The sequence below is a fragment of the Coloeus monedula genome (assembly GCF_965178545.1).
Source record: "Coloeus monedula genome assembly, chromosome: 14".
In the NCBI taxonomy this organism is placed as follows: Eukaryota; Metazoa; Chordata; class Aves; order Passeriformes; family Corvidae; genus Coloeus; species Coloeus monedula.
Genome location: NC_138794.1, coordinates 2,285,304 through 2,357,392, shown reverse-complemented (window position 1 = coordinate 2,357,392; position 72,089 = coordinate 2,285,304). Strand labels below are relative to the sequence as shown.

The 72,089-nt window shown below is 43.2% G+C and overlaps 1 protein-coding gene across 7 annotated transcripts; it reads right to left on the bottom strand.

Annotated features, from left to right (window-relative positions):
• Positions 1–27,265: 27,265 nt before the first annotated feature.
• Positions 27,266–58,449, bottom strand: SEMA6D (semaphorin 6D). 7 transcript variants are annotated; one of them, XM_082290907.1, is made up of 19 exons: positions 58,275–58,449; positions 41,918–42,071; positions 41,402–41,513; positions 40,742–40,802; positions 40,566–40,628; positions 40,378–40,479; positions 40,067–40,157; positions 39,670–39,789; positions 39,128–39,216; positions 38,159–38,376; positions 37,919–38,050; positions 37,568–37,723; positions 37,313–37,486; positions 36,452–36,592; positions 36,274–36,351; positions 35,388–35,479; positions 34,987–35,043; positions 33,012–33,179; positions 27,266–30,950 (listed from the first exon to the last, which is right to left on the bottom strand). In XM_082290907.1, the coding sequence occupies exons 2-19, from the start codon at positions 42,024–42,026 to the stop codon at positions 29,647–29,649; spliced, it is 3,267 nt and encodes a 1,088-aa protein (XP_082147033.1). In that variant the 5' UTR covers positions 42,027–42,071; positions 58,275–58,449; the 3' UTR covers positions 27,266–29,646. The 7 variants fall into 7 exon arrangements, with proteins under 7 accessions (XP_082147033.1, XP_082147034.1, XP_082147035.1 ...); XM_082290908.1 differs by having other exon boundaries at positions 35,388–35,449; XM_082290909.1 differs by lacking the exon at positions 34,987–35,043.
• Positions 58,450–72,089: the final 13,640 nt, after the last annotated feature.

The window sequence follows — 72,089 nt, the reverse complement described above, 5'->3', positions numbered from 1 at the left end:
AGGGAAGCAGAAGTAGTCTCCAGTAAGATGCCCTCCTCACTGAAAAATCTTTTACATCTCAGCCTCTGATGATGCAAATTCAGAGCAGGAGAGGAGAGGAGGCAGCAAGCCAATGGTTCAGGCTGATAGAGTTTAGCTTTGCAGGAGAGGTTGCATTTTCTGCAACCACATAATCACCTTGCACGGTGTGTAATGTTTATAAAGAGCAGGGGTCGCATATGGCTGGCTGTCAGCAAGAAACAGCAAGCTTGAATTAACATTTAAAAAGTCGAGTACTTAAGAAATAATCTAAGTACATGTAACAAAAGTAAATGGTTTCAGCTGTGATAAAAGAACAGTCTTTCCTTCCTTCAAACTTGGTTCTATGTTTCCTTCCTTCCTTAATTTCTTCTGTCATGTTAAATTATTTACAAAATGCATCCTGGTATTGAAAGGGTAGGACCTAAAGCATCCAGCTTCTTTACTAGCCCTGTGGTAACATTTAACAAATCAACTCAGACCTGCAATGAAAAATTTCTACAGGCGTTTTTAAGTACTGCCACATCTAAAGAAATGTTCAGGTTTGGAATACAGAGAGCTGTTGTGCAAACAACACATTTTGGGACAATTTTAGAAGCCCATGTTATTCCCTTGCTGGGCTAAACAGCCCCCGTGCTCCAGTTGAGTGATATTAGGGATGGGAACAAGGGCTGGCTATAGATAACTAGGGCTGGCCTTAACTGTGTGGGATACTTGTATGTAGGAAAGAAAGAGCTAGTTCTCAAGGAAAGAAAATGAGGCCAGTAAGAACTGCAGGCTTCCCTCTTCATCTTCTGCTGCTTCCTGGGGGCTGGGGGTGTCAGTGTACAATGCTGTATTCTAACACTGACTGCTGATTATTCAAGTGACTATCAAAAAAATTACACTGCTGAAAAGAATATGCTGAAGATATAGTGCCCAGAAAATGCCATGCACTTCAATGGGGAGCTTTTGCCAGAGGACAAAAGGCCTGGGGGCTGCAAGAAAAGACAGAAGGAAGTGTGGAGCCTGTGCTTCCCTGGGGCAAAAAACATCCATTAATTTATATTGATTACATCCCTGAAGCATTATGATTTTTTTCCTTGTTGTTCGGAACTTGCTGTTTCTAACCCATGGAGAAAAGGGGGGAAATGATGAAGAGCAAGGCAATGGTAGCTTTACAAGGAACAGAGGAGATTAAATATGGAGCTTGTCCATCCCTTCCATTCTCTATCCTGTCTCCCTCCTTACCTTGTCACCACCCATGCAGCCCAACACCAGAGGCTTGCCCAAGCTGGGGATGGCAAAGGGAATTGGAGGGTGCAGAGGGATGGCTGAGGGGTTGCTTTCTGATGGCTGGGACTGAGATCCTAAACAGTTTGCCAATGATGACCAAAGCCCACTCAGAGCACAAAACTGCTTTCTTCTCTCTTCTCTGCTCTGTTTTCTTGATCATTCATCATTAACTTTATTGATTAGAATAAACTGTAATTATAGGGAAATTAATGAATACAATGTTCTGTTGATATAGCAGCTAGAGAAAGCAACAAAAAAAGGTGTTTGCAAGAGCACAGTCTTACAACTGGAGCAAGGAGGTGGCTCCCACATTGATGGGAGTCACAGAAAAAAAGCTGTTCCACACCACTGTTCACAAACCTCCCACAGTTATTCACGGCCCACCCTGTGTCCATATCCTTACCCCTGCTGCTCTTTCCCAGAGTCTCTGAGCCTGGAAGAAGTTGGGTTTCTGCTGGCCCATTGGATCAGGGTGAATTCTGGCAGTCCTGGCAGGGAGGCCTCTTACAGCTTGTACTTTCTTCTAGTTTACTTCATAGCCTTTTCTTCCTAGCAGGGCAGAAAGGTGAGGAAGAGGTACAGAGAGAGGGAGGCTCCTGCAGAGTGCCTGGGGCAGTGTGATTGCAGCTGTCCCTTGCCATATCAGAATGGACAAGGGCCTGATCTGCTCTGTTAGCACTGCTTGGCAGAAGGGAATTGGGTTATCTTGAGCAAGGCAATAACCCTTTGTGTAATTTTAACATTTTGAAAGCGCTCTCTATGTTGTAGATTTGCAGGGAGCTACTGTCTGCCTCCTCCAAACGTGATGATCAGGACACATTATTTGAATGTGGTGTGATAGCAGATGCTACATTACTTTCTTATAGAAAAAGAGAATTTTGGTTTTTTTTTTTTTGTAGGGGAAAACATTCAAAACACAATTCACTAGAACGTGAAATGGACAATATTTTAATCCCACCTTATGTTATCATTGTGGTGACTTTAGTTACACACTTCACTGGAGAAGTAAAAGTTTTCCATCTGTTTAATGTACTGGCTGACCAATGTTTCTCCAGTCCTGGCTCTTCCCCATAGAGACAGTCTGCAATGGCTTTGTTATCTGTCTCATCCCTCCTTCTCCTCCCTGCTTTTGTCCCTGGTTTCCGGCAGAGCTCTGCCAGCCCAGCAGTTAGCCTGCCCCACACAGCATCCCCAGCTGCTCTGCTACCCTCTGTCCACATTTGGTTCACTCTGTTGAGACCAGGACCTTGGCATGTGTTTTACCCTGGGGTCTGTGTTTTTCTCCATGGTACTATTTATCACATATTCTTTCTTTCCCAGTTCATTATTTATTCAAGCATACAATTCACATCCTCCCACAGTGGGGATTAGCGAAGGGTCCTGCTCGGTAAATGGGAGGGTTTTTTACCCATTTGCTTTGTATCTGTGGTGGTTCTTTCATTGCTGAAGTCACTATTTCTGGCACTCCTGTGATTTCCATGCTGTGATTCCATTCAAATGAGCTCCTTCACATTCTTGTGCCTCTTCTCCAAATGATAGGCATTGTCTGTAGCTTCATGTGTTGTTTTTTCACTCAGCTCCAGCTATGGGTTCCTTGCACCTTTGCACTTCCAGTCTCATTTTCCATGGTAGTTTACATTCTCTTTCCTGCCTGCAACAGAAGAGGACTGTCCTCTTGCCATCAGTTCTGGTCTGGACTGACTGACTTCCTCTTCTTGGCAGGTTCAAGAGGATTTCTCAGAAGCGCCCCTTAAAACTGAGACTGGTGCCTTGTTATTGGATTGGTCCAGAAGTTCTCTCTGTTGCCAGAAGCCTCTTTTGCAGACTGTTTCTAAACACAACTCTGAGATGTTTTAATCTTCTGTGGCTGCAGCTCTGCTCCTGTCTCTGTTGCCTCTCCCCACTCAGCCTTCTTTGCCCAGATTAAATGAGAACTGTGAAAAATGTCATCTTCTTTATGACTAGCCCTGACCCAAAAAAGTTCCCTGCTCTGACAGCTGCTTTCTTTTTTGGCAGCCACATTACTGTCTGCAGCACTTTTAAAGCTTCTCCAGTTGTATCACACGTTCCCAGAGAAATTCCAGCTCTGACGGCACTTCTAATTGGTTTGTTTTTTTCCCTTTATGTCTTATCTTGTTTTACTCCAAGTACTTTGTGTTGTCCTGAAGTTACCCTGAGCCAAAGAGTGTGGCAGGGATTTGCCTGTGTCCAGGCTCCAGCACCCTGGCATGGTGTAACATGAGAATTGGCATAAATGGAAAATCAGTTTCACATGGCTCATGCCAGCGCACGTAGGAATGTGTTGACTGCAGACAGTGTGTTGTGTGGATTGCACAGATAAGCATATTCTCTGCTATACCATCATTCAGTGCACAGCTTGCCATGAATGTATATATCTGCTCCTCTACAGGTGGACTAGTTCTTAAGCCAGTTCTGTTTTCTATAATGATCTCTAATGTGTTCACTGTCTTTTTGATTTGGCCTTTTGTAGCTAAATGTGTCTCAAATATACCATGCGCCATAGGTATGTAGGAAAGTCAGATGGCTCTATAAGGGCTCCTCACCAATTAAAAAATATCCCCTGTGGATCAATACAGTCAAGTGCTGTAGTTTGATCCACCAATACATTCATTTCCTGCAGCAGAACCACTTATTAAAGTTGCTGACCATAAGAGAGGAATGATTTTCTACAGAAATTAAACTACCACCGAAAAGTCCTTTGGTGGGGGACATTCACCTCTCTCCACAAACAGCCCAAGTGATTGAGGAGGGCTGGAACTCACCTGCAGAAATGAAGAGCAGGTTCTCTATAGGTGTTGTTCCAATTTAGAGACTGACATAATGGCCTCTGGCCTCTGCCCTACATGGAAGGATAATGTGGGAGTTTTGGACCAATGGATTTGCATAGGTGTGGAGCCAGCATAGAGAAATACATTTGTTAAGTACCTCCTTTTCTTTTCTGCTGCCTGACAGGCTGTACCTGTTTATCACCACAGTCTGCATTTGGTGACATCTGCAAGGCACCGTGCTGTACTGTCAGAAATCCCTAAGCTGGCTCTGGGGAGGCTTGAGCCTGCACGTTGTCAGACTGCACCAGATCTGCAGTCAGTTCAGAGCTGGCTGAGCTGGGAGGCTCTGCAGCACCCTGCCTTGCAGGGGGAGACAAGCCTGCTGTGTTCCATGTGCTCCCTACCTCCCCAGGTGCTCCTAAAGTGCAAGCAAATGTCACTGCATGGCAGCGCCACAGCAGACACTGGTGAACAAGTCAAATGTCACTGAACTAGCAATGGTACACATGATCTTCTGCCTGGTCCAGAGTGGTTCACAATGGGAGCTCTTCTCCCTTGACAGCCCTGAAAAGAGGACTAATGCCTACTGCTGATTGCCAGGGTTTTCTGACAGCAAAGCAAAGCGCTTTTTAAAGGCTTGTTTACTTTTCATTGAAACCTGAATTGAAGATATTTCATAATAGAATTTGAGCGAATTTACCAGATGTTTCATCCCACTGTGCTTTTCTGGCAGGTGTACAAGACAGAATGCTGACTAAGGCTAATAAATCAGGCTGTGTATGAAAGTCTTGGGGAAGGAATACAATATATATGCCTGAGACCATAGGAAGATCTTACCCCATCGATCCTTGGGAATTCCTCATGTTTCCTGTGCTTTTCTTAGAGACTGATCTCAGATACAGGAGGGGAAGGGGGTCCTGTTTTTTACTTGTTGCCTACAGTGAGACACAGCTTTGTCTAACAGCACTTCTTGTGCTGGCATTGGAGATCATAGACATAAAAATGATTAATATATTTCTAGAGTCAGGCAATTATCTATCCAGCTGGGAGAGGATGGGAAATAGGAGTCTAAGGTACATTCAGAGACTGGCTGTGACCCAGCAAAGTACTGTATTGCTCTACAAAATAATACTCCCTTCCTCATCCATATCCTTCTCTTCCACCCCCTCACCCCCTGTCCTTTTGCTTTGTTCAGTTTCTAATAATCTCTTTGCTTCCTTGCTGCCTTATCCTGCTGAGCTCTGCTGGCTCCCTTGGAATCAGGAAAGAAAGACTTTCTTCTTTTGGGGTCTTGCATTGCATGTGTTAACCACACAAAGCTGTTTTAACTCCCCTTCTCACAGTACCTGATTCCGTTTAATGACCACTGTCTGTGCAAGTTTGGGGCATTCAGTCTGCTTTTGCTTTCCTTTCTCTACGCTTGCTTTTATTTCCTGTTACTGCACTTCTGCCAGCTCTCTAGATATTCACCTCCTTGTTTCTCTCCCTACAAATCCGGAAAAAGCAGATAAAGTTTCCACACCATCTTCCAAGCAGAGGAAATAATACAGGAAATGCTATTTGTGTTTGTCTGACTGCAGTAGGAAAACATATATCAAACTCTTCACTGAAGCCCACACAAGCAACTCTTGTGCTAGTGATACCTGGTTCACTAGGGTTGAGGAGGCTTTGGGTGACAGCACAGAATCATGTCATGCTATCCTTGCTCAGAGTGGTTTAATTAACGTGCCCCTGAAATCTGCCTGCTGCTGGAGGCTGTGCTGGCTGGAGGCTTGCAGTGCTGCTCCTCCTGCATGGCCATTTTTGAGGATTCTCCCTCACACCAGGGTAAGAGTGGGACCAGGCAACCCCTCTTTTAATCCAGGAGATGTGAAATCATGATACTCTAGAACAGCAAAGTATTCTTTAAATAAAAGCATGGACAGACATGTACCTACAACTAGCAGATTGCCTTTGAATGAAGTTTGTCCATCTGAGTAGCAGTGTCAGGGGAAAAGAAGCTGCATTTTTAAATCAAAATCATGTTATTTAAACAAGTTCTGTCATTCTGTGTGTTGCCTTTATCTGAAGATTGCAGGCATTTGTGATTATCTGTCATTTTATGTTTATGCAGCTGTTTTAATCCTGGTAGGTCACAGAAATTTGCCACATGGTAGCAATGGCAGCCATCTCATCCAGCATGTTACAAAAGAATGGAGAGACAGGGAGTGCTATTGCAAATCGACACACTTAGAAAAATGCTGTAAAGCCAATCCAGTCCAGTCCATTTTTAATGCTATGTCAGAACAGTCTATGCTCAATGAATTGTGGGATTTTCAAGTTATCTGTCTGTGCAAGATGAAGGGCCCAGGTGGCTGTGCTAGGGTTAAACCTGTGCCTCTTGTGGCAGTAGGTATTCCTTGGCCTCTGCAGCAGATTGAGGGTTAAGGGGCTAGAAAAGGCAACACTGACTATCTTCCAACTCCTCAGGTTTTAAACCCATCAATACCCGAAGTTATTGTGATGTTCAGCCTGTGTCTGCTGAGTGAGTCTGCACAGCTTGGGCACCACTCCAGCTGCAGCTGCTCTTTAAAGTTGAAAAAAATGCTTGGAAGGTGTTTGGTTTTTGTTTTGTTGTTTTGAGTTTTTTTTAATATTATTATTTTCTCAACTTTGAGAATAGTTTGGTGTCGTGTCCCTTCCCCCTACGGCTTCCTTTAACAGCAGTTTCAGTTCAGCTTGTGTCCCACCACTCATACTCTCACTGCAGCCTTAAAGGAGCACAGACCAAACCTCAGCAGTTTTCAGCAAGGCCACAGAGTCGTTGGAAAGGTTCCCACTGCCTTCTTCAGTGAGCTCTAAAAGGCAGACTCCAGCACTTCCAGTGCTGCTGTAAATAATGTCTAGAAGGAGCTGGATAAGGAAGAGGGGGTACACACAACCTTGCTTCCAGCTTAGCTTTCATTTCCTTTGTCCCTTTTAAGAGAAACAAGGGAGCTAATTTCGTGTAACTTGGTACATCATCCGATTGTTGGGCCTTTATGGCTCTGTTTGGGGCTATCTCTCCCACCCACAGGACTTCAGGCTTCAGGTTTTACTTGGAGGAGCCAGAGAGGCCTCCCGAGTGCCTGGAGGGGAGAGCGTGAAGTGTTAACTGCAGAAGCAGCACTGGAAACAAGGGCAATTTTCTGGCTTTGATCTGTCACTTGGCAGTTCCAGGAGACAGGCTTGTCTGGGGCTATCTCTACAGCAGAGTTTGGAGGTGGCTGAGAAGGCACTGCTTAGCCTGGGGGATCAAAGTGCACCAGACAGCAAAGGAGCACAATGTCCTCTGAAGCAGGAGCTGCAAAATATAAATACAGTGCTGCTCTCCGCTGGGAAGCCAACAAGGGAGGATGTGCTTCCCTGCTTTCCCGCTTTCTGTGCATTTTTCAACAGGTTAAATTGCATTTGGTTGGTAAGGATTGTGAGTACTGAGAGACAAACGCTGCATCTCTAGCTAAGAAGGAAGGCAGTGTTGTTAGGGTGGGGTTAGTAGCCAGATGGAGTGGAAGGTGTTAAGTTATTGATAACCTTACTGTATCATTCCCTTAATTCCACAGAAGGTGACAAGGAGATGAATTAAATATAGAAAATAGACATGCAAGAGCTCAAAGAATCTCTGTGTTCTTGTTCAACACTAAGGTACAGAATGCATGATTTCATGCAAATCAGACTTCATTTATTTTCTCTTTTGCTTCTTCAGTTAAATATGAAATGAATGAAAACAAGAGCTTTTTTCCAGCATCCCATACCTAGTAAATTCATTCTGGGAATGGAGGAAATAGGGTGAATATGATTCTGGACAATGACATCGCCAATGATCCAAAAATATTTGCACTGGGTGACCTGAATAGTCTCTTGAATATAAATGAACCACAAGGGAAAATTTCTATTAAGAGCAAATGCAGTAGCTAAAAGGGTGATATTACTGAATCGGAAATATGCAGAAGGATTAAAGCTTGCTGAGTTGTACACAGGATTAAATGAATTGACACACTTGGAGAAAATAATTTCAATAATTAACAGGTTTTTGTTCTTTGGGAATTTTTCTGGGAAACATAGTCATAATTGTCATACTGTACACAGCAAGTTACTACTGTAGTGTAGAATGATGGAATATATCCATGTGGTAAAGGGGTGACCCATAATCATATTGTTTGTGCTAGACAGTAAAAAACATAGACATTTGAAACAAAATTAAACGTTGTATGTTAAAATGGGTTTGTTGCAATGTGTTCCCATCCGGGGGACACCTTCAAAGTGACAGGTTGCTCACTGGGTTATCACACAGCACTTTCTCTTTCAGGCTGGGCCTTGCTTACCAATGAAGAACTAAAACACATGCAGGGCAGAGAATGTTGCTGAGGTCATGCAGAAGGGACCTGAATTTCTTGGTTCTCTTTCCCTTGCTAACCCTCTACGCTGTTCCTTTACACATGATCCTGATGAAACAGGGCCAAGCAAAGCAAAGGCTGGGGATCCTGTTGGGAACTAGGTGGTTGTGGTCATTGCTACTCGTCACCTGCAATCTAATATCTGCCCAAGCCACGAGCACTCCTCTCAAAGTCAGTCACCCTGGGCCATCACAAAGGCTTGCAGGGGTGGAGTTTGAAGGCCAGGAAGCTGGACCAGGCAGATTGGCAAGGGCTCATCTGTCTTCTCACAGCTTTGGGCCTCTTGTATTGTTAGTGCTTGGTACTTACTGTCAGGTTAAGTCTAACTTAGGTTAGGATTAATGTGCATTGAAAGTTACATCTCTGTTCTTACAGCCTTACAATTTTCCAAGGCACCTCTCTGCCACTGAATGTGTTCATACATGGTCAAGTGACATACAAGTGTCACTCACTAGAGTTCATTAGCCTGTCTGAGTTCTTCAGTGACGCCAAGGGATTGAATCTTTGTAACTTGCTGGGGCAAGGAGTAGATCTTATTTCCCTTTGTACCATGACACAGTTTTGCTTTCAGTAAATAATAATAGTGACCATTATTGGGCTATTAGGTGTGCCTTATAAGAACAAAACTGTACAAATTATGTTTAGTACATATGCTTAATCTTCCTCTGTGGCACTTGAACTTTATTAACCAACCTGTAATCTCTGGTGTTGCAGCACTTGTGAGCAAGACAGTCTCTTGCTGAACATTTTAAACAGTAAAAGTTCTAATACCAACAATTCAGTTAAAGCATCCTTCCTGATAACATGAAGTCTAAAAGATTCCCCTGAAACAGTTGTGACCTGCCTGTTTTGCATGCCTTGGAGGATTAGCAAAGTCTTCATTTGAATTGATAGCAATTAAAAAGTGTTCCTTGACAAAACAACTGTTATTCACATGATTAAGAAAACCACTAACTGGGGAGGGGAGTGGTGAACAGCAGCCAAACAAAATCTGTTTGACTCCAGCTCTGCAGTTAGTGCCAAAACACTGATGGACAATATACAACTTTTAGTCATTGCATACAGGACTGCAGAAGAATGAAGAAAGGCTCTGATGCCAGCATTGCCCAGTGCATTCTCTGAGGCCATTGCAGGGGTGTGTAGAGAGGGTAGTTTGCTGGTTAGGGTATCATTGGTAGCACAGGGCTTCTTCCTTTCTGGTGGGAGAAAGTGCGTGTGCCTGGAAATGTTTATGGAAGTGAGTATGGACTTGATGTGGGCTTAGTTTTGTGATCTGTTTGCTTTAGTAAAACCAGAGGAATTGATCCTAAAAGTGCTAAAGGGCAAGCATAGAATGTTGTGCTAATGATCTTGTAGGATATGGCAGCAGTGCTCTGCTGTATAATGTTTTTGCCCTTCCTCCATGTACCTCTAAATAGTGCCCGAAATCATTGCCTGTTGTGAATAGTTAATTGTATCATCTATTACCTCCCAACAGCAGTCACTTGGGCTACGGGGGGCTGTGTAGGGTGTTTAGAGCAGTTGGGGTTTTTGTTGCTCTTGTTGTCTATGCTGGGATTTGGTTTTAATGCTAGAAATACGTTTGGCATGGACAGCAGGGCTCTAAGGCACTGTGGCTCTGGGGAGTTCTTTGCACAGTTTTGTCCTGGGTAGTATCCCACAGAGATGAGTTTTACTGCCATAGGAGAAGGAGAGTGTGGACCTGCTAAAGGTACACGGTTGGTGATTGGAGTTCTCAAATTACAAAGAGGATGTTCTGGAGCAATTCTGTTGCTATGTGGGAGAGCGTCAGGAATGGTCAGTAAATGGCCTTGACCTGTGGTCCCAATGCCTGCTGTATGTCAGCCTTGAATAATGGTCACTGGAACTCATATCACTTGTGTTATAAATTAATTATAAACCATACTGCTGAAAAAAAGACTGGACATGGCACTTGGTGCCATAGTCTAGTTGAGGTGTTAGGGCATGGGTTGGACTCGAGGATCTTGGAGGTCTCTTCCAACCTCGTTATTCTGTGATTCTGTGAAACGCTTTTCTTTACTTGAAAGGTGAATTAAATGCTGGTTGGTTGCAGCATAGCAGGAGCCCAGGTGAGTGCCTGAAAGTTCAGAGAAACTATGCAGAAGATGGCTGTGTCTCTTGGGGTGTTGAAGACCTGCTGAAGATTCCTGCAGCTTTTGCCCAGGATTTATGCTCCAGTAAGGGATGAATCTTCAAATGTGCATATCTTTGCTCTGGCAGCTTGGTGTGTGGGGTTTTGGATCCCCTTCTGACATGTGCAGCCCTTTTTTGAATTTTGAGCACTGCAGCTAGATGGGCTTCTTGGGATGACACAGATGCAATTTATGAATAATTAATGGCATTTCAAAAATTCTGATGGTGCTGTCTGGGGAAATGGACTAACTACAGTTTGCTCCATTTAAAAGCAGAAAGATGTTTTTATGGTAAAACTCCAAACTGTATTTGCATATTCCTGTGCTCTGCTATCTCACATCTCTTGCTCCCTGTCAATAAACAAGATCTTTCAGTGGTTTTCTCAGTAAGAAAGTGATTCCACATTATTTCCTACAGAGGTTTCTGTTGAAGTGGGCTGGCTGTAAAGAAGCAGCAACTCCTTTACATTCAGTAACCATACCATTTTCTCTATCAGCATGGAGCATTTGACTCATGTGCCCTAGAAAATAACTCCTCACTCCCACTATGTGCTCATACACTGAGCTGAGATCTAAACCTGACCTGCAGTTCTGGGATGCAAACTCATGATCAAAATCCCTGGATGTGGGAGGTCAGTGTTCCAGCATCCTTAGTCTCTGGGGTGAGAGTCCACTATTTAAGGAGTAGTGTTGTGAATTCAAAACAGGTTAATGCTTTCTAAGGTCTAGTGAAGTTATAAAAACACAGTACAAAAGACCCTGTCCGCCTTAAATAAAAGCTTATTATAGAGCTCAGTCTTGTTTCTGTTAAAGTCAAAAAGGGGATCATGCTTCTAAATTTCACCCAATCCAAGTCAGGGGCTTTTATAAAGGGGCAAAACCAAATCTGTGTGAAAAAATGAGAGGCTTGGTTTCCAGCAAAAGGCATAATACCATTCTTGCAGTAATGTGATGCAAGGATACTCTTCAGGGAGCCTATTTCATAAACAATACAAAAATAGTGGTTCTGTCTACAGTCTTTTCTCCCACACAGCACCTTGGACTGTGCTGAGTACTGGGCCTTATGAAGCAGAAGGCAAACCTTCCACAGGACTTTACACTCCCCGTAGCTGAGGGACTGGGTTTTCATTCCAGTTAACAGCAGAGGGGGTAACTAATAGATCAAGCCAGATCTGGGGCTGTGAAAGTGTAGCAGAGTTTTGTGTGATTTAAGTTTCTTAATTTGATACTCTCAGAATGTGCACAGTCCAGAGGTGATTTGGTTGTAAAGCTTCCAAGTAGGCTCACCTCCTGTAATTATCAGACAGTCTTCTGATCTGTCAGCATGCATAAACTGGGTATTTATATGTACACAGGCATCCACCAAGCACAAACCTCTTGAGAATTTTAGCTCCATCTATTAGTAACTTCTTGTTTCATGATTCTTGCTCTGAGTTTCTTATTTGTTATTCCCTATTTTCCATACTGGAAACCGTGTTGCTGAACTCACCTTGTGAAGAAGAAAGGTCTCCCAGCAGTTGCTCGTGAGGGGGAGGTTGTGATGAGGAGGCTGGGATTTCAAATTTCTGCAGAAACCTAGCTCTGAAACTCATTTCTGACAGTGCCTCACTGTCACGTAGCAGCATCCCTGGCTGCAGTGAACTGCACTCATCCAGACTGCCCTGACTTGTGAGTAATTTTCTTGTTCTCCTTGGCTACCTAGGGATTTGCTCAGTGCTGAGGAGCATCTATTGAACATACCCTAGAGACCTGTTAGCCATATGGTTTCTCCACTAATTTTCTTGGTGACCCTCTGTTAGGTCTCTGTATGTTGCTGTGGAAAACTCAGCACCCTCTGAGTTTTAATTCAGGTATCATAAAGACCTAATGTCACTTTTCTATAAGGGAGAGGGCAGCAAATGATTCCTTGCTGCATTTCACCTTTCTTTTGCAGTGTGTGAAGACAGGAAGGTTTATGAGTTTGTTATGTCAAATTACTTGGTTAGTTCTGCATAATATTGTTTATGGGTATTTCACAATGTTTTTGGACATTCTCAGAGACAGAAATGAATATCAGGGTATGACCAAGTAAAGGGAAGTGCTTGTTCTCAAGTTCCTTTCTATAGAAATTAATGAAGTATTTATTGGGAATGAATTCTGAATGTGTTAATTTGCTGATCTTCTTCACTAGTAACCAGAGATTAACAGAGGAGTGTCAAGTGCAGTAATCCCAAGACAATGAGGAAAGATGGAGAGCTCAGCCAGTGCTGTTTGTCTCGGCTCTGTTCCCGTTGTTGTGGAAGGGTTCTCTTCAGGCATCGACTTTACTGAGTAGTAGTCCTAGTAAGTCCAGAGGGACTGTGTACTCAAGTCCCAAGGTTCCTGTTTGCACACTTGCACAGTAATATTCCTGCCCTAGGTGCCACTTAAAATGTTAGGTGTTACCTTCAGAAGATTGTTTCCCTCCCACATAGTCTCAGCGTTACCAAGGTTGGATCTCCTTCAAAGAGAGCAGCCTTCACAGTCCTAACAGGCTTTCATCCATATGGCTTCTCGCTTTCCCCCCTCCTTCTGCTTTAGCTTTCTCTTGTTCACCTCTCTGCTCTGCAGCTTGCTTGGATGCCTTGCTGCCTTGGGAGCTCAAGACTAAGGATTCTTTCAAGCTTTCTGTCCTACCATGTAGCTGAATGCATTCAAAGACTCCCAGATGTGACTGGCTGTGTGAGTGTGTTGCCTTAGATGAGCTGAGGGCTGTACCTAAGCCACTTTCAGCTCTCTCATAGTTCTTCCCATCCCTACTGGCCAAGGAAGCCATATCTCCTTTTCCCGGTAAGTAAGAAAAGAGCACAAAGTCTCACCCCTCTGGTTTCCTTCCTACCATTAAACAGATCCTCCTCTATACATCTAATATAATTTTCTTTTGCAGCTAGTCAACTTCTTGATTGTGCTCTTTGCTGATCTGGTGGTTATTTTTGTTGCCTCTGTGGAGAGCTGCTCTCAGCACACCCAGAGCCAACGCTCCTGACAGGCAGCACAATCCTGGAGTGCCTTGGCAGGCTGCCTGTGTCTGTCCTGCAGGCCCTGGGGGGACTCTCACACGTTTTGCCGCTTACTTTCCTCTTTCCTCGAGATCTAACGCAATTTTGCAAGTAGTCACTTGGAGCCATATTTCCCTTTGCCCTGGAATATTTTTTTATTTATTTTTAGTAAACGTTTGTCAGTATTTCTAACATTGCGCCTCCAGCAACGTGGCCTGGACTGAAGCCACGCAGCAGTCTGACAACCTGTTAGGCGAGTCTCCTATCAATTAGGCTGCAGCTGTCATTGGATCTATTCTCAGCCTCCTTGGTACGTGTTTGCAAATAACAGGGGCTGCTGTTTTGCAGCTCTTGGGTTTTTTTTCTCCACAGCCAGTCAGGAACATTTTGTCCCTAGAATTGCTCCTGTCTCCTTTGTTTTTGCTTTCTAATCATCCTTGTTTTATTCTCCTAAGAATATATACTTATCGAGGATGTTATTATAAGTAAAGTGTCTTCACACTCTCTTACTTAATGCATGAAACAAGGAAAACGTCCCCTGAAGATACAAAAAAAGGAATATCTTACTCAAGGCTATACCTTGATCCTTTAAAGGTTTTCAGACTTTCTCCAAAACATCCACACTGCTTCTTACCTGTGGGGAGGTGCCATTTTGAAAGCCCATATTGCATGGAAGCTCTCCATGGGGGCTTCCTTGTTTCTGCTGATGTCTGAACTTCAAGGAGATAGTGTGCTTTATTATCAGGTTTGCCACAGCTGGAAATAGAGTCCCCAACAATGTACAGTCTGTTAGAATTTCTTCTTATACCTTCTACAATTTACAGTTTTCTCTTCTCCTCTAAAAAATAATGAAGATGGCTCTATAATTTTTTTCCAGATGTTACACGCTGCATGGTGGTACTTGATGCTAATTTTTCATCCAGCAATCTATGGAGTACAGCCCAGTTTGTATTAGCTAGAGTAGCCGTGCTTAGGCATATCAGTTTTTTGTTTTGCTTCCATGTGAAATGGAAAATCAGAATTGGGTTGTTCAAAGCAAGGCAAACACACTCAGGGTATTTCATCCTTGGGTTGATTGAAGGACACATTTTGATATAATTTCTTTCATAAGCCCAGCTCCATTTTTGCACAAACCCAGTGGAAACTGTTCCTCCTTCCTCTCAATCCATAGGTCCTAACAACAGGTCTCCAGCCAGCTTGCAGCTCTGGAGGCAGAACCAGCCCATCATAGGCAGATTGAAACAACTGAGTTTAGATCAGCCTGTGCTGAATTGGCCAAAGCCCCCCATGCTTACCTCCTGGGAAGCTAAGGACAGGGCTTTTTTTCTGTCCTCACAAAATAGCACACAACACTGCAAGAGCCTGCATCCCCTGATGTCATTCAATATTTGTTCTGCAAGAATATCCATGAGGAGCCCACTTAGTGCTGCAGCTGAGCTGGCATTCAGATCCATCTTGAAGCTCTTGCGTATAAAATTATTCCAAAGTGTCTGGGTGGCCCTGTGAAGCTCATAAGCACTGTAAGTGTTCATACAGCCCTGCCTGGCAATGCTGTACCCATGACATGAAGGCTTCACCAGGATCCCAGCAGCTTTGGTGTTAGTGCATCAAGGCATGGGGCAGCTGTCTCCTTGAAGGGAGCCTGCAGAGCTCTGGGCAGCCACTCAGTACACGAGGAAGAGGGGCTTCTCTGGGAAAAATTAGGGAAGCCAGAACACATAGAATTGGATTGTCTAGTAGTGCATTGGCACCTCAGAAAGACTTGAGTTCTTTTATGATCGTCTTCCTGGGAAAGCTGGCTCTAAATCCCTTAGGAAGCCTCGATTTAGGCTAGGATCTAGGTTCCCAGTTCAGGTGTTTCATGAAATACTTGTTGGAGATAGATCATGCTGAGCAGTGCAGACCTTTGGGCATTCTCCGGCTGAGACATTTAAGGTTTCTCAAGTACTTTTTTAATGAAGAATGCATTTCACACGTATATAGCGTCCCGCATTGTTCCTGCTCAGCCACTGAGCTTTCAACTCTTTGAAAGTGTAAGCATAGTTAGAACAAGCTGCCATCCTGCAGACAAAGCTTAGTTGGCAAGAAGATGTAGTTTTATGCAGTATTTATGTTCTCCTGGTAAACAAAGACAAGTAAAATGCTTTACTTGTTAACATCAGTTCAAAGAGAAAACGAATGATGGCACTTGCTGTAATCATGTTCAGTGTTCTGAAGGTGTCTGTGTTTTTCACCTTTATTCTAAGCTCTTGTTTATAATTTGTTTCTCCTGTTTTAAGAGTGTGTGACTGTTTCTGAGAATGCAGCGTACGATTTTGTTTGCAGACTATATTTAAGAAGAAGGGCTCTCTCTTGATTTTACAGTGATAATATTAAGTGCAGCAGGAACATTGGTTAAATAAGCAGGAGAGGCCAGAGCTGACTAGTTTGGTGTTCATTTCGTTGTCAGCTGCCACTGGAATAGTGTTCAGATTAATGTGATTACTCTTTGCAGTGGCTGCAAGTTCATAGACCAACTGTGCACTTGTATCAAAGTCATTAGAATGATTTTAGTCCAGGTTTCCTACCAGAATTATTTATATAAAATGCAGTTGTAATTCTATACTGGCCATTTACACGTGAGGATTTCTATTTCAGGACACTTTGGAAATAGCCAGGATCTTCAACTGCACTCTTTCCAAAAGATACAAGATCCTTTTAACATTTAACGATGACTGAGAAGGTGCTTAAAAATAACTTAGAAGCACAAAGCACATTAGTGTGGTCCCCACCAGTTACAGGACTGGACTAACAGTTAAATTCTGGATTCTGTTTGCTTTTCTTGTCCTTTCTTGCTGCATGACCTGAGGTGAATTTCCTAGTTTCCCTTACAAATGAGCTTAATACTTATCTGTTGTCTATATTTACATTATTACATTTAGGAGGTGATAGGATTTGAATTCATCTTCTCTGAGGAAAGAACTGTAAAACTCTGTGGTTGTCAGGTAGTGTAAAATATATCCTTCTACTTGACTGCACATGGTATTATCTGCTGTATAATTTGCTGGGTATCAAGTCCATTCCACATGCACAATGTCTCTGGTTAATGATGGTATAAGTTCTTTTGGGAGGGATTATGCTTACATATATATTTGTAAAATATTCAATGTAATAGCAAGCTCATCTTGGCTGTACCATTTATGCTTTGCTGAAATTTATACAATATAGGTAATCAATTAGTCAGATTCTCCTGCATGCTGCTAAATGGAACATGAACAGCTCATAATGGGCAGCAGTAAATAGACATTTGTATGTACACAGGTATCCTGTGCAGTGAAAAGGGCATGCAGGAGACAAGGTACTGAACAAAACAGCCCTGCATAAAACCAGGCCTTCATTTAACAGAAGAAAAATGTTGCTGAAAGCTGCAAGATTATTAGCATTACTATGCATGAGCAGTAGTCAAAAAAGGTGTTACTAGAGGAAGAGAGACATTATTCAAGTGTCTAAGAAGATGGACCATTATCAGCAGTGGAGAGAGAAAAGGCTTCCAAAGGAATAGCATAGCATTTCAAACATTAAATTATAAGGGGACTGAGGCTTTAAAAGGTATGTTGGAGTTTCTGCATTATTTATAATTTGAGATTGCCTTTCCCCCTAGATGATCAAGTTTTGTTCCATTCATACGGAACAGAAAAGTCCTTCTCATACTCCTCAGCTTCTGGATGCTGAACCAGCTCTAAGTTTTAGGATATGATTTACTCTAAGAAGACATTGGTTACCTGTAGTGCTGCACTGGGCTGAAGCTGCTTCTTAGAAAGTTTGGGAAGTGAGCAAAATTTGACTGCCATTACTCTGGAGCTTGAGAATGGTGGGCTTGCAGTTCTGTATTATTTTTGTATTTTTATCGCATCCATACCTATGAGCTTCAGGCACTGACAGGATTTCACAGTGCTGGGTGCTGTCCTTTCTCCAAAACAGTTTAAGGTCTTGTGGGCACCTTTTTGGAACCTAGTGCACTGCTTCAGTGACAGTGCAATCACTCAGAGTGCAGAAGCTTACACTAGGAAAAAACCTGGAAAAAGATACTTGTATCAGTTGCCTCAGCAAAAAGAAGCTGTATTGGCAAAAAGAAAGTTTTTTTCCCCCCTTTTCCTCATATTATAGCTGTGTCTACATTAGGGCTTTTGCTGGCATAGCTGAAAAAAAGAAATCATACTGCTAGCTGACAGGGATATGCTGACAATTTTTTAAAATAGACGATGGATCAGTGTGTGTTTGTGTATGTGGGGAAGGGGGAGGGGTGAAGCTGATTCAAAATAGAAGTTTCTAAAATTGGTTCGCACAGATACCCTTTAAATGGCAGCCACTACTACCCTTGTCAATGATGTCCTGCTTCCTGGCCCTCCTGTCCTTCTCACCCAGGCTCAGACTCCAGCCCCGTATTCCCCTTCCCTTGCCCCTTGTCTGCTCCCCACCCCAGTGTGCCCAGCTGGGGCCTCTTGCCCGCTGTCCTCAGTTCTCCTGCCTGGTTCCTGCCCTGGCATTCTCCCGCCTCCATGCTCTGCCTCCACCTTCACTGCAGGCAAACACCTGCACTGAGGCTCCAGTCCAACACCTCTGCCACCACAAGTTGCCCTTGCTCCCTGAGGTGGGAGTTTCTTGCCTTCCTCCCAAGGCCTCTGTTGGATTTGAGGGCTCAGGCTTTGCATACCAACAGAGGTGCTCCATACATGCTGTGCCATTGCAAAATGCTGATTCTCCTTCAGCCAAACTGCATATTAAGTCAGAGAGCAGAGAGATTTCCATTTCTAACATGAAGGCAAGGAATTTCCAGACCATCTAGAGAATATTTGGAGAAAGAGATGGAGCTGTGGTAAGGTCTAGAGGACTAGAGGCATGGATGTTTGTTCTGTTGCCACTCCTCCTGACAGACAATTGCTATGTTTACCTTGTTCCATCACTCAGGCTGGTTGGTCCAAATGACATAGAAAGGTATTTTATGTACTAGCTTCTGGGAAAGGAATTGATCCCAGAACTACTGAGGTCTTTCCGTGTCATCTTTGCACAAAAGTTGCTGCTTTGGTGCCTCAGATTCTCTGTGTGTAAAATGAGACTTCACAGTCATGAGGTATGAACCCTAATTTGATCAAACTAGGGTGAGGTCCTGCGGCAGTTGAATCTGCAAGTGCAAGAAGTAGGGATTAGCTGTTTCTCAGATGATTAACACTCCTTTGGAAGCACAGTTTTGTGAAAATAAGTTGCTAAATAACCTTCAGATGGTGTGAGAGTGAGGGGTGAGAGGGCAGGCTCCTGAGCAGACAGCACCCTGGGCAAACAGGTCCTTGAACCACTTCTGTCAGTGTTTATAGCCAGCACCCCAGAGTCCTTACCTGGTGGGTATTGCAGGTAATTTATAGGTTATGCACCTGGAAATGAGGCATATGTAATAATTTTTTTAAAAGAGCAGCGAGAAGACTTGTTTGAATTTTTTTTTCTGAATATGAAAGTTTAAGCATTTAAATAGCTTTTAACGAGGTAACCCAAGCCCATTGGTATCAATGATTTGTTCAGAGTTTAAACTGACATTTCGTAAGTATGTTAATTGATACCGCACTAACTTGCTATAGGTATCTTCCTAAGTGCCAATTATCTGCCTCAACATTCCCCACAATTTAAGTTTGTTAGTAAGAAGCTAATTATACTAGTTTATTGCTGATGGAATTACATGAAGAGTAGATTTCACTCTTACATACTTATTAGACCTCAGTAAGTGATCCTTAGCAGTCTGTTGCTATTCAATTAACAAGTAATAACTTACTTAATGAATCTAATTGAAATGCTTATTTCAGTCAGGCACCTTGTATAAAGCGCCTTACTTGGAGCACTTTCCTGAGTGCTAGTTGTGTTTACTTAACAAGAACTAAATGGGGCCACTGAGGAGAACTCAGACTGTGATGCGAACTGAAACAGTGTGAGCAAATTCCTGCCAAACATGACCAGAAGTATCTGCCAGGTGATTTCTGTTTTACTGAACTATCACAGGAATAACCCAAAACTTCTGTGTCTCGGAGGATTTAAATCCACGGAGAGGATCCTGTGGCATGAAATTCTCCAAACACATCCTCCTGCAATGGATGTAAATACACTGGCTGCCCCTCTGGGAGCTGCATAGCTCTGCTGCTCTGCGTGCATGCTGTCATTGAGTTCTTGTTCCAGTTCAACTCTCTTAAAAACTCACTCCTTTTCCTTGGGAGCCTGCACGTTTGGCTTGAGATCGATAGAAATATGAGGATGACTGTATTTAATGATCTAAAGCTATTAGCATAATTACAGCCCCAAAGAGGATACAACTGAAGGGTTTTATACTGTTCCATGTCCTTCAGTGAGACTGACACTAAATCACAGTGAATTTTATCTTTGCTCACAAGCATGACCTGCACTGAACTGTCTTGAGTGACCACTCCTGGGGCGAGCAAAATGCAGTTCCTCTGTAGAGACAGGTTCCTACCAGGAGTGCCAAGGGGTGTGTGCAGGGTGTTGGGCTGCCCACACAGTTCCTGGTGAGCTCTTAGGTGGGAGTCTCCTTCATGGGAAGGACAGAATTCTTCTTAACCGGGATTTTATAGTCTAGGAAAGGATAAGCTGCTGTGCTCATTTGTGGAATGGGAAGAGCCAACAATGGTTGGCTTCTGAAGCTATTTTTTGCTTTAGGATTGAAAGTGTGCTTTCTTCTGTAATGAGGATTTAACAGACAAGACTTGTGTTTGTGGATAAATGCCAGGAAATCTTCCCAAGCAATGCTAACAAATTATGCCATTTGACAATATTAGTGTATGGGCAGTAACCTTTCCTCAAGAATTTTTAGCAGATAGATTTAGTGTCAAAAAACCCCATAAAAGCTGAAATATCTTCTCCAGTATATCAGGTTTGTTACCAACCTTTTAATGTATGCCTTCTACTCATTGAATTGAAAGACCTTATTGATCTCTTTGCAGCTGAACTGATTATTGGGGTAAGAGAGAGACATCCTGAGAGAAGCCAAGAGAAATTACTCATTTAACATATTCTCATTTTAGTAAACTTCCATTTAACCTCCAGGGTTAATTAAAAAAAAAAAAAAAATTGCTGGTTGGCTGGAATAAATTTATTAAATCAGACAGAAACTGAGTTCAGGCTAGTACATTTAATGTCAACGTTTGTAATAATCTTAGGGGAAAAAGAATTCACATAGTCTTATTAGTATTCCAGAACTGCTTTATTTTAAAACAACAGCCATAACAGCAGAAGAACCCAGCGAGGAAAATAGCCCCCAAAATGGAAACAGATTCTCTGACCTTGGATAGTTCAGAAATTCTTAAATAAGCTATCAGGGCTTTGTATGTCTGTGGTTATTGGTTGAAATCCTGTTGTCATCAAGAGGCATTAGCTAGTTGGTGTCTGTAGGGTCGGGATTAGGGGATTTGGTGTGTTGTCCAGTGATGCCATCCATGATTCTTCCCCATGTCTACAGGGTGAGTGTTACACATCAGAGCTGGCGTCTCTGTTAATGTCTGAACAGAGAGCAAGGATTAAATAGGCCTAACAGCTGAGGGGGTTTTCAAAGGCACGAGTGGCATTTAGACATGTATCCTCTGCTGGTTTCTGCTGGTTTTCCAGACCTGCTTTCAGACCTGTGATTTGGTTTGGGTCTGTTGCCCCACTACTCTCCCCAACCTTGTTATGGACAAGCTACCTGTGGGTGTTTGATGGAGATTTGGGGAAATTTTCAGAGATATAAATGTCAACACCTGAGTTACACTGATGAGATGGAGGAGCCCGTGCTCAGTAGGAAGGAGTTAATAGGGAACCATCCTGGAGAAAGTTCTACCTTGTCATTCATGCTGTGACAAGCTTGGAGGTGAGACTGGGTGGCATAACAAAGGTGCCATTTGCCATTTTGAAGCTGGGCTCCTCTGATCCTGTCTTGACCACTGCACATGAAGCAGAGGGGAGTGGGGCTGGATTATCCTATGAAGCAGCAGTTCAGGAGAGAAGCCTTCACTGGAAGGACTTCATGAAAAAACAGCTACTAAAATACTAAAGTGCAGCTTCATGACAGGTTAGTTATTGTTCTGTGCAGAACAAGTTAAACTATGTTTCAGAGAACACAAGGAGGTGTGTAAAAGGTCCAGCACTGGATTTAGATAGAAACTGCTGACGTTGTTAGCTGGGTGGCATTTGGGCAAGATTTTATTAGAAGCCAACATCATAAAGCTGTCCATTCTGTCAACCAGTTTCAGGGCAAACGTTTTCTCGTCCCTTCTGCCATCAAATTGAGATGACAGGTTTCTAAATGGTTTTCATCTGAAATGTGACAAAAAGTATATTTTTGGCAACTGGTCTTGCTTTGTGTCCTATGTGATATTTTGTCCCTCCCGGTCTAGAATACCTTTTGCAGTTAGAGCCTTTGGAGGCGTATCCCCTCCCTCAGAGTATGGGGAGCAATTCTACCTGGAGTTTTGTTCTTGTGGAAGAACAAATCCAGTCTTTCACCAAGTACTGCAGTTTAACTGAGGCAGCAGGAACTAGCAAGGAATGCTTGTAATATGGAACATATCATGTATAGCAAAATGTCATTTTCAAGTACTTTCTGAACTCTCGTCCCAGTAATGAAGCAGTTCTGAAATATCACATGACTTTCTCAGTGTGTTGCACTCTGTATAACCTTGCCTTTGATCATGATGTCATTTCAGATGAAAGGCTCGCATGGAGAATGGCACGTTGTGCATTAGGATCGGCAGATATCCTCTGGGATCTGAACAGAGAAGGACTATTTGAGATGTGCACTCTATGCTTGTCAAAGAGAAGTAAGTGCTGCAATAAAAAGAGTAGTCAGATATCTAAACTCCCCTCAGCCTGGGTAGAAGGAAGACTTCACCTGTCTGCAAGAAGACCTGCTTAATCCGAAAGTTCTCCTAGAAAGGTTTTAAGGATGAAGAATCGTTTTTACCGTCATTCAGTCCAGGGTCCTAAACTCAGGTCAGTGATTTCCTGAATGTTTGAGTAGCTCTAGGTGGGCTCTAGGGGGACTTGAAACAGATGATCTCCAGAGGTCCCTTCCAACCCCAATCATTCCGTGATTTTGTGATTTTGGTATCTAGGTGCGCCTGACTCGAGTGTTACCAGTAGAAGCGAAACAAACAATACACCTTGTTCTGCTTCTGTTGGCAGCAGGAGCCCCCCCAGCAGTCTCAATAATTTCTCTGGGTGCCTTCACCTGGCTTTTCTCTTGTGCCTGGGAGCTCAGCATTTGGCACCTTATGTCCCATTTGAGTCCGATATAGGATGGGATTTTCTGGTGAATTTAAAAGCAGACTTACAACCACACACACTGCGGTCCAGGGATGGCAAGAGGACTCCACACACAAAATGTCAGCTGGCCCAAGCAAGCCTGTTCAGCTCCCATGGCAGTACCTGCTGGAAAGCTGTCCAACAACCAAAAAAAGCAGGTCATTCCACAGAGGCATTTTTCCTACCTTGAAGCCTTGATCCCCTTATCAGACACTCATGGCCAGAGATGATGTTGGGGGCTGCATCCTGTTACAGCAAATGTGCATCCCATTTTGCTTTGGCCTTGCTCACACCTCCCTAGCATTTGCTTTCTGGGGATGTCTGAGTGATTGAGGGTGAAGGCCTGGCCCCATGCAGCTCTGCCATCTCCCTCAGTGGAGTCAGTATTTCACCCGTGCTAGCAGTGACAGAGACTGAACGTTAGAGCTGCATGCACAAGCTTTCACAGAAATCAATTCTCACATGCAGCATTAATATTGGAAGTGCTTCTCTCTCGCCTAATTGTTGGCCAGGCACAATAACCTGTGACTAATGGCCATTCATAGTTATACAGCACGGCCTGATCATAAAAATTTGCCATTAGGCTCTAACAAAAAAAAAATCTCAGGCTGTTAATTGACCAACATGTATTCCTAAGGAAATCAGAGTAATCATGGATATTCAGTGAACAGAAAAGGAAGGTGCAGCTAGCTTGTGCATTGCTTTTATAATTCATCTGCTCTGATCTGCTTTTGATTATTTTTTCCTCATGTGAGGCCAGTATTGTAAATCAAAGATTTGAGAATAACCCTGTGCTTGAAGTGACCCAAATTAAAAGCCAATTGCCACCTTTTCTCTCTTACTAGGCAGCCGTGCATTTCTGTGCAGGAACAGACATATGTTAGAGGCTGTCAATTCTGCTGCAGAGGCAGATCAGTGAGCTCATGGGCTGCCTCTGCCAATGGTTAAGGTCAGCTACTGGAAAAAGTTACAAAACAGCTATTACAGCCAGGTATGATCCTGCAGAAGGGCCTTCATTGAGAACTGGTATTCTTTGCTCATTTTTGTGCAGTTCAGTGAGACTCTGCCCTGGAAAACAGCTTCTGATTCTCAAAACAAGGACAGCAAGATGTGTGCATGTTAGTTTGGGGGTTGGAATTTATTTTTTTGGCCATCCAAGTTTTTCTGTTATAGAATTCCTTTTATGTTGACAAATGGGGATCATTCCTGAAAATGGTCAGGACAGCTTGTCTGTGGTAGATTTTCTTCTCCTTCCCGACCTTTAAAGCATTACAGAGTGTGAGCAACACTTCCTGGCTGACATGAAGGGCAGAGGCACCAGTCTGGTAGGGAGGATGCAGTGCCACCATTGCAGCCCAAGGAATTCCCAACCCTTACCTAAACACGGGGACCCTCTGGCACCTCTGCTCTGGTCAGCAGCCTTCAGTGTAGGACACAGACTGGGACCTAGTTACAATTTTAACAAGAAGAGCTCAGAAAAGTTATTAGTGACTGTAGGAGAAAAGCAGGACTGTAGGAGACCATAAATCAGGCCATTGGATGAGTTCAGAATGCACTAATAAAATCAGAGCTTCCAATAAATTTCATTTCAGGCAGAGTAGAAACAGTTTCTCAGTCGAGAGTTCAGGACAGATTGTAGTTTCAGATGTGTGTCAGGCCAGTGCAATGTGCCTATGAAAATGTTTGCAAGCAGGCAGCAATGGCTGGGCCAGAGTCAGGCCCTCACACCAGCTGAACTTTAGCAGGGTTGAATAAAAAGGTGAGAATCTCTACTTCTCAGAGCAAAGCTGAATCTAATTAAATATTTAATGTGTTTTGGTTTTTTTTTTCTCCCAAATCCTTTGGTTTCTTGCTCTTTCATACTGTGATATGATGACATTTGAACAACAAATGCAGTCTTGGTACGTTGGCCTCCTGGTACTGCTTTTCATATGAAAAGCTTGCACATCCCAGCTGAAGTCCAGATGCTGCATTTATGAGGTATTTTGTCGTGATCAATTTTTAAAAAATATTTTTCCATTCCATGAAATTAATAGGCACCTGGGGAAATACCAACCAACTCTTCCCTACTCCTGCAAATACTAACCTTTCCCAGGTGGGAAGGTATTTCTCTTTCCCTTTATTTACCTGCAAGACATCCTTGCTAGTGCTCAGAATCACAGAAAGAAGCATTAAGAAGAAAATGCTGCAAACAGACCAGCTGCACTAAACCCACTGCATTCTGAGGAGCCATTTACTGCATAAACCCTGCATAATCTTCCCAGGGTCACAGAGTGAGTCATTAGCAAGACAGCACTAAGACAGAGGCATCCTGATTTTTCTAACTACTCTGATTACTTTAAGACCCCAATTTAAAAAGCCATAGGTTTGTTCTGGCAGTGCAGTCATAGAGATAACTACTCATGGCTTTACAAATTGGTTTTCTTGCAATCATCTCACTAGCACGGGCCGGGCCTGCAGCCCTTTGGTATTTTGTCTATGTTCTGTTCGAAACTGTTTTTTTCTACAAAACCCAAAGCAAGCCAGAGCTGAGCAGGAGCCTCTCCTCTGCCCTCCCGTGCCCACAGCTGCCCTGCCCCACATCCCACAGCACTGGGACCTCCCCTTGCTGGGGTGACCCTGCCCACATCAAGCACCCTTCATGTGCTCCTTTATCAGCTGTGGCTTCAGATTGTTCTTCAAGAGAGACCTTAGGGTGCTTAAAATCAACTGACTGACCCAGGAAAGCATTGGAGGAGAAAAATTGTTGTTTTCTTGCTAACCTTTTCCTTATTGCTGCAGTTCCCTTTCAGAATGGGGCTTCTGTAGGTGGCTGCTTTGGCATCGCCATTGGAGACAAGCCCTCTCCATAAGCAAAGGCAGAGTTTTCTTGTACTCATTTTTCTAACAAATTGTCAATATTTATTCATGGACTTCTGTGGTATTTGCACACACCTTGAAGCCCAGCAGAGCATGTTGGGAGAGACGATGGTCTGGCTATATCCATCCAGCCACCACATCACTGTGGTTAAGGGAAGGCTGGTTCAATACAGACCAAACCATGGAACTCCAGAAAACAGCCGCTTGACACATTTTAGATAAAATGGAGACATTTTCCGAACAAAAAATATCCCAGGATTTGTGTTGCAGATGCACATTCACACATCACTAAAACAGCTATTTGTAATTTTCTCATGATGACCTTTAATGCCTGGCTCAAGATGACTCAGGTAGGTACAGCCCCTCCACAGAGAGAAACCTTCAGCCACATGGGCTGACACTTTGGTGTCAGAAGCACAGTTAATTTTAAACTGGAAAAGCAGCACATTATGAGAGCTGTATGTGTTTGATGCTTCATTTCATATATAAAGACATCCCATGAAATAAACCCCATACCAATAAAAACCCAGAAATTTTCTTTGGCACCAGAAAAATATATATTGAGCCATGATAGGTTTGGACCTATTTTTTTAAGCATCATATTTCTTCTTCCTTCAGAATTTTTTTTTTGTAAGATACAACTAGGTGCTATTGTAGTGTTATAATATGCAAAGTAATTTCAAATGATTAATACCTTGACAGCATAATCTTGTAAAAATCGTTTTTATCCATTATCTAAAATCAACTTTTAATTAAAAGAACGTTATGTTTATTTTCTGATACTGAATTACCTTGATTATTTTAAAATTGTGTGGGATGTTGGCACATACTAAATATACAACAAATATTTTTCTGCTGGGCTTTAACTGTCTGCCTGAAGTGTGAGTTTCAATTATTAAACATTAATAAGTATGTCCTGCTATGTGAGTCTGCAATTAATTTTGCCAGGAATCAGCTCTGTATTTTTGTAATCTACATCGTAGAAGGAACATACCACCTTCTTTCAAAACTGTACTGTATTAGCCCAGAATTGGTATTTTTTTAACATTAATAAGAAAGGTTTGCAGGAACCAGAGCCCAGCTGAACCCCAGATGGAGCTCCAGGGATCCCATTCAGTGCACGGTGTCGGTGTTGTGTGGGCAGCAGCCCTGGCTCTGTACTCAGCTCTGCCACTGCATGCTGGTTACTCCGATGTTTTGTGTTTGCCTCAGGAGGCCGAAAGTCGCCGGCAGCCCCTGACTGTGCCCCAGGGACAAACAGCTCCGCGAGGCTGAAGAGGACACGCGGGACCCCGGCGTGTGTCACCCCCACCCCCGCAAGGCTCCGCGCCCTCCTCAGAGAGCTGCTGAAGGTGAGCTGAGATTTGCCCCCACGGTAATCCCACACCACATCTGCACTAAGAATGAAACTGCACACTCAGTACATGGGAATATTTTATTTTGACTTTACATGCGGTGTTAAAAACCCAAAGAACGTATTATTTACACATCCACAATACAAGTTTACAAGATATCTATACATGTTAAAGTACTCTATAGTAATAGAGCAGCTTCATTTAAGGGTTACTTTTTTTATGCCGTACCATTAAAAAAGATACAATCTGCGTTTACCTTTGCACAAATGGATAAAGCATCTTTTATTATTAAATTAACAGAATAAGGACTAGGTTGAATGTTAGAAATTTCAACATAAATACTGAGAGAACTCACATTACCATCTACAAGGCAGCACAATGTTACAGGAGGTTATCAGGGTTCACATACATTTATCTTCCGGGTCACACAAGTCTGTATTAATATTTGTAAAGTGAATTCGGATCAGTTTGTGTCTTTTGACAACTGAGTACATTTTAATAGTTATTAATCTGTAGTGTTTTAGTTGCAAGACAGAAGTGTTTAGGAAGAAAGATCATTGATTTTTGGATCCAGAGGTCTCAGGAAATAAATGTTCCTTACAGCCTTAGAAGAAAAAAATGACTACTTCTATCCTTTATTCTTTGTTTTGTAACAGAGATCCAGTTTTAGTGACTAACCTTTTCTCTCCTTTGAACACATAAAATAAATCTCCGCCATCTCTGAAACCCATTGCAGTTATTTGTCCCACTAATTCATGAATATTCCTCTGCCATGGTTATTTCTATAGTTATGTTCAATAAACAATGTGGTAGTGTGTAGTTTGCAAGCTAAAATAGCCATCTGTGTTGAACATCAGCTGCAAGTGGATACTGTAAACCCTACTAAATAGCTTACACAACTTTAGCAGGTGTTCCATTACCCTAGAAACCTCATTTGATTTCACATTATAACTGTTTGATCCTTCAGAGAGCTGGAGTGGAATGTTTATCATGGTAAGGTGATTTAATGCTGCTGTCTTCTTGGATTGTAGGCTGCCTTTAGTTACCATTAATTATTCTTGTGTTTTATCTCTTTTTTTTTTTTGGGTGCTGTTGAGAGGTTTTACAACTGGCACTCAGGAGATATGTGCTATAGTGGGAACACTTGACAGATTAAATTTTTTTTTTTTAGTACTTTTATCATTTGCATGAATAAGGCACAAAATGCACAGATTCAGGTAAACTCACACATAATATTTACAGAATATTGTCATTACCTGCATGACTTTGGAAAAAAACAAACCTTACTTTACACAACAAAAACAAATCGATTGCACTACTGTTGAGTTTTCACAGACTGCTTCTGCCAGGCCAATTAATGGTTCTCCTTTTTTATTGACAAGAGTCTATCAGTGTGTAGGGCGTTATTAAATGCAACAAAAACGTGACCTTCTCCAGTTACACAGGCATTTGCCAAGTGAACTGACTATTAGCTGCCCTCAGCGAGAAGTACAGGGGCTCAAGTTCACAGTGGCCAGGTATTGGATGGAGGCACTGTGGAAACACAGTAAAACTCCCCCGTTCCAGCCCAAAACACCAGATTTGAAATGCACAGCTCTGAATCAATAGCAGCATAACAGAGTTATGAAGAATTAAACGTGTCTGCACTCTTTGACTGGGTGACTGTTTGATCCAGGCGTTGCCCTCAGAAGGCTGTCAGAGGTGCGCAGTTCATCCTCAGCTGGCTCCGAGCTGAACCCAGCGGGCTGCAGAAGGCAGAGTCATCTGTTTGTTCAGTCATGCTCAATGTAAACAATTCCATAGCATAAAAGATGCAATGGGAATCTAAGTACATCCTAGTGTGTACAGTACACACACACATCCACACACACGCACAGCTTTATCTGTGGCAAAAACAAAATGCCACACACATGGAGAGAAAAAAATAATAATGCTACAGTTGGGCCAGAGACTTAATTCCAGCAAATTGATTATTAACCCAGCTATTGATTGAGACATTACCATTTTCTGACATTTGTGCAAGAGGCAAGGTGAATGCATACATAGTAAAATGTTCACATTTAATGGGAATGACCACACTTAATGGCAGTCTAAAATGGAACCCATTTTTCAAGTATTTGCTTACTGTTTTTTTCCCAACAACTGTTGTTTAGCTATTTAGAACAGTAATGTAGCCCCCACCCCGTTGTGCTACATGTCTCCTTAGCTCCAAACAAAAGAAATGTAATGACCAGCACTTTCCTTTGTTTTTTTTTGTGTTTGCTCATAGCAAGAACACGAAGTCTTGCTACAGCTCTACGTGGCAAGACACAGATGTTGCTCAAGTAAAGACAGTTTCTTTGGCCACTTTGTTCTCCTTAGTAACAAGCAGGTCTCTGTCTTATGTGTCTACCACAACATCATCTCACAACCTGTACAGGTCAATGCCACACTCATTTTAGCACAGACATGTCCTAGTAGCTGTATTTGTTCAGTGGTCTGACTGATGTCGTCTGTGGGACGAATGAGGGTTTTGGTGGCACGTCGGGTTTTAGGGAGGGTGTCCTCTTTATTCCTGTGCGAGGCAGGGTGCCGTTGCTCGTGTAGCTGCTTTGCCTGGACAAGGAAGGCTGGAGGTGAACGCTGACAGGCGTCCCTTGCATGTAGTCCATCTTTGTGCCTGCCGTGGGAGCCATGTACCCCCCACGATTAATACTTGGCTGTCTGGATAACAAAACACCATTTGGTGAGTTTAAGTTTTTAGGAAGGGCAGATATTGAGTGCCTCTGTGAAGAATTTTTGTGATAACCCCTCTGCCTTTCCAAAGAGGTCATTGGTACTGCAGGAGTGGTGGGAACGTCCACTCGTTTTGTGGGACTGTTTCTCGGAAGAGTCGATGGTGGAGAGTATAAAGACGCCTCCCTGTTGGGAACCTTAGGTGGGATCTCAGACATATTGCCCATTGGATCCAGCATTAAAGTCTGGTGGGCCACTTGAATATCTCCCATAATTGCTTTGGGATTATTAGTAGTTTCATTTAAGTGTTTCAGAAAATCATTCAGGGTGTTCCTGGAATCAACAGATCTCCTGTGGTCTCTTTTGCTGGATGATTTTGTAAGTGGATGATCAATATGCTGCACCTTTTTGTCTGCCTTGTGCGCATTAGAATTTGAGAAAGATGTGTTGTAGTCATGGGTAGCATTGGGAAGAACAATAGCACTAGGAATATGTCCATGACTTAGAGGAGAGTGGGGTGGAGGACTGGAAGGAAAAAACTGAGGGCTTTTTAGAGGGGTTTCCTTTCGTGAAGCATTGAGGTTACCATGCGCTTTGTCTGACTGACTTTTCATAGCCTGCAGAGTCTTTTGTTGAAGAACTGGTGTTGATTCAGGAGTTGGAAGCGCAGCTAATTCTGGAGGCTGTCCCCTGTGGTCCATCATCATGGACTTGGTATCACCGTTTGGAGGCAACTCCTTCCTGCTGGTCAGCAGGTTTGTGTACAGTTTGGGTGAATCAATGTTCTGCTGATATTCCTTGACAGGACTGTCAAACAGCCCGTTCAGTTTGGCAAAGCTGCCGCTGGAGTCAGTGCAGGACTGAGCCGATTCCGCATCTTTGTGGATTTTCCTGGATTTCCGTACAAATATATCCCGGTAACAGTAAACGGCCACTCCCGCAATAAAGGCTCCCAGGACAAAAGCAGCAAAGACACAAGTGATTAGGACATTCATATGTACCATTTGGTTGGACTCTCCTGATTGCACTTCCCACCTCACACCTGCAAAAGACAGGCAGGATATCATAAATCTACAGGTATTTCACACTGACACATTTCAGAAGGCGGCAGCCTTCCTCAGGGAAGTGTCTACTAAGTGTGTGTAAGTGCTCTGGCTGTGGTATTGGTGTAACTCAGTAGGATCCTGCAATCTACACCACTGGTGAGTGCAAATAATTTTATAAAATTTAATTATAAAATGACTGTGTGTGCACTGACAAGGCTAAATGAAGACTGTCCATTTTCTCTGATAATGAGGAAAGCTTGTCGCAGCTTCTCTCCTTATATTTTGTTTAGCCTGTCCCCAGATTTCCTTTAAGGCTCACAAATAGGGGCCTTATGTTATTAACATTAATGATTTCTGCTGGAAAATTGAGGTTAGAAGGTCCTACTGGGCCAGACAGCAATTAATAACTCATGGATGGATTTCTCTCTCTCTTTCCTGCCCCACTCATAAATCAGTATCAAAGGAGAGACAGGATTATGCAAATGTTGTGTAAAAAACGTGTAACATATATACTGCATTGTCATAGCCACGCTAATGTAATACTTGTGAACTACTCCACTCCCAGGCTGCTAGCCCTGAAGTGGCACACCTGCACTTACTATACATGTCCAAGTTTGAAGATAATGTGATTCTCTTAGAGCAGTGGTTTTTTTATTTTTACCAATAACGAACATAAATACTTGCATAACATTATAAAACCGACTTAGGTTAAGATATTAGAGAATGTTAAAATTTAGAAACTTTTAGCTTAGACCAAGAAATCGAATATTTGATTAATTTTTTTATCTGGGTATTAACAAGCTACCTTTGGTTTTGTTTAGATTTTTTAAAGCAACCACAGACATCTTGCAGCTAAGATAATGTTAGTTTTTAATTGAAGTAATTCTGTTGCTATCCCAAGAGATGTTAAAATGAAAGAGCAAGAGGGAAGGAACAGAGCCACTTTTTGTTAGAGGCAAGGCCTTTGAATATTGTTAATGTTCAGGGTTACAGGTTTTAATGGCACTGTGCAGAAGCAGAAGGAAAACATGAGTAAAGTTCGCCAAGAGCTATGACACAGAATGTGATTTAGAACCAGGAGCAAATGATAATAAAAACTTAAAACAAAATGAAAAATAACTGCAACAAATTAAAATGACAAATGCACGGCCATAATGGCTGATAGGAAACCTGATATGTTTTGGTGAATGGTAATAAAACACAAATGGTTTTTGGCTGGTGAGATTTTTCAGTAAATACAGAATTGTGCAAACATGTCTGTCACCTTGCTGTGCTGTGCACTGACAGAGACTTGTGTTAAATTTTGGTTATGGGATTGGAAGCTTCTCGATTCTGTGGTTGACTGCAATAGTCCTATTGAATTAAGGTCTAAGCTGCCATAAGAGCCTAATCAAAGGTTCACTTAGCTGAAAGAATGGCTACAGAAAGATGAACTACAGGCAGCATAGGTTTCTTGTGTGTTCAGCTTAAAACCTCTGCATGTCTCAGTATGTACTGAGATCATCTCTAAACTGATGCTCATATCCAGAGGATAAAAATCCAGCACATTCTTACTCTGACCCTTTTTCTTCAAAAACATGTTCCAGGCAAGCAGAGTTTGGGATATGCCCCATTTAACACACGGAGCTCTGCTTTGTGTTCTGTTTTGCCACCACCCCCAACCCAAATAAAAAAAAAAAACCAAAACAGAAGCAACCATTCATATGAGGACTAACAGACTAAGCCAAACTAGACTGGATTGAAAACAATGAACAGAGGTGCAGATAGGTAATTTTTTTAATGTATCCAGAACTGCCATTGATTTCAATGGGAGTTTTGGAACACTCCAGGATTAAAAGGCTGAGCTTGTTACCTGTGTTTCCCATTGTAAGCTCTAAGCAGCACTTTGTCCACAGGGTAAGTAGGTATGAAAAACATGATTGCACTGTCTGCATATTCACAGGAAATGGGTGTAAAATAGAGCCCAACAATCATGGCTGTTACACTTAAGCCTTAGACAATGCTGAGACTTATCAGGTTTCCATTCAGCTGCAATGTATTCCCTGGTAAGGCCTTACCCTTTGGGACACCTGATAATGGATCAGAATAATCAGAAGTGTTTGGGTCATCTTGAACTACAAATTTCCGAGAGCCAGTCACTTTAGGTTTCCAGGAACCAATCACTTTAGGTGATATAACTGGGATACTTGCCATTGTGGTAATGGAAGCTGAGGAGAACTCCATGTCTGTGGTGGCAAACAGATTTTTATTAATGTGTTTCATGGCACATCTAAGCTACAGCTGGACATAGTATTTTATGGGAGTTACATATCAGAGCAAAATGTGAGCCCCCCCTACACTCTGCAGAAGTACAGGTGGCTGATTAAAATCAATTACTTCAAAACTGTAAGTATGAAAAAAGTACATTTACACATCAACAGCTGCTAGCCAAAAAGCCAGAGAAGTCAAACATGAAAGCAGTGCAAAAGTTAAAGTAAGCAACTGTGGGGGTGAAAAGCACAGCTTAGTCTACTTAATTGCTATATTCTTCACTGGAGACAACATACTTGGCTGCCTTTTAAACATCTTCAAAAAAAAAAAAAGAAGTTACTTGGAATGATACACACTCATGACAGGTTATGCCTGAGAAACCAGATCAGCTCCATTAGTGCTATTATGGTATACCAGGAACTGCTGAATGAGCCATTTCTGCAGGTGGGGATAAAAGGAATGTTTTTAACCCCTATTTTGTAATGGTTCCTAAGGAACAATCCTGCAGAGATTCTGGCTCCTCTGTAGTACATTTGCTGAACAGACCCACCACAGCCTACATGAAAATGCACAGAGGAGGAAACTCAGCAAACTGGGTTTACAATTCACAGTCTCGTTTGCACCCTGGAGTATTTTGTGTTCACTGTCCCAGTAGGTTTAGGCATGAAGGTCTATGGCTTGAGATGAGACTTGAGAAATGTACTTCAGAAGCACACTCATTCAGAACTTGAAAATATGGTTAAGTTGTATCTGTGTCATAAAATATCACTTTGAAAATTCAGTTGATAAGCACTCATGAAGCCAGGAAACATTTCTATGTGACAGTTTTGTTTTGTTTCCTTAAGTGAGTCTCTAACTTGCATTATGGGTACATAGGTCTGGAAAATATTTGTCTCAAACATTACTTCTTGTCAAGTTACAGAAGTATCAGAAACCAAACCACAAATAGTGTTCTTGTTGCACTCTTACAAATTTAACATACAAATAGATTATTTTCCTGTTTGTCAGTCAGAAACGTGCCCTTAGTTTGAAAGCAAAGACCCAAGTTCCAAAAGTAAAGACTGGAAAGTAAGGGCTGAGTCTTGCTCCTGTTGAAGTCAACACAGTTTCTGCTCTTGAGTTCAACAGAGGAGCACTGTGTGTCCCTGAACACCAGGGGCTGGGGGTGAACACATTATTAGAAAAATCACTGGAGGAGAAAAGGATGCAAAAGTCCAGGTGACAACAATGCACAACGTTTTTCTAAGCCACTTTTGTCTACACAATTTCTCATTCAGCTACACAGTTTGTGATGTTAAATTTTTTTCCATTAGCACAAACTACTTAAAGCATTTCAAAAATAACGAAATACACATTTTAGAAAATGTGTATTTGTGCAAAAAGCTTGCTGGGAAAGAAGGAAAAGAGTAAAGGAGAGGTAAGGAGGAAGATGATGGAGTTCTGCCATTCATCTACTAGAGGTGACCAAGAGGGGCATTCACAAACGCATGGCTGGGATCAAGAGTAAAGCTTAGTGGACTTCGTGCAGTGAAGATGTCATCTATGTTAATCAGGCTCTTTAATAAAAGATGTCTCAATAAATAATGAGCTGTTAACATGCGGCTACACAGGGTGAAGTGCTGAGTGAGAAGAGTCTGACTATCTTTACCATCAGTGGGAACATGAGTAAAAGCACAAAAATGGAGGATTGCCAACTGTGCAAAAGGAAGGAAAAAAGGGCTGAAAATGCTGAACTGAAGGAAAGTAAAGGTCATTAATTCAAAAAAATTAAAAAAAACTAACCAGATGTTGGGTCGCCAAATATTTTGTAATCTGGTGTAGCTGTAGTAGGCAAAATTTCTAAAAGAATTAAAGGAACAAGTAATCAGTAAAAAGTAACGAAAAGAAAGCAAAAGATCTCAAACCTGAGTAATGGAAAATAAAAACTAAAATATCACTGGTTACAAAAAATAAATTCTTCAATACTTTGCTGTAGACCCCAAATAGCTGTAAACTGCTGAAGGAAAGACAAAAACTCTGCCACCCAGGCCTAAAAAGCTCAGCTTTGTGAACATTCACAGTAACACCAGGTGATGTGTTCGTCATGTTACTGAAAAGCTCATCAGAAATTTAACATCCACAGTGAGGTGTGGCCACAGACTATGGTGAGACATTCCAAAGGAGCAGCTGTGACTGTGCCTTACCATGGCAGTCCCCAAGCTGTGCTGTGTTGCCATATTCGACATCTTGTACGTATCCTCCAGTGCTGTGGTTGTATGAAACAAACAAAGAGAACCTGCAATTAACAGTATTAGTAAGGATACAAATGGAGATTTTTTTTTTTTTTTTTCTGGAAGCAGCAAATGGAAACATCTACAACAGCCAGGGTATGGCTTTAGGATTGTACAAAATGTACAGGAGAGTCAGGCTTTAAAACTCTCTGTGTGTGCTAATGCCAGGAAATAGAAGAAAAAAAAAATCCCTTTTTTTAGGCAGCTACATCATGTCTTCTCCATTGGGCATGCTCTTGGGTTTAGATACAACCATCCAATTATACCAGTTAAAGTTTGCACTGGCCTGCTACAAAGGCCTCTTTTTAAGATACAGCTGCTAGTGCACCATATATTACAGACTTGATTTGTGCAAAATGCTTTTGGTATGCATATATAGCACCCCAGCTCCAGTGCAGAGGCACAACCTTGCTCTTCCCACTGTGAATCCTGTGCTTTCATATTTGCAAATCCCTGTGCCCTGACCATGAGCATGCCTGGGAGGGGATACTGTCTGCTGTCCTCTCGGAGCTGCTCAGGTTTGCATGCTGCAATCGCTTGCCTTCCTGCTTCCAACTGCTCTTCCTACAGGTCTGCCTGTCCTCCTACACATGTAAAACTCCTACTGAAAGCAAGTCTTCACCCAGAGGTTGCAGAATTTAGCATTCTGTTCTCTTACATATACAGTGCACTGAAAAAAACAGTTTTAAAAAAATAGAGATTTAGTAACTGTGTGCAAGGGAGGTGGCACAGGCATGAGCTCGTGGGGTCTGTAAAGCATAGTCAGAGATGCTGGGCTAACGAGGAAAGGAGTACTTACAGCATGCCTGGTGTCACTCTTCCACACGCCTCATGGTCTAACCAGCCACAGTATGGGTCCCGTGAAGCAATACATGCCCTTGCAAGAGAAAAACCCCAAAAAATCATGCATTTTTAACTTCCTTCCTAAGAAACGCCGGTGCCCTTGCTTTAAGGGGAGTTCAGGAACGGAGCCGTACTTTTTACATGACCCGTGACGCTCACAGCGACTCAGGGGAATTCTAACGACGCAGCTGGAGAACGCCACGAACAGAGCATGGTGGTCTCTGTCCAGCTGGAGGGAAATGACTCTTCTGTCCTCCTCGCTCTCTGCATTGCACCTGGGCAGCAAAAACAAGGGCAGGCCACTGCTTTAGTGACTGTAGTACTTTGTGCAGTAAACATTTTATTTATTGTCTGTGTAGCTACTGAACAGAAATTTTTCACATACACAAATGTAACCTACTACTCTTTGCTGAGACATTGCTAAACAAACTTCTGAGTTATCAAATGCTGGCTTCTGGCTCCTGCTAACAGCTGGGTGAGAAGTTTGCTGAACTATATAGGAAAAAAAAAATTCCAAATCTATTTTCTTTGTTCTCTCAGTCACCATAAATATTGTGAGAGAGCAGAAGAGGAGTCCTGTATTGGATGCCTGCAGAGTCCAATTGGAATGCTTCCACTCCCAAATTCTTTGTGCCAAAAAATAAACAGGTTTAAAATGATCAGATACAGGTTATACACTATTGGCCACTCTTGAGCAACCCTCAAGATAAGCACAGATCATTTCTTTTTAACATCAGCAAACACTTCTGATGTTTCAGATGTATTTGCAGGAGAATTAGACTGTGTCACTGACGTCACTGGAGTGGAATTAAGTTGTTCATTCAACCCATGCAAAATGGCAAGTGACCAAATATTTTCGGGTTATTCAACATGAGGAACATGATGAAATGACAAACAAGTGGTGATGTTGGTGATAATGAGCTGGTGCACCATAATCTTTTTTAGCTAGGTACCAAGGACTAGATGAAGAGCTTAGCTGGTCTGGTAATACTTACTTTGCATGATTATATGCTTCAATCTCTTCCAGTAATATGCTGTCATTCAAAGAAAAAGGCCTGGTCTTTGCCAAGATTTTAAGCACTACTCCTGCTTCGGAGCCAACAAATATGACTGTGTAGTTCTGGTAGGGTCCAGCGGCGTGGTCTACAGCAATTGCTGTCAGTCTGTATCTAGCGAGACCAAAAGGCAAATCATTAACAGCAAGTTTTCTTGTTTTCCTTTTCACAGATGTTACTTTTGAACTGTCATACCTGACACGTGTTTTGGTAAACCAGGGCTCCTCAGTGACTGAGGGAACAGCTGAGTCCATCAAAGGATGAGATTTGATGAAGGAGAGCGTTTCGTCCGGGAAATCAATGGAGGTTTTGTAAGCCTCTGCTAGGCCGTGTTTTGCACAGCAGCCAGGTCTGAAATGAGAACAACATTGTTTTCCTCTTGATATTTTAGTTAATGAGAGAAGGCAGCTGGTTAATGAGCATCCTTATGGCTGAAGTGTCAAGATCTGCTTTGGGTTTTACCCAACAAGGCACTCAAGAGTGCAGCTGATTTAAGGTAGCTCTTTAAAGGACCATGTTATGACATCATGAGTAAGAACCTTTTACCTTGGCTTTGGTACTTTGTCTTCAGGTACAGCTGTCCAAACAGAGTCAGGAGTCTTTTGTTCTTTAAATCTCCCTTTGAAGACTTTCTCGATGTCATCCATGCTGAAAGCACACACTGCTGAACCAGGGATGCTGTAAAATTCGAAAAATAGTTTCAAGAACTCAGCTTACAATGGCACTCATCTCAGTGTAAGAGAAAACCAGAGATCTGCCTTTGATGAAAGGTTGCTCATCTCTCACCTGTTGAGCTGTGTGGTGAATACACCGACAACGGTGGGCACTCCATTGATTTCTATTATATCTGTGATGGACTGCAGAACATCAAAGTAGAAGAATGAATCCCCAGGAACTGAGCAGTTGAGCCGAGCTTTCAGAAAGGATGTCCAGTGTTTCTCCAGGACCCTTTGGGAGCCCCCCATGTCATTTTTGCAGATGCGTGCCACACGGGAATACACAGCCTGTGAAAGGCAAAAAAGAAACAAAGAGGGAGAGAGGCTTGAGAGATGCAAGGGAAACAGTGTTTGTTTCTGAGCTCTTAATAAAACACCGAGATAATGTTGTTAACAGGAAGCTGCCATTTATCTGCACAGAGAAGATGAAAGCAAATGGTGTTCAGCTCGTAGTGCACAGGCATCTTAATGTATCACCAAGCAAATGCATCTCCACAGTTTGCCCCCACCCTTTTTGCCTTCAAAATCATGTTGTTAGTGAGATTTAAAGACTTTAATTAACCATGTGTAAGGGATTTAATAATTTATTGTAGAATATCCTTCCATGGTGAGGCATGAATGTTATACTCTGTACTGGCATGACTGAATTATTCAATATCCAGGGACAGTAGAGAAACGTCTTTGAAACTCTCCTTTTGTGTTGTTTTCTTTTGTTTCTTTAATAAGCATGAAAACACCCTCAGCTTTTCCATTACTTGCCACAAGAGTTAAGGCAACAGCAGCACTAAGGCAACAGCACATTGAAAGATACCTGTAGTGAGCTCACTAACAGCGAGGCCTGGAGAACAGAAACAGCTTTTTGGTTGAACAATGCACTGCTCTAGTTCTCTTTTTCTCCACTCTCTGTAAATTATGATGGGAAAACTGTGCAAGCTTTCTCCTAGTTCCTCCTTCATAGTATGAACTGTGCTAGTTTCTGATGCTGTTTTGGGATGAGCTCTTTCTGCTGTGACTCAACGCTCACGGTGACGATACCGACCTTGCCTAAAGTGTTGTGCTCGACAGCAATTTCTCGGAAGAAGAAATAAACGTAGTTCCCATATTCTATGGCATGGAGGAAGTGTGGTTCTGTAAGAAAGAGCAAGGAGAAGTTACTTCAAAGAACTGCTCAGTGGGCACACGACACTGTGAGAGTTGGCAGCTCCTCCCCAGGTCCATACCAGCCAATGTGAGCTCCAGTCTTCCAGATACTTTAGGATGTCCAAATACAGGTGCACTGGAGTTTAAATGAACTTGAGGTCTTTGGCATTGGCTAATGGACTGTAAAAAGGCCCCACAGAAACTGTACTTCAGCTAAGGTATTTGTTACTGCAAATTCATTCATTGAAGCATTTAACAAAAATGTCGTCTTTTTTTTTTGGGCATTATGCAGCTTTTTAAGTGTAATTATACTATTCCAAAAGCCTCATACATGCTGACAGTGTAGCATATGTGTAAACCAGGCTGGCTGTGAATTACCTGACCTTCTGTGCCACTGAAATTGCATTTGCCATATGTATGGGAAAATACTCCCCAAATTACCTTTTATCCATTTGGAATCATACTTTATTGTTCTTAAGGCAGATCCATCCCCCATGCTGCGATAAATAACAGCATCACTTGCCAGGAAATCTGCTACTGTTGCTGAATACAATTTTCCATCTAAAACAGAAGTTGAAAACATGGTATTAAGAGGCCTTTTAATAATCTAGAGAATTCTGACTAGCCTGTATTTTCCCCATTTCTTCACTGTCACACTTCCCCAGATTGCTGTAACCTATTTATTAACAGGTCAGCTTCTAATCCTTTGAAGGCCCTTTAAAAAATTTAAGAGCAGGGGCACCATGACACCTTTAGCTTTCCTGTGCTTGCTTTAAAAGCTCTGTGTCTCCTTTGGTGTCATTAATCATTTAGACTCATTACAAGTAAAAGTTCTTACCAGCAAAGAGGGCGACATTGGTTTGTCTGGCATCAAATGGGCATCTTGCCAAACCACTAATTTCCTCCCCATCATACTCTAATGTATTCAACTAGAGAAGAAAAATAAATGGGTGATAGTGTCATTTCTATTTTGTGCACTGGCACAAAAGCATAACATTGTCTTTCCACAAAACTTAATTCAGCACATTGGCTTCTGTCTGGTTTTATTTCACCTTGAAGCACTCTCCAGTCACACTGGATGTATTTGCTATGGCATAACCAGAGCAAGCAAAACCAGTAACGGATTAACGGCATCTTCAATACTCTTACCCGATAGTATCTGCACATAGGGTTAAATGCATTTGTTCCACAGACAAACACCATCTCATCATTTCTTGGAACAAAGACTTTAATGAAGTTATGGCATTCATCCTGAAAAGAGAGTAAGATGTATTAATCACAAACTCCATGTATATAATAAATACTAGTGTCGTTTTTCTGTAACGTGCTAGACTTACTTTATGTTTGCCTTTCATAGCACAGTTCTCTCTGTCCTGCTGCTTTGATCTCCATGTTAATTTCTGTCAAAGCAGACCAAAAAGGAACATTTTAATTCCTTGCCACAGAAGATTCTTTTAAAAAACCATTAAAACCAAAGGACACACCTCTCCCTTTCCAGCATGCATCTACTCACCTTGCTTGGGGTAACTTCTGATTTTGGAACTTCATTTAAGTTTACAGTATAAACCTGGTCCCTGTTTGCAGAGTAGAAAGAGAACAGGAAATTCAGTAATTCTGTGCTCTTTTATTTGGTAAGCTAAATCTATTTTCAGAATGTTGTGTTAGACCAGCAACTTCTATGTGAAATGCTTAGGGATTTTCTGTGTTTAATGCAAATGGGAGAAGGTTGTTCATGTGCAACACGGGGTGGTTTTGATTTTTATTGGTGTGGTCCTGAGAGAGCACCTGCAGTGTCCAGCAGTCCATCCCTGTCTGCCCATTCTGCTGAGGACTAACCTGGGCTGTAAATATGCAAGTGTGTTATCCTCACTTCCTACAGCCCTGACGTGTCAGTCCAAGTTTAAAATGATCAGGAGAGGTTTTTATCAGGCAGGGCAGTAATATAAAAGAGGGAAAAGAGCATTTGATCATTGGTTTTAGCTTAACTACAGTAACTGCAGCCTTCAAATCCAATTTTCATGCACTGGCCATAGATATGGTATATTTCTCTGGGAAGTCCTGCCCCAATTCTAATTTTTATCATTATTCTGCACATTTTTCTAAATGAATTTTACACATAAATGCAAAACCAGAAAAGAATTTTAATCTAATGAACTGAGTGAAGGAAAATTACCTGCCAGTGATATAAAGTGTGTCTCGAATTTTCAACATTAGTTGGAAGTCCAGTCTGTGCTGAGATTCATTGCCTGAAGGGCGTCCTCTAAATACTGGATATTGCCTTGAATCTGCAAGTAAAAATGGGCTACACCATCACTCAGGATTATAGAGCTAAAGAATCAATATATGGCATTGATTAGCTGTATATACTAGGTGTAGAAGGGTTTAAACTAAATTCCTTGAGTAATGTCTTGAATAAAAATGAGGAAAAGATGGCTAATGTCAGCAAATGTTCTTTTTCCTGAAGTTATTGCTGTATTTCTGATTGCTTTTTTAAGAAAATGATTAAGTGTTCTATTAAAGATACAAAGCCAGTAAACACATTTCAATTTGAAAGGAATCAGATTTTGTTTTTTAACTTCCCATGGGGGGGGGGGGGGGGGGGGGGAACAAAGGTAAAAAAAAAAAAAAAAAAAAAAATCGAATTAGAACTTTTCCCCTGGTGTTTAGCAGCACTTGCAGATTCACTCACAGTGGTAGTCCACGACGTTAATGGGGTCCTCGTCCTCGGGGAAGCTGCCGGCGCGGCAGCGGGACAGGCTCAGCAGCGTCACCAGGGCACAGAGCGCGGGGAGCCTCATGGCGGGGCACAGCGGAGCGCGGCCTGGGCGGCACCGCTCAGCGACCTGCGAACGACAGCGGGGAGGCTGCAGCAGCAGCACGGGACACGGGCACCTCCTGCCAACAGGCCTTTGCTTTGTGCTTGAGCATCGGCAGCGCTGGACGCGCTGGAAACTGCTGTGGGACACAGCCCTGCTCGAAGCTGCTCCGAAACATAGTGATGGTTGCTAATTTTTAGCTGGATTTATGGGCATTTCCAAAGAAGCTGACGACTGTCAGCCCATTTAATTCACAGAATCAGAAATAGAACATGCAGGCTGCTGACCTGGCAAGAAAAATTGTCAAACTTGGGATTAGAATTTTAATTAAACTGCAATCTCTTTCCATCCCCTTAATCACTGAATGTCATCCAACACAAACCCTTTTCCCATGAAGTACCTAAATCTCATCCACAAAACGTCGTGACACACACAATGTGTCTGAGCATCCACGCTGTGTTTTAATGCCATTGCTTGTTTCCAGGCTGTGCCATCCCAGTACTAAGTCCAACGTGCCCACTGTCCCAGCCCTGATGCCAAGGGCCAGACACCTGAAGCTTTGCCTTGTGCAGTGACTTACACCTGTGCAAAGTAAATGCAAACTGCTGCCCCTGCAGTGTGACAGCGTTGTCACACACTTCACAAGGGTGGCAAGGGACTCCAATGGGGATGCAATGTTGAACCACCTTCCCAAGGTTCCACTTTTCCCCCTCATTTGCTACTGTTGAAGGCTTCAGGGGCTTTCACCTGGGGGTTGTGTGTGTGTGTGCGCTGTAGATTAGACAGCACAGATCATGACAGCACCACAACATTATACAACAAAGCTTTTAAGAGGGGAAGGGAAACGTAACTTCTTCAATTAAACCACAGGAATATTTCAGTGAGCAGAATGTAACTACTCAAGTTGCAATTTGGGTAGGATGCAAGAAAACACATCACAAAGTGAAATGTAATCCTTAATGACTGCAAGTGGACTGGGCAGGGGTCATATTTCTCATTAGAAACCTGGCAAATGTAGTATTATTCCCTCCTCCAACCTTTTGGAGGCATTCATTCAGCCCCGATTCACAGGTCAGAGCTCTGAGTCATCAGCTCAGTGCCTTGCAGTTGCTGAAATTGGTTATTAAATGCTTTGTCTAAACAGAAAAAAAAAAGAGAAACCTTTCCATTTTAATGTTTCAAGACTTTCAGTGAGAAGAACACTTTGCCAACACAAAGTGCCAGACCTACCCAGCAAAGCACAGAAGTATTAATCATTCAATAATCTGAAAAGCAATTAAAAAAACCTCTTCATAACAACACTTAACCTTTCAGTAATGCTTACAGGGGACGAAAATGCTGTATTTGTTAATTGATACTATGGCTGGGGCAGGGCTTCCTCCTTCCAGGGGCTGCGGAGCTGTCAGTTCAGGCTGGACTGTGAGGAGACCAGCTGAAAGGCTGGGAACATTTGGGGATGGGGGCGGGGGTGTTGTCTGGATGCCTGCCCATCACAGACTGACCTGGAAAGAAGCATTTTCCACTGTTAATGATATTTCTGTATCTCAGTCCACCAGTCCAGAACGAATGGGCTGTGCTCTTAGTCAAGATTGATGAGTGCAGTGGTTAATAAACACTAATGATTCCTGGCACTTTCCCTCTGCTCTTCCTTGTCCTGACATGGCCTCTTCAGCTGAAGCATCTTGCGTTAAATTACTAATGAGCAAACTTAAAACAAACTGGAATTAATAAAGTTAGTCAAATTAGTTCTTTCTTGTGAAAGCACCATTAGAGTAAAGTCCTGCAGCACTGTGGCTCCCAGACACAATAACAAATCATTAATGCTTACACGGTCTTTTTTTTTTTTGGTCCTTTTGTAAGGAAAAGCAGGCTCCAAATATCCAACCCACTCCTTTTCCAGTGAAAGAGAAAGGGGAGACACATAAAGTGCACGTTGAGTCAGTGTGCAGTAACATCTATAAGGTGCTTAGTAAAAGTCCTCCCTGCAGCCTTGTTTTCTTGGAGAACAAATGAATACAAATTGCCAAAGAGCAAGAAGCTCTCCCAGACATGTAGGCCGCAGTTAGCATAGAGCATGAGGCTGCTTCTGGCCCACATCATGACTCAAAGAGACCCCGGCCTGGCTTCAAATTGCAAACTCTACAAGTTCCACCTGTACCAAGCACGGGCATGTAACAGGAAGTTTCTTTTTCACAATTCTTTTTCCTTCCCATGTCCCATCTGGGAAGCATTTATTGGGACAATTACAAAACTTCCATGTAACCTGCCTTACACAGGCAGATACTGATTTCTGGACTTCAGGAAATGGCTGCAGAGGAAAGGGCAATTTGTTTTTGTTTTTAGGTCACAACTGTCAAAGGGCAACTTGTTTTTAGGTCACGATTATCATGGCCAATACACAGCAAACTGTCACAAAAGCGAACAGGAAACAACTGAAATGCCAGGTAAGCAAAGACAGTATCAGTTCTCTTGAACAGATTCAAATTTCAGGTGGGATATCAAACTCCATAAAAGAATGTGAGGTTCTGTAATTGTAAATCCACAGGATGTGTTTCCCCAGAGGCTGCATCCAGACCAGCAACAAACTCACATTTATGTCTTCCCCAAAATACCCTCAAACATCGCAGGATACTCCAGAGATGAACTCTGAGAACATACAGGGCAGGAATAGTTATGTTCAGCAATCTTTTCTACCTAAACATCATCTGTCACAAATCTCTATCAAAGAAAATAACCTACATGAAGCACAGACCCTCGTCATGACAAGACAGAAAAGCAGCCAGAGAGCTGCACTGGATTAACAAACCACAGGTAATCACTTCTCACCAGCCAGGCAAGAAGTACAGATTTCTTTATTATTTTGCTTGGAAAATTATTACAAGAATATTAACAGTAGCTCTGATTTCCAGCTACATATGAAAAGAAAATGCACCTGCTTCAAGAGGCTCTTAAATGCAGCTTTTATCTGGTTGGACACAGGCTTGGGATCAGAACCACTGAAGAGAGAATAAACTGAGAAGAACAGCTGTTTCCTGGATAATCAGAAAAATGGGCTCCCCCTAGCCCTCGGAGCAGGGGTTTATGACAGCCAGGTGTAGCCTTCTGGTAGACACAGATAGGCTGGTGTGAAAGACGTAATTCCTGCCACATTCAAACCTTTCAGTGGAGGCCACTACTGGGCACTACAAATAACAATGCTGAAATATCTGTTAGGCCTGGAATAGCTGATTACAAAATGCTGGCAATGTCTACCTTCAAGCAAATGCAGAAAACATTCATACTCCGGGTTTGATTATTTTCCCCCGCCAGGATTCAGCCCAGTCTTTGATTAATTTCTCTTATAAATTGCATTCCTAGCATTTCTGCTGGAAAACAATCCATGGCAAGTGCAATGTTTGGACATTACCATATTGCTATCCTTGTTTTGCAGCTGGGCAATTGAGGCACAGATCAAAGCTGAATCTGTGACCAAGGCCAGCCACCACAAAAGGCTTTTCAAAGGTTCTGGACTGCTCGGGGTCAGATGTGCTCCTTCCTTGCAGCACGGGCACTGACCAGTGTCCCTCAGGTGAGAAGCTCTTACAGATCAGAGCTCCCCTGGCCACGTGGCCTATGCCATAATGAGTTGTGTTGCAAGGAGAAGGAACTAGAGGTGTAAATGTTAACTGGTGGCAAAAATCCACCTTGTTAAGGAGGTGAGCAACCTGCCTGAAACAGGCCTCAGGGAGATGCTGTTGGTCAAATGGGAGGCAGGCAGTTGTCCCAAGTAATAAACTGGCTCTTTGTGGCCACCACCTTTCAATCTCAGATAGAAATCCCATCCTTCAATTCCTGATTGGGGGAATCCAGAGAAGCAGGATATAATTTCTGTTAAAATATGAGCCTGCCTTCAAACAATCACACATGAAGGCGAACAGGCTGGTGTTTCTTGCCCATTAATCTACTCCAGCCTTTGACAACGTGCTGGTGACGCTCCATCAATCATCTTTCCGTGCACTGCCACGTAAAAGAGAAGGGGGAAGGGAAAGGGCATTCAGCCAGCTGGGGAGAAGCAACATATAAAATGGCTTCAAACCAGACTGATGCAATATCTTCTACTTACTGAAAAAAAAAAAATTCTTTAAAATCTCCTTAACACAATAAATGCTTCTCAAAATGCTAAGCACAGACAGGAGTACAGTACAGCAAACCAGCCTCAAGTTCAAGACAGGTCAGAACAAAAGACACATCCTAAAAGCTCACTTGTGGGGAGTTTGGCAAGGAATGGAGGAAAGGTGTGCAATAATAAAAGCTGGGTAAATGACTACATCACCCTCCTCCTCCACCAGACTGAGGCTGTGAGGTGAGACCCTCTGTGCTTGGAAGTACAAGCTGGCCCTAGCGCTGAAGGGGGACAGGCAGAATTGATTAGCAATATGCTGAGCTTAGTGAATTTATGTCCATGTGGTTTCCCACAATCCCCACTGACTGGACTTGGACAGGTCAGGAAATCCCTGCTGTCCTCTGTTTCTTCCTGCATGCAAATGGCTCCCTGAGGGCACTAATTAGTGCAAGGGCACTGACTAGTGTCTTTCTCAGATGGTACCTTCTGAAATTTTGAGCATGAAACCACTCTAATAATAAGGTAAAACAAAACAAAACAATCTTTTGCTGCTGCTTGTTCACAGATGCTCAACAAGTTTCTCAGGGCCTACAGCTGAGACTTCAGTTCCTGATGCAGAGCAAAGCTGATCCCATGCAACACCCAGCAACTTCCACTGAGCCTCTGACACAAGCCCTGCTGAGGGCAACAGGGCACCCTTGGACAGTGGTTGCAGGGCACCGAGCCCCTGGCCAAAGCAGTGCCTTGAAGCTCTTTAACCAGAAGAACATTCGAGCAACAAAGATCTGTTGGCCAGGCTAGAGCAAGTCACAGATTCCACCTGCAAACAAATAAAGGCGGAATAGGAACTTTCTTGTGTTTAGCACCTCTCCCCTTTTTTCTGGATGCAAAGGCCTAGTGTAGAAAGGTTAAAAATCTTGTTTACTACAGCCTCAGGGATTATCTTTTGATGTACAAATCACTTATGGTCTACTAATAGCAGTTAAAAAACACTACCTGAAAAGGGTATGGTTCAAATTCTGGGCTTGGTGAAGTTAAAAGCCTGCTGGCAGTGACTCCACTTTAGGGGGCTGAGGATTTGCACCTGAGTTTACCTGCTGATGGTAACTGCTGCCAGGTGGGAGAAGTTCAACTCCTTGAGCCAGCTGCAGAGGGAACACAGCTCACCAGTGAGCACAGAGTACAGAAAGGGAGGGTGTTGCTCAGTTTCATTTTGGCAACCAGGTCAATCTTTTCAGAAGATAAAACATTCACAAGACAATACATGAAGGTGGTACAGGTTGCCTTCAGGGGTGCCCTAGACTTGTAGAAATGTACCCATTGGCAACCACAGGTGCACCTGAACATTCACTCAGAATAGCACCTAACCCCTGCTGTGACTGGAATAACATAACTTCAGAGCAGAGCCACACATTGGGGTGTGTTTTGGTGATCAAAATATGAAAATGAAGCCTTTTTGTACATCTGAGTCAAAATATAAGACCAGCATGGCCCAGGCTCTGGCGCCTTGAACTCTAGAGGGAGAGCCAACAATTCTTTTCCCCGTCTCTATTTTTTGGTCTTGGTCTTTTTTTTCTATGTTTTACTGTGTGAAATGTGTATGATGAGTCATTTGCTTACAAGCCAGAAAGTATTCCACATACAATGCAACATTTGCCTTAAAAATCTGTATCAGTATTTCTGATAGGAAAGGCAGGGGATTAGATTCCCATTTTAGGTCATATCTATACATAGGTTTTCCAGTGATGCAATTGTGTTGCATGCAAAAGCGTGGTAAGTCCTCCCAAAACAGGGATGCAACAGCCAGCATCAATGCAAGTGTGATTTTCTTTACAATTCTTTTTAATGTCATTCCAGTATGTGTTTCTTCTAATGAAGGCTGACTTCAATAAAGTTCCTCAAGGCAATGCCTGACACAGAGGTTTACTGTACATTCAAATCTTAGAGATTCTCTATGATGTGATAAATCCATGTTGAGGAATTTGGTGACAGATTGTTTCAGCTAATTATCAAATAACAGGAAAATATTTGTGGCTATAATAAAAGAAAGGTACTTAATTCTTATAGTCCCTTTTAGGAACATGAAGCATGATTTTGTATGATAAATAGGTGACAAAAACTCTTTCTGTCCTATAAAGGTACACCCAAATGTAAACTTGCAGTATGCAGCCATCCTTACTTTTTGTAACAACTTTAAAGTCTGCAGCTCTGGAGAAAAAATTTAGGATATTTAGGGCTGAGATATTAATTGAGCATGAAAGTGCAAATAACAGGTCTGTTATTTTAAGATAATACTTGACTTCTTTTAAGGATTCTGCATTAACACCTCTTGATCTATGCCTAAGTAAAAAAAGATAGTTTAGTATTAAAGTGATGAAACCCTACCACTGAGTATCACAGCTTTCATCTTAATTGGCTTATGGCACTGCCAACTACACTTCAGTTGTTTGCAGGCTTTGAACGTTGCAGCAAGCGCACCCCTCTTGCTCTAGAAGGAGCTGACAGAACTTGCAAAATGGATGCGGTGACTTTTAATGATGCAAGTGTTTGGTGGTTGATTAGAAGCACTTTGAGGGCTAAATTCTCCTGTGATCAAAAATTTACTTGAACACCAGATAGTTCCAGCAGGAAAGGAAATAAAATGCTGAGCAAACTGTAAGTGATTGCCTCAATTATGGTTATTTTAAGTTAATTTTTGAGACTGAATGTTAACTAGCTTCCCTTATAAGGATTAACACGAAAGTCCTGCACCTGAAACCAACCTTTGACTTCAGCTCACATCTATGGTCAGATCTGTTCTGTTTTGCAAAGCTCTGCAGGACATGCTTTCCTTGCAAGTTTGCCAGGGTTGGGCTATTGGTGATGGAGTGCAAGGTGCTTTAACTTAAGCAGGGCTCTGGATTCACCATTTTAGCAGACCTGCATTTCATTAATTCAAACTGCTCATGCCCAACTGGGACTGCCCTAGGATATATTAAATTTATTTGTGGAAGTGTCTGCGAACTGGTGCAGAGAATGTCAGTACAGTGACATTTGTTCCACACTCTTGGCCCTGATCCTCCTTTAATTCCTGGCCATGGGCAGCTCTGGAAGCAGGAACTCCCACCCCTGCCCTGACCCCAACCAGAGCAAAGCAAAGCCACCTTGCTGGGGAGAGCAGCTGTGGCTCATCAGGGTGAAGTCCTGAGCACCTCCAGCTCCCAGCTGCCTCAGAGGTGTCTGATGCTTTTGATTAGTGTGTATTAGACCAAAATACTTTTATCCTGAAAAGAAGAGAGAACCCTTAAACCATAATGGCAGAGACCTAATTACCTACAGTAGCACATACAAGCTTGGACATACGTTCAGTAACACTCAAACTGCCTCCCCTTGGCCTGAAACAAAAGCCTAAAACCCACTTTTCCTCCCTCTGGGAGGGTTGGCTACAAATGTGGGTGAGTGCTTAAGTGAAGGAAGTCAGTGTTCTTCCTGGAAGCCTGCAGAACATGATTTACATAGCAAAACTGCCACTCATTTCAGCGTGATTAGGCATCATCTGATAAGGCAACTCTGAGACAGGTATAAACCAGTATTTGAAGGTGAGGACATAATGAAGGTCTCAGGCACAACTTGCACAAGTCCAGCTGACGCCACAGCCAAGGGAGTTGCTGGCAGCACCCCGGGCCTGCTGTCTGCCAGCCCTGCTGTCTCCCAGCCCTGCACAAAGCAGTCTAAGCAGCCTTCCCCCTGAGGAGGGCTGCAGCCCTGATCCTGAGATAAGTGCTGCCCATTTGAGTCCTGGATGGAGCCCAGGAGGTCAGCGTTTGCCTACTGGATAAAGTGAATGGGAGGTTTTGAAATGGAAGGGAGGTTTGGGGGTAGGAATACGCCCCAACAAGCAAGGCAGACGAAGAAAAAAGGGATTTGCACTGTGGAAAGGGCACATCTGCTGTTCAACAGGCTGTGCCTCAGACAATGTTGCTGTCAACCTCACTCCAGAAAGCATCACTTCTTTCCACCCACTGCTCTCCCGTGCTACAAACACCCCTCCAGCATCTCATCACTGTGCCTTGCTGGAGCATTGCTGGCTGGAGCTGCTGCTGCTGGGGAAAAGGCTGCTGCATGTCACTGCTCTCACTTCAGAGAGAAGTAAATGGCTGCGGAAAATGCAAAGGGAGAGACAGGAGAAGACTCAATGGGCAAGAAGCACATGAGAGACCTTAAACACTGTGCTGGTATTCTCAGTATGCCATTCTCAGGGCTGGAATGGTCAGCCAGCCTTGCCTGCAAGAATACTGCCTACACAGACTGGGGAACAACGTGCTTTTAACTAGGCTTGGTTTTTCTGCACGGACAAATCTGGTAGCTGGCCACCCAGTCACCTATTTGTATATGCAAAGCATGTGCTCTGCCCCTGTCCTGGGCACAATCAATTACATGTACAAAACACAGGCATGAAAACCTGGAGGAACCTGGAGCTCAAAGTTAACAATTACTATTCTCTTGTTACGATTAAAGATTAACTATGCCAGTGAAAGGATGTGTTATGAAATGTGTTTCCCAGGCTGACAGTAAATAGTTTCGTTTTCTTGGGGGTTTTTTTTGTTTGTTTTTTAAATCTCAAAGTCTTCTCAGGATTTGGAATAATTGTTTAAACTGCTGCTTTGATTTACCATAATACCAAAATGTTGTCACTTGCCACGTGACTGCCCATACTTTCATTTGAGATGTCGTGCAGAAACACATGGAAATCTGGTGAAAGCAAACCAATTTTAGAACATGTTCCGAGCAATTGTTTTGCAGCACTGCCCTACAGTATGAAGTCTCTTCCATTTCTTAAATTGCCTAATCAAATGCAGACTCTGTTCCAGTCACGCTAAATTTTCACATAATGGCAGAAAAATACTTCTTTCTAGCCTAGCACCGAACAGTTGGATCACATTATCACATTTGCTGCTTTTGTAGTCTCCAAGTGTGTATTTGTAAAAGTATGTATATACATATTCACAGGGGAGAGGGGGAACATCGGTGCTCATGCTGTGAGACCCTGGGGATGGTCAGAGGGACAGGGAGATGCCTTGAGAGGTGCCTGTGCTTTTGAGGGAACCTGGCTTACCAGAAATGCAGAGTAGTGGTGAAAAATTTATTTTTATTTCTTTAGAAATCAAATGTATTAGTACAGAATTTGATCGGGCTGATTCCTTGCCCTGAAGTCTGTTGAAGTTTTTAAAGTGATAGAAGTGCAGTAAGGTAAACTGCACCTATCTGTTGCCACTTTGGGGCTGGAGCCAGGACTGGTGAAATGTGCAGCCATGGCTATCCCTGCTCTGGGTCCCAAGCTAGGGCACATCCCTGTGTTGATTCACATGTGGGGAGCTCTGCACCACAGAAGTGCCCACTTTCCACAGAGCAAACACAACCTGCAGAGCCCACCCACGACGGCATCTGCAACTGGAGGCAGCCGTGCTGGGCACCAGCTCTCCCTCCTCTCTCTTACTTGGGCTCCATGGCCTCATGGTAACATTCACCCTGCAGGACAGGGAAATATTTCCCTCACAATACTTTGGCATTTTGACTAGGGAGCCACAGAAAAGTCACAGATCAGACCTTAAAATTAAAAAAAAAAAAAAAAAAAATCAGACCAGTAACATATGGACTGCAAGTGCTTCAATCAAGGTCAGAAGGAAATCTCTGGCAAATGAGAGAACAGGACTTAGAGCTTTAAAGCTTTCTGTTATGACCTGTGTCCTTCTCTCTTCCACACCAGCCTCCCCAGACCCCCAATACAATTACAATGTTTCCTTAAATCCTTGTGCTGTCACTAGTAATATTGGCCAGGATAATCATACCTAACCCCCACATTGTTTACGTCTGCAGGTCTATTTTTCTTACCCGTCTGCACCAAACATTTAGGTTTGTGCTGGCACAGTTTGCTGCTGAAGACCACTGTTCAGCCATGAGCAGTGTTTGCTATGGTTTTGGTGAGGATGAAACCCTGGTGCTTTAGGGGGAGGAGAAGCCATAATCCACTCTCACAGTAAAACCTGTACGGTGGTACGCAAGACAAAAAAAATTCTATCCGTACCCTTGCAGGAAATCAGATTAATCCCCAAAGCATGAGATTTGATTAGTTTTGTCTGAGGTTATCATCAAGGAAAAAACCTACATAATGCTAAAAATATCCACACAGCATTTACTTTATGAAGAAAATATGATTTGCTGAACAAAAACAAATTACTGGCTTTTCGGTGTTAATCTTTGATAAACACGTGCTGCGTTAAAGAAACTGTCACAGAGAGAAGTTTGCAAATTGAAAGAAACCATTCAACTCTGCAAGATTATTTCCCCCCTCCCTTATTACTCCTTTCATAAGACACCTGGGGACATTGTTCACACACTGTTGACAGCTTTCCCACTACTGCTTTTCCTCTGTTATCCGTTCTCTTCTCTTTGGCACTCGTCCCCAGGTGGCAACACACAAAAGAGCTATATTTGCAAGGGGTGCCAAAGCTGGCTCTTGGACAACTGTCGAAGAGCTGGAGGGCCCTCTCCTGCCTTCCAGGTTGTTTGGTTCAAGTTCTTTCCACAGGGCACTGACCCACCAGGCAGTGCTCTGGTATTTCACTCCTGAGAGCTGCATTGCCCGGGGAACACACGTGCTGCCCACAGCCCTTTCTTGCTTCAGCTACCATCACACCAACAGGTAGAGCCACGCTCCCTCACGCTGGGCTACATTCAAGTACCATCTAACATTTTAATACTGCAGCCTTAACTATACATGGAGGTTTTTGTAAATTAAATATGCATTATTCTTCTCTGTGGTCTCCCAAAACACGATGGTTCCACAGCCCGAGGGGACACGTAGGTGTTCGCACAGCATGGGAAGGGGGTACCTAAAAGGAGGCACAGCATAAACAAGGGCTTGACATACAAGCGTGAAGATTTTCTTTCGACCCCAAAGTGTGTCTGTCATGACAGACAGACACAGAAATAGCAGCAACACTTTGTGCTGGTGCTGCAGTCCCTGCCCACCACCAGCGCCCATACACACGCCTGGGATGCGAGGCAGCAGCACTTGAGGGAAATACCTTTTGTTCCACACCACAATAAAGCTCTGAGGAAGGCCCTACCCAACAGTGAGCTGGTACTTTACTGCTGCTTGAGAAAGCAGAGTCCCAGCTGCCATGACCATTTGGTAAAAGAAAGATGAACTTTGTAGCTCACATTAAGAAAAGCCCATTATTGCAGTAATAGCTGAGCTGAGTGACCAGCTGATCAGCCCTCATCTCCTCTGAGGTTTCACTCCCACCGCTGGTGGGCAGCCAGTCTGTGATGCCGGTCCCCACTGCTCACTCATTACCTCTCTAGATGAGCAACTCTGCGTTTGCCTCCCTGCTGTCCCTCACACACTTGAAGAGCCCCCTAGCACGCATCTGCCAATTAACTCCTCATTCTCATCCCAGGCCCTCTTCAAAGCTCCCCTTGCCTCTGATGCCGAAGTGTGTGTGCCCCCTTTCCCTGACACACGCAGCTCAGCTATGTTTAGGCGGCTTGTGCACCAGCACAGCTGCTGATTATGCAGGTCAGCACAGCTCTCCTGCTTCTAGAGGCCACTGCCCAACTGTACCCATCTGCCATCTCTTCTTTTAAACCATCCACTGTGAGAACAGGATCCATCCCTTTGATTCTGTGTTTATCCAGTGCCTGTCCAATTAGAAACCTGGGCTGCAATTTGGCTCCCAGATGCAACAGTTAAAAAAAAAAAAAGTAACATCAACAACGAACCTTTTTGCACGAAGAGTCTCTGTGTGCAAATACGACCTCTGTTATGTTACCAAGGTCAGGCAGACCAAGGCCAATCTGCTGTGTGAGAATATAAATCAAAGCTGTCCAGGGACTGATTTAGTTTACAAGGTTTGTAACCATTCTGGACAGAATAAATGTCACTTGCTTGCCTGAGCTCCTCACTCCTCCTCTTCCACCACCACTTCTTTGCTCCTCCACTCCCACCAAGCCCCTCCCTTCCCAGTAATACCTCTTGACCTCCTTTGCTCTTGAACGCAAAAGTTCTCTTCTAGCAAGAAAGCAGCGGCTCGCACATGACAGACAGCCATGCTAGGCCAATTTATTTAAATTATGCAAAAATCTCAACAAGTAAAATTACCAAAGAGTCACAAGTACATTCACCTGCTGGTTACCTGCCCTTCACAGCACACATCAGAATTAAAACAACAAATTCTGTAACAACTTATTCCTATTGCATTCATAGATCCACAAAACAAACCAAGGAAAGCATCTGTAGCAAGTATTAGAGTCTGGGCACAGATCCTGTGAAATCACATGGTTTCCGTTGTGGAACTAAAAAGGCTTCTACAAGAATGTGTGAAATACACAGCCGAAATTCTCCGTTCCTTTCTGTGCTCCTTGGCAATTTGTGTGGCTAAGTTAAAGCGGCAAGTTCTGTTTCTTTAGCTGGCACTTCCCAAGCACACCCCGACCTGCAACACTGAGCGCACACAGCATTCAGCCAGCCAGCTCCCTCTCGAGTACGGACAGAGTTAATGTAATCCCACTCCAAACAACAGGTTGCTGTCTCCCAAACTGGAGCCTTGAAAAGCAAGAGTCCAGCTGTTGCCTGACTCCTCCCAGCCATTTTGAAGCCCTTCCTCCTGCAGGTGTGCATACCGAGCTGCAGTGGGGCTGGGCAGGGGTGCCAGAATGAAAGAAACTTCACGTTCTGGATGTTAACTTTAGTTACCATAGCCAGACAATGCTGCCAGTGGCGTGGAAGAAAAAATTGCTGTAGCCAGCTGTGCTGTTCACAGTCGGATGGTTTCTGTGTAGCTCCAAATGGTTCTGGAGCCAGTAGCCTGTTGTGGCCAAGGACAGGATGATGGATGGTCTACACACACTGTCCAAGCAGGAAGAATGGCAGAAGTTCACTTCAGGGTTGTTAAAATGCTAATCTGGGTTAGTTAACAAAAGCCGAATGGAATAGGAAAGTTAGGGAAATAAATACTACTCATATGTTATATATGTGCACTACAGATTTGATCTCTGTGGTTAACACAAACATTTGCCTTTGGAAGTGGGACAATTCAACAGTCTTCCCATCTGAATAAACTGAATCAACTCCTGATATTAGATGTACTGTAATTACTGTCAAGCCACGACAAGGGAAAGAAGGCTACAGCAGACAACACACAGAGCTCCACAAACAGCATCCAAAGGGCAGTAATAGTATTCTCACTGCACACCTCTTCCATGTGACATGGGAACAAATCAGAACCCACTTTCCTTTGAACTTAAGGCTGGCAGCTATTCACAGAACAAGTAACAGCTTAATAAAATGGCTTAGATGGATTTTAGCAGTAACTGCAGTAGCTTATCGGATGCGTAAGAAGAGATCATCTGTTCGAGAAGCAGTTTTGACGAAAGCGACATTTGAACTGTTTTAATTACATACAGAGTTGCTAAGACTGAAAATAACTTGTACTACCCAATGCCAGTAATATGCCTTATTCCATCTTTTCTTAATTACTTGTGGAGCAAATTATTACTTTATCAAGTGGAAAGGTACCTGATTTTATCAACCTGGAATTAGAGGTATGTTTAACATAGGAGTATGTAATCAACCAGCATCTCCTCTGTTCAGTCAGCAAACACAGTCTGAGCCTTGAACGATATCAGACTGCAAGATAAGTAAGCTCCACATAAGCTCATACAGGCACAGAAGCTGTTGAAGTAACTGTTTCCTTTGTCTTAAAAAGGAAGACTAGAACTGAAACAGTCTCAGTCATACCACTTCTCTAACACTTGATGAAAACTGACCGTATTCACCCTGATCTCCTCTTGACCTCAGATTTCAAATTTCTTTTTAATTTTCAGAAGGACAAACAACCATAGCATTTCAACATTTCCATGCAGGTTCTGGCCATCTAACTGGGCTACACCTGACTTCAGGGGATACTGAGTCCTGTGTTAAGTGCACTAATGTTTTTAAAAGAATTTAAAACCCACAAAAATCCAGAACTGAAATCTGAATGAGATCGACTGTAGTAAGACCAGAAGATACATTATTACAAAGCCTAACACACACTTTGAACTGAACTTCCATGAAGGATTTTTCCTTTACACACCTCCCATGACAGGACCGATCAGATCAAAGATCAACCTAGAGTGAAACTGCATCTATAATTAAGCATTCTATCGAAATGTGTGCTTTTCATAAACACATAGCAAAGTTATGGCAGCTCCAAGGGCTAAAGTATCTGCTCTAACAGTCGGCTCAGCTCAGCCATTCCCAGAAACGTTCAGATGGTCCAGCTCAAAGGGCGCGAGAGGCTGGGGGGAAAAAACCCGCAGCCATACAGCTGGTTTGTAGAGCTTTGACAGGGCCATCACTGTATTCCTGGCACACACTCCTGCATCACACAAAGCACATTTAGAAAATGATGTTATCTCTGTTGCATCTCACCATAAAGGAGAGCAGGTAGTGACAGACTGCAGGATATGGGGGAGGAAGGCTCACTGTAACTAAAGGTGCAGATGAAAGTGAGAGGCTGGTTAAATAAACCAACGTAGAGCCTCTGGGTTATACTATTTTGGCTGGTTTTCTGAAAACAAATCTGAGCTACATAATTCAGAATCCTAATAAATTCTTACTACAAACTTTTTCTTCCTGATTTAAAAAACCCTGAGCTTTGTATTAGTTAACACAAAAACTGTTCAAGTTCATAATTATATAGAAAAGAAATCAGAGCACTAAGCTGGCAATTTGTTTTTATCTAAGCCAGAGTAAATGTTTATACAATATCTGCCAACATAAGAAAATATGCCCGTCACTTACTACATTAAACATGATTACATACAACTTAATTTACTGAAAGGAACTGAAGTAGACTTTAGAGGTGCACAGAATTTTACAGCGTGAATAAAGCAGGAAAAACGTCTATTCTCTTTTGCCACAAAAGTAATTGCAAAGCTTTACAATGAGCTTCCTGTTGGACTTAGAAAAAGGAGAGAACCTCAGAAAATTCTCTGTGCAAGTATTTGTATGTGAGAGCAACAGACCAGCAGTAAACGCCTCTAAGACAGTAGGAAGCTGTTCTTTCAAATAATATTTAGGGAATATTAATAAGACCAACAACCTGAAACACAAAGGTATCCCAACAAAGATGAATGCTTTTTTCCCCCCAAGGAAATAACCAGGGGAAAAAAAAATGCCACGCATTTGCAGAGCACTGAACAGTATTCTGGAGGAAGTTTGCTGTAATTCCTGCACATTATGTGCGAAGCGTGTGTGTGTACATGGATAAGCTACAATACCATCTGTACAGCAAGTGCCACATATGTGAGCATTATGAACCATCATTGCTGCTGCTATGCTCAAAAGTAAATGTATTCTAAGCCACACACACATACAAATGACTTTACACACCGAGGGCTGAATTTTGTTCAAATTACTCACAGGCTCATGCCTGTGATACAGACATAATCTTGACCAGAAGTAAGAAACAACCTAGAGATTGGCAGAAATCCACTAATTTAAGACTAGCAATATTCATGCTAACAAGTGGGATATCCACCGGAACTACAATATTTTCAACACATCAACCTAAAGCAGTTAATCGGATTTTTCAACTCACAAGACAAAACACAACAACCATAAAAAACCCCCCTGCACAACCACCCCACAGCCCTTTAAAACACAGGAGTAAAAGCCACCTAGATATATCTGTGTGACCTTTCATTTCCATTCATGCTTATAAATAATAAAGAAGGCTTTAAACCCTTTCTAATTACTCCCTGAAAGCAGCTGTATCGGTTTCTGCAGTGATGAAACGCCCCCACCCCCCCAGGAAAAAAAAAAAGTTTCGCCGCTCTGCACCTGAGCATTGTTTTCGGCAGGAGGGCGGGCGCGGAGCTGGCCCCCGCCGCGGCACGGGCGTAATTCAGAACTGACTCCAGTATTTGTTTCCATCCATAATTGATGGGGAGCTGGAAACGCGGCTCCCTCTGCCTCCCAGCGCCCGGCTGCTGCCGGAGAGCCCGTAAATCACGCCTCGCCAGGCTGCCCGCCCCGCCGGCAGCGCCGAGCCCCGGGCCGGGCCGGCTCAGCCCCCGACGCGGCGCCAGCCCCAACTCACCCCAAGCGCCCCGGGGCGACTTCGCCGGGGATAAACCCGACAGCTCCGCTTCGGCTGCCCCGTCTGCGGCCGGCGCCGGCTCCCGCCCGCTCCGCTCGGCAGCGCCGCCGCGCTCCCGCCGCTCTCCCCGGTACCTGCAGCCGCCGCGCCGCTGCCCGCGGCCGCCGCCCGCCGGCGGGGCCCGCTCCGCCCGCCGTCCCCCGCCGGGCGCCCCATCCCGGCGCTACGCCGGGAGCCGGGGCGGCGCGGGGGAGGCGCCCCCGGCAGAGCCCACCCCTGCCTCCACCTCCCGCGAATGGATTTATTCTCGCCCGTCCCTCGCCGTGCGTCCCGCCGCCGGCACCGCGCCGGCACCGCGGCGGCCCCCGGCCCCCGCCCCGCCGCTACCGCGGACAACTTTTCGGTCTCACCGCACCCGGAGCGCGGCCCGCGGCCGGCGGCGGAGCTCGGCGAGTCGCGCCATGGCGGGGCGGGGGCGGACCGGCACCGCCCCGGCCGCTGCCCCCCGCCTCCGCCTCCCCCGCCGCGGGCAGCGCCGGGCGCCGCCCCGGCCCCCACAGCGGCCCCGGCCCCGGCCGGCTGCGCGGAGCTCCGGCAAACTTCGCCCGTAGTTTCACCCTTCCCAGCCCACCTGGGCAAACCTGCGTCCCGCCCCCCTCGCCCCCGAGGCCGCGGAGGTAAACAGCTGGGGCGAAGCCATCGAGAAGGCGTTTTGTTCATCGCCGACGCCACCTTCGCTTCTTAAGACAGAAATTTTCATTTCTACTTGGGAAGGAAAAAGTCATTGCGAGCAATGCAGTTTTGCAGGCTGATGAGACTCGATTTTGCAGACGAGTACTTCGCGTGTGGTGCTGGGGGGGAGTGTCCTTGAAATGACATCTTTTTAAATGCCTGTCCAAAATCCCCTCATATATTCCAGAAACAAAGGGTTTAATCCCAGAAATGAAGTCCAGGAAATAGCTGTCACTAATTCATTTTTCTTCACATGAAAGATAAATTAATTAAGGCTTAAAGTACCATGAAGTATTTTGGATGCCCTTGAAAGGGGGGAAAAAAAAGGATTACTCGCTAAACTGTATCATCTGTGTTTGTTTTATGGGAAATAAGAAAAAATTCCAAGTAAAAGTAATTTAGAGATTTTTTCTGGGGAATATATCCTTCATTCATGAGCAGTTCCCAAATTCCTGCCCTTTAGCTGAGCACTGTCTCCACAGCAAAGCCTTGGGCTGGTCGCTTCCACCCCTCTGGAAGACAAGCACTTGATACTCCCAAGCAGTATTTTGGGCTGATCTGGCAGGTTTTTACGCACGCACCACTCGCAGCGGGAGCGTTGCCTCTTGAGAACTGATTCATCTAAGCAAGGGCGCCAGGATTTGGCCCATAGTAAATTCTCTTTAGAGATGGTGCCAACAAAATCTCCCAGCCATGGGAATAGGAGGTTTTTGGCAACTCAGTCCCTTGGCTGTCTCTCTCTGATGTTTCCTAGTGGTGACAGGCTAAAGGCAAGATCATTATGGGCTTCCTCACAGCGAACACAGCACAGCTATGTGGCACCCCAGGAGCTGCTGCCTGGTTAAAGGTGTAAGGACATTATTTTCTCTTTCTCATGAACAGCCCTAATCTGAAAAGCATCAAAATTTGCACAGTGCATGAAAATGCTGCGATAGAGACTACTCGCTTGGTTAGGAATCGAATTGCAACCTGAGGACAAAAAAACTGAAAGTGCCTTAAAAAGAAGGATTCGTTTCACAGAACAGCTCTGTGGCCTCTGCACTGGAAGTCAGACACTCTGTGGTGTGGATTTATGGTGGGTACAGACAGGTACCTCGGCGCAGGCTACCCACACCAGGGCATTACAAATGTGGGATTTGCTCCTTGGCTTTTGAAACTCCTGATGGTAGTGCCAGTCAGGAAAACTGCAGTACTGGAAGAGCCACTCATATTTTCATTTAATACACCTTTCTTGTGCCTGCCATGTAGAAATTACTCCTCGATGTTGCTCGGTTATCCCTGCTGCGGGGGCATCGATGCCCAGCGCTTGGCACTGCCTGGGCTGTGGCTGCAGGCTCCCCTCTGCTCTGAGAAGGGCAGCTTGTGGGAAGGGACCTTTCTTCCCTGCTATAGCTTCCAGCCACAAGCTGACTCAAGGTTTCTGTATATCAGGATGAAAGATTAATATGGTTTAAATCTCCTTCTGCTTCAATTAGGCAGGTGACACAATGTTGAGAATCAGATTGCATTCCTGTAGGGCAAAGGGTTTCAGTTAGAAGTACAGCATTTTAGAGGATTTTGGTACAGCCCAGACTAATACCTTGTGTCTACACTTAAATATGGTAGTTTATTATCGTTTCAAAATTTGCTGCATGGCTAGAAACCACTTTATGTAAGGATTTAAAGTATGTGCATTTACAATATGTGTGCAGTCAGGGAATTACACAGCCACAGGTTTTTAAACACAAATATATGCAGGCTCCTATTGATATGATAAACTATCAGTAACATGTGCTGCAAAGCTTCTTAAATCCTCATTGACACAACAGACCACTATTGTGTCAATAGTGTGCAGATTAATGGGGTGTTGTCAGGCTGTTTTAGGCCTTAACTTTCATTTATCCTAAAACTTGTTCTTCATTGTAACTCTTAACCTTTGGATTCTGCCAACACATTTCTTGTCGCAAATATACTAATGGAATTAAAAGAAACCTGGCTTTTAAATGTTAATTACCCTTAGAATGATTGATTTGCAAAAGAAACCCATCAGCAGAATCTGAAAGTACAGAGGCAGAATGAAATGGACTGTGTGTCAGCCCAGGAGCTGGAAATGCCTGAGGACCAGCTTTGGCTCCAATGAGACCCCGTGTCCGAGGTAGTAACAGGAGCACTTACCCACCCTATCTCATGGGTAGGGTGTATGGGTTATTCCTTCTTTCCAAAGGACTTTTCATCCTCTAAGTGTTTTACAGACTTGAGCAACACTTGTTCATGAATTTGAAAATATAATAAGCAAAATATTAAAAATTCACATACTGATAATAGAACTACCCTCTGTTAGAACAACATATTGAGTTTTTTATTAATTAAAATATGGATAATACTAAACTGTGTTTAAACCAGGCATTTCATTCTGCTTGAATGCCTCCACTGGGTTTATAACCAAAGCTGAACTGATTTCAGCAAGCAGGTGTGTTGATTGAAATCCCTTCAGCCACATGGTGGTTTGGTAAGGAAGTGCAAGTGCACAGAGTGCAGGGCAGTTTGCAAGTTTGGGAAACACCTTCAGAGCATGGTAGCTCAGGAAAGTTAGCTCAAATGGCACATCCCTAGGAAATAGCAAGGACTGAGGGAAATGGCGTTGATGGTTTACCCCTGGCTGAGCCAGAGCTCCATCGGTGACTCAGCATGCGAACGCACGGACACAATGGCTTCTGAATGAAATATCAAACCTACACTTTGAGGATATGTTCATTTAAGCTGTGTCATTTCCTATAAAAACAGCAAACGTCAGTTACAGGGGGATGGTCAAATCACAGCAGTGCCAAGAAGTGATGATGTTACATCCTAAGAGTCATTTTATTTTAGCTAAATATTCTCTTCCTCCCTTCTCTTTTTTGCCAGTGCATATAGACATCTGCCTACTGCAAAGCATTGCATAGAGGAACTGGTAGGTAATTTAATATGGATCGATACATAATTCCTGATGAAGTAGACATGCAGTTTTTATATTCACTGTCCTTAAATCTAAATTACAAAGTGCGATGTTATGACTTACCTTGACTGTAATTAAGTTTGATAATAAAAGAGAATAGAATTTATTTATTATAAGTGCATAAAATTAGCTGGACAATTTAAGGTGCTATTCAATGAGTAATGCTCCCATAGAAGGGGTAAACATTTGTCTGCCGGATAATATTAGTTCATATTAACAACCTAGAAAAGTTATTTCCATACAGCTCTGGTTTTATGTGTCTTCTTGTCTTCTCAATACCCTGGGAGCCATTGCACAGGGCAGGGCAGGCATGTATAATACATGAATAAATGTGGAACAATTTCCTAGATAAACAGGCTTTTAATCTCTATCGATTGGTGAAGAACACCCTCCTTTGGACTTTTAAGAACATATATGTAGAAAATAGGAAGATCAAGCTGTAATGCCTCACAGCTCATCACCAGAACAGGGTTAAAGCCACATAAGCTGAAACTGATAGCTCATTAGGGTGTTAGCCTGCATGATGCAGAATTACACATTTCCTAACACTCACCTCTGAATGCTGACCATTCCTGGCTTCAGCATCCCATCTCCATGAACCCTGTATAACCCTTCTTTAGCCACTGATTTTTCCCCATTCCCCATGGTTCAGATCCCAAGAAGATGGGTCTTTAATCTTCCTGGAGTGCATTTAAATCATATCCCCATTCAATCACCCTACACCTTGTTGCCAGGGGGAATATAGGTGAAAATCCCAGTGTTTGGCTGGCAAAGCAATAAAGCTGAGCCAACCATTTTCCTTCTTCGAGTCCTGAGCTTGCAGCAGTATCAATGCAAGTCAGAAGTGAGACATTTCAAAACATTGTTGCTCATGATTTACACCAATTGGCTAAAAATAGCAAATTGCTAATATAACAAGCCTGTGCTGTGTTGATACAGACAAATAATTGGTTATAAGTCAAGAATTATTTAAAGAGGGGTAAGCTTAAGAAAATATATCATAAATTTATCCCTGCAAATAGTATCCAAGGTATCACGAGTGTAGTTCTTTATAATGCTTAAAGGAGAGAAGATAATTTTCTCATATTTTCCAAAGGATGGGAAACCCCTCTTTTCACCCTTGACAGCTGTCAGAAAGCACAAGAGGTGCTTTTAAGCAATTGCCATTTTGTAAAATATAGGGAGGACAGAAAACAGTTCCAGCACTTTTTTACAGCATCTTCTTGGGTACCGTATTAAAAGTTGTGTTTAATGTATTTCTGACTGTCAAGAATTCACTTTCACATAGAATCATTTAGGTTACAAAAGACCTTTAAGATCACCGAGTCCAACCCTTAGCAACATCACTGTTCCCTTTTTTATATTGTCCTAATCTGCCTCCTCATTTAGAGGGATGTGCAGAAATCTCAAGCTGTATGCCTGTCACTTGAAGGTGTAGTGATCATTTTTTGCTAACGCTGATGCTGGGCTGTGCACCCCAACTTGGCAACTTTGTCCTGTCTCTGTATAGGATCAGCACGGGTATGTGCTTTCATTCCTGTGATTTAGGTTTCTGGCTGGTGTAAGAAATGGGTCCACAGTGCTGTTCATGACCACCCCCCATCACCTGACATCAGTTTGCCTTGAGAAGCCCACAGAACCATCTCTATATTGAATATTTAAGTGATAAATCTAATACCTGCTCTCAGGTGAAGGTCTGGCTGAAATTCAGTATGTTGGCTCTCCAGTTCCCTCATCTATACTCTGGGGAGGCAGAGGAGATGTGCCAGTAATGAATAAAAATAACTGGAAAAGAAATAATTGTTTTTAAGCTTTGTCACTATACTGCATGGGTCAGCCAGCAGGGATCCTGCAGGATCCCATGCAGATGAACCTGAGGCAGTGGAAAGCCAGAAATTCCTCCTCTGCTGAGGCTGTGGGGCTGGCAGAGAGAACCCCATGTCAGCAAGGACAGCAGATACATAGCCACAATGTTTGCAATGTGTATTTTACAACTTGAAATGTGCCTAGAGTGAAATCTGGGTGAAATGTGCTTAGAGTGAAATGTGGATGACTGTATGTCAAAGCTAATAAAAGGGATTCAAGCAATAAACATAACTGGGCACAGTCCTGTAAAACTGGTCTTTCCTGCCTGTAAGCTCCCCATCAGGCTTAACTTTGAAAAACCAACTCTTTCAGGCCAATGGTTCTGGCCATGGCACTTGCCTGCAAAGATCACTGCAATAGTAAAACATGATTAATCCCTGGTCATTGCTAAAGAATAACCTTGTAAAATAATCCCAGTGAGGGACAGCTGTACAGAGCAGAGAGCTGGCAACAGCAAAGCCAAGCTACAGGCATTGCCATGGTGCCCTTTGGGTCCATGTATAGAGCAGTATACTGTTGCTCACTCCCCTCAGCACTTTAAATGTCTGCAGGGATGATTGAAAACAAAAAACCTCAATTTTCTGTACAATTATTAGCTTTTCAGTTTGGTGATTTACAGCACCCATCTTTTGATGGGGAATTAATTCAAAACATCTAAGGTAATATCATCAAAATACTGTAATTAGATTTAATGGCACACTTCCAAGATTAATAGGTGATCTTCCTCACAGCCTACAATTTTAATTTTCAAAATTTCATTTGTCATACTGCTACTCAGTACAGATTCACCATCACAGTGTTTACCTACACTTTTCCTCACTAATAGTAAAATGTGCTGCCTTTTCCAGGCACAGACAGATGAAAAGATGTATTAGTAACGAATCTGTGATCATGGCATATAATCACAAGATGACAAGACACTTAATGTTATCTATTTATATATTATGTATAGCAACTTCTATTACACAAAATCACTTTTCAGTCCCATTTTAGGGGATTACCTAATCCTCTAATTGATTCTGTGTGACGAGTCCCCGTTGTCCTTTGGAGACCCATTGACCTTCAGAACAGGAACAGGCCTGAAAACATTCCATTATTTCACTGGTTTTTTATGTGTAAATTACAAGATAATGTAGGATGAGAGCAGATGATTTTATCTGTCTATTTACTTCACTGGGCTCAGAATTCTAATTGTTTTATGACTTGACCAAGAAGAACAATTACTCCCTATCAGTAAGAATCACCAAAGACATGATTGATGTTTTCTTTAAGGTAAATCAAATATTCCCATAGAAATTTAGCCAATCATGCACGTTCTCAAACAGCTCAGAGCTACAGTAACGCTCCTTTCTACTGTAACTGTCACATCTCAAAACTTGCAAAGGGGTGAAGCAATTGCTCACTGGTTATAAATACCAGCAGATTTTGTTTATCTATAGATCTGTATCATGTTACTCATTCCAGAGTCCATAAAATCCGACATGAAACAGCTTGACTTCGTACACAAACAATCACGTCCTACACAAAGGTGAGTCCACAGGTAGCAGCTGATGACATTTTACAGTTATGGAGGTTTTAGTATTACAGAAAACAAGCAATTACACATGTGTGCATGTACAGACTCACACACACAGACACATAAACCTTCCTCCTTCACTGTCCCACCAAATATAACTCCACGAATTAAGGCCTTAAATAAGTCTCTAAGAATGTAATTTAGTACAGTCTGAATCCCCCTTGGGCAAGCCCGAGGTAGCTCCTTGGGCTGTCACAGCTAAGCAGCTGTCCAGCCTAACACTGACTCAGGAGCCAAAATCCTGCTTCATTTGGGCGACAGTGAAACAGTTGTAAAGGATCAGACAGACATTATTCATGGCTGGTGTACGGAGGGTGTTTGGAAAATAGCTAATACCAGTAATTACTAAGAATAGAAAGGTAAACAGACTGCTTGCAAATTTCTATCTGCGTGAATTCTGAAACAAAGCCTTACCACATGGCATTCCTATCCAGCAAGAGGGTAGGCTCTCATCCTAGGTTAGAAGAAAGATGATTGAACTATTTACTTTTACCTCTGTGACACACACACAAAGTGCACAGCGCACACACAATCAGTAATGAGAGGAGTTGCTGCCTTTGCCATATTACCTTGAGTTTGTGTTTAGTGTGTCCCCCTTGACATCTCAGTATCTGACTTCAGCCTAGGATATTTTGTTCTTGAGGCATAGGTGATTACTTTTAATTAGTTTTTTGACACTTATGGCCTTATCTGACATTACTGTTTGTTTGAAAAAAATTACTTCTAGCTCTGATGTACCTCAGTGTTCCTTCTTCCGTGCTGGTTGTGGGCTGCAAAATCCTTTCTGTTGAGTAGCTGTGACAGAGCCATTCATGAAATGTTTCCTTTCCTCTGTTCTGTGCTTTGCACATTAGTGCAAAATAAAAATTTCCACTTATGGAAGGTGAGCACACACAATTACTATTCTCTATATATTGTCTCTCTGTATTCTGTATTCTACTGTTCTCTACATTAAGAGGCAGAAGTGAGTGCCAGATTGTTTGATCCTTTGCAGTTACTGTTGCTCCTTCCCCCCATCAACATTTGAAATGTGCACTGTGTCCAGAAGCTGCTGATCCAGGGACACATCCTACTATTTTCCTTTGGAGGATGCAAGATGACATGTTTTCACCTCTGAGGTGACAGTAGGTGACAATGAGATAGGTGGCCCATTTCCCCCCCACATTGTCTCACTGATCACAGTGTGCCAGCTGCTCGTATGACTGTGCATGTCAGCCCACTAATCTTGAGTGATGCAAAGCTCCACAGAGTCAGGGGAAATACCATTGTCTGTGACAACTCATGCAGGAAACAGTCATGCAAAGGAGCTGTCAAGGGAGGAGGCTTGGTCGAGGAGAGGGGGGTGTGTGGGGTCAAAAGTGTAGAAAGCACTTTGGATGCAAGGCAATATAAATTAGCCGTGGCACCTATTCTACCCTACAAAATCTCCTGTTTGCATCACATACTGGAAGAATTGACATGGTAAAAACATACAACACAGCAACCACCAGTAATGATCGAGTTATAACTAAATACTCTGGATGGTCCTTGGCTTGGAAAAACAGGCTCAGGTAGGAATGCCAACACTATTATCTGACATAGCTTGAAGAAAGCGTAAGCCATGATATCTCCATTCTTGGCAAATCACAGAGACTGCTGCAGGCACTCTGCTCCTTCTGCTGCTTGGAGTGATGCAGTCATAGCTGCTGTCGCTGTTAGCTACAGATCTCCTCTCTTCGGTGTCTTTGTGGGGAAGAGGAGGGCATGAAAAGTGGTTCACTACTTGGAAAGCAATGGAAGAAACAGTATTTGTGGTTCCAGTCAAACTTTTCCAGCTCCTTTTATAGATTTGACTTTTTTTTTAATTAGTTGCATAACAGGGTGCCAGGATTTTAGCAGCCATGTTATACCAAATAAATCATTTTATAATAAAGTCTCTACTGTCCAATAGCCAAAGATAACTACAGGTTATTCTCAGCTTTCTTATCAAAAGCTGTTTCAGACTTGGATATTTTATCTGAGTACTTCAGATGCTGCCTGAATAGCTTCCCACATTCAGAAGAACCTCAGTGATTGTTTATTCTGTGCTTATGGACTTTGAATGCTGGCAGAGAATGCCTAGTTTGTTGTTTCTCTCCCTGCCATTATTACCCATGTATGTGCACCAGGCCAAGAGCTCAGCACCAAACCAGAGAGGGAGGGAAAGGTCTCCACCTGTCGTGTAGCCAGACCATCCAGAAACACTCTCCATATGTGGAGACCAGCTGCATAAAGCACAGGCTCAGCAGGCTCCCTGCCACCTGGCCAGTCCCCTGTGCTGCCCCAGGCCCGGAGCACACTGCCAGGGGAACAAGGGAGTGGAGGCAGGGGGAGACAGTAAAGGCAGGACAGGGAGAAAGCAGACTGTCCCCTGCTCAGCCAGCTGACTGGGGCTCTGGAGAGCTGATCAGGGCCATACTCAAGCTTGGACTCCCATCACATCACATCACATTGCCAGGACTCAAGCTCAGATGAGCTTTGGACATGTCAGAAGAGGGATGTTAGGCCATATGACTTCTTACTACAGACCCAAGCAAGGAGCTCTCTGCAAGGTGGATCATCTATCACTCCTGCCCATCAGTAATGTCATGGCACTGATGTCAGGCTGACAATTTAGATTCAAAATCCTTCCTAGAAGGATCAGGATAGCACGTGTGCATGTGTTCCTGGGGTTGCTGGCCATCTGGGCTGCTCTTAAAGCCATGTGGTTTTACACCCTGCCCACGTTTCAGGCATCCAGTATCCAGAACGGCACTCGGGAGAACTGCATGTGTTAACTTGTTCTCTGATCTGTGCCCCTTCATGAACTTCTGACAGTGACTAAGTCTGTGTTTTCCCTAGGACCTTCAAAACCCTTTCAAACAGACCTGATGACAGAAAGCCTGTTGATTTTTTGTTGGGACTGAGTGAAGATCCCTCTATTCTCTCAGCTGCCAAAAGAAAAAAAATGTGAACTATACTTTTCAAATGTCATCCTGGGGAGCCAACCCTCAAACTCTTCCTCACATATAAAATGTCCTGGCAGGATTACCATATAATATCCATTGCAGCAGTGGAAAATATCAAAGGATCATGGCTTAAAATTAAACAAAGCAACACCCTTTCTTGTCTCGAAAGCAATACACTGTTCCTCTTCCTCCTTTTCCCTTCTCACCTGCAAATTGCCATGTAGTTTGGTAAAGTGGGATTAAGTATCCACAATAAACACTCCCATGTGAGGCCAGCAAGAGCAAATGGAAGCAATCGCTTCACTTTTTAGCCCAAACCTTCTGTTACTGTAGCAAATGAGATTTTTTTTTGCAGCTGACTAGCAGAAACTGATTTAGGCCCTTTGCACTTGCTGCCAGCAAGTGTTTCCACTCCAAAAATAGCCTATTGAAGAAAGAAGTGTCAGTTGCTGTCTTCAACAGGCTGCTTTCTAAACCCATTGTTAGAAGACACCTACTTCAAATGAAACCTGGCATGTCACCACGCTGTGGGCAAAGTGCCATTCCAGCAGATGGGCAGGGGGTAGGCAGTGCCAGCAATCCAGTCTGTAGATCAACCTTGAGTAACAAGGTTGTATTCCCATCTGAGGATGTCGAAGCCTGGAGCTGTGCTCTACACCAGCCTGTGTCCTTACACGCGTTGCTGCCCACACACATCTATGCAATATTTGAAATGTTTCTATTTCATTTCCAGCCCATCCTGCTCTGTTCCACCAGCACCAGGTTCAAGTCTGGGATGGCTGAGCCTGGCCTGCCATGCTCTGAAATGAAGGTGTGGGCAGGACCACATGAGCAGTGCTTGGCTTTCAGTGCCTTTCTCCCCACTGTGGCATTAGCAGCAAGTATGTGGGAAAACACCTCAGGGTGCTGTAGTCGAGGCAAAAACTTCCAGAAACACCTCAAGAGCTGTGGAACAGTGAGAAACCACAATGTAGGTACCTCTGAGTGGGGCTGCAGGAGTCCAGCAGAGGTTAATCTCCGAGCTCAGGTTCCCCTACATTTAGAGTAAACACGTGCCCTGGTGTCAGGTGGTGAGAGCAGTCCTGCAGTCTCACTCTGGTCTAGTGTCAGAAATCCCCACGCTCTCAGGTGCCTCACAAGACCATCAGGTCTCGGTGAACTGGGATCCATATGCCACAGGCTCATGACGTTAATATGACAATCAAGTGTCTACCTTTCAATGTGTCTTGTACAAAATAAGCCTCACCTTTCTCGTGGAATGCCAGCCTGCGTGGTTCCTCTGTAGTACCTGTGTTACAGAGTCTCAAATTAATGCACGTAAACTCTATCTGCATCTTTTCAAAAGCTCGTCTTATATGTCCCATGAAACTATTAGTTTAGCTATCACTAGGTATTAAAATTTAAAAGGGTCACTAAATGCATACTGCTAGAAGGGAACAACATTAGTTACACATTACCAGAACAAAACTAAATTAAGAAACAGCTCATTTCCTTTGTACCATCAATATTTTACTCAGCCATAGCCTGGATGCTTGTACTCACGAAAAGGAATTAATCATTCATGTGCTAATGTACATCCATTATTTTTAAATCATCACTTAAGTAATCATTTTTGTGTGTGCTCAGATGTGTGATGCCTGCTTATGAAAGTGCAGGAAAAATCAATACAAATTAAATAAAATTTAAAAGGTGGATATCTGTGAAACAGATGCAAAAGAGTCTTCCATGCAGTAAAATTGTAATCAAATTGCTGTAAAATTCTGTTAGTGAGTCATAATTTGAAAAAGATACCAGTCTAATGCTAAACTTATTTATATGCCATACTACCCTCTTTATTTTGGTGCAAGCATACACAATGCAGTTCATCACAGATTTTGTCTTAAAACATGCATAAAACTGAAACAACAAAATCTTTATTGCCATTTAATTGGGTACTGCCATTTCCCAACAGTTTATTTACCGAGAATCACAGTGTTTGTGTCATACCATCATCTGTGTCTGCACATCTGGGAGGTTCCCAAAACCCTTCTCCAAGTGAGGTGCAGGAAGTCTCATGGAAAGGCTCCCACCTGGGGCAGGCACAGGGGTCCCTGCCTGGGGCTCCCTGTCACACACCAAGTGTGGGCACTGTATGGCTCAGCAAAACCAAAATTCCCCTCTCCTGCAAAGTGTCACACAGCCTGCAACATCTACCCAGTACAGATCACAATAATCAAAGTCTCATTTCCCCAGCTCCCTGAAAAGGACTAACTGCATCTCCTGGGCTGCATTTGCTGCTGCCTTGGGCTTGTCATTTACACCCATGGAAAGTGCTCCAAATCAAGAGCCCTGCTTTGCTCAGATATAAATTACAGCCACTTTACTCAGCCATAAATGTCTGTCTAAGGTGAAAAGTAGCAAAGAACAGCAGTTAGTACTGGCTGCATATAGAAAGAGCTAAGATGGTCCTACCAGATTGGAGCCCACAGTCCCATGGAAATTAAATCAACTTTTGCTAAAGGTGTGATTGCTTCTTTCGGACCCATATCAGTGAAAGAATATGGCAAAGCTGTTAGATCCCTGCAAGGACAATGAATTTCACAGAAGAGCAGCACAGTACTTGAAGAAGAATTTGGTGTAGCAGTGCTGTAGGTTTTTTTCTTCTATTGCTTCAGTAATTTTATGGTGATGTAGTTTGATGACAATTTAAACAAGCTCTGTGTTTATGAGCCAATAACAAAATCTGAAAAATAAATTTCAAGGCCAAGGTGTCTATTAATACATGGTATAGCTTCTTGTGAATGAATAGAGATGAGCTGGAACAATGCTCAGGAAAAAACAAGAGAGTGTGTGAAATGGAGAAAATGATCCAGCAGGCAATACTTCTATTTTGCAGAAACTTCTCAGAAAATAAGTAGTGGGTTCCCACTCATCCTCTTCACTGAAAGCCATGCTTTCAGGTATTTAATTTTGAATAAAGGCCTTTTTCTTTTTTTTCTTTTTCTCTTTCCCTTCTTATTGGGAAAGATCCAAATCTTTTCCAGACGAAACTTTTGTGATAACCACCGTATCCCTCTGAATTGTTTCTCCCTCACCCAGACATCATACTTGCAGCCATCTCACCTGCAAATGTCAGTGAGAACATGGCAGAAAAGTGCACAACAGTATGATCAGCCTACTGATAGTGGATACCAGGAGCAGCATGAAGTCACCATGACTTGGAGATGTATCATGAATGGCTATACATTAGGCTGCAAGGAACTGAGACTTTAACTTTTCTTTTGGAGAAGCACCTGGTGAAGCTGGGTTTGGCCACAGCTTAGAACTCCCTGAGGAGCTCAGTACACGCTGCATAGGCACCAAACCAAGCACACAATTTATATCTCCTGGCAGTGCACAGCAACCAGTTACTACAGTCCAGTACACAGACAGGAGTCCCTAACCTTGGAGAATTGGATTGGCTCCCTTGATTTAATTTCAACCCAATTAAGGGACAATGCATCACGAGCAGTGTATGAGGAAAAAAACATTTTCCAGATGAAGCACCCACCAGGTCTGAAAGCCACTGCCAGTTAAACGTGCAGGGCAAGCACTTTTGCAATTACACCACCAGTTAAATAAATATGGATTTTAAATTTCTCATTTTTATCAAATTCAGCTGTTGACAAGACCTCAGCCAGAGGGAAGAAGGGGAATGAGAGGGCAATGAGCTTTTCAGACTC

Bases quoted from the DNA above. Each gene is read 5' to 3' on its own strand.
- SEMA6D (XM_082290907.1), bottom strand. From the start codon at position 42,026: ATGAGGCTCCCCGCGCTCTGTGCCCTGGTGACGCTGCTGAGCCTGTCC. The intron at 41,514-41,917 runs GTGAGTGAATCT...TTTTACTTGCAG, and splicing joins TAACGTCGTGGACTACCACT to ATTCAAGGCAATATCCAGTA. The intron at 39,217-39,669 runs GTAATTTGGGGA...TCTTTCTTACAG, and splicing joins TGATTCCAAATGGATAAAAG to AACCACACTTCCTCCATGCC.